At 43.6% G+C, this 71,263-nt stretch overlaps 3 protein-coding genes across 3 annotated transcripts; all 3 read left to right on the forward strand.

The window, feature by feature from the left end:
- The first annotated feature begins 11,205 nt into the window (after nt 1-11,205).
- On the forward strand, nt 11,206-29,437 carry LOC118581931 (protein NDRG3-like). The gene is made up of 7 exons (XM_036184327.1): nt 11,206-11,271; nt 16,862-16,967; nt 18,634-18,754; nt 20,195-20,257; nt 21,016-21,076; nt 21,727-21,813; nt 29,360-29,437. Exons 1-7 carry the CDS (start codon nt 11,206-11,208, stop codon nt 29,435-29,437), a joined length of 582 nt encoding a protein of 193 aa, XP_036040220.1.
- Nucleotides 29,438-29,798: 361 nt separating this feature from the next.
- LOC118581932 (protein NDRG3-like) lies at nt 29,799-41,513 on the forward strand. Its single transcript, XM_036184328.1, has 5 exons — nt 29,799-29,858; nt 36,496-36,599; nt 37,449-37,514; nt 37,629-37,680; nt 41,427-41,513. The coding sequence occupies exons 1-5, from the start codon at nt 29,799-29,801 to the stop codon at nt 41,511-41,513; spliced, it is 369 nt and encodes a 122-aa protein (XP_036040221.1).
- A 9,778-nt stretch (nt 41,514-51,291) lies between these two features.
- On the forward strand, nt 51,292-52,633 carry LOC118583184 (protein NDRG3-like). The gene is made up of 3 exons (XM_036186578.1): nt 51,292-51,355; nt 51,459-51,510; nt 52,101-52,633. The coding sequence occupies exons 1-3, from the start codon at nt 51,320-51,322 to the stop codon at nt 52,280-52,282; spliced, it is 270 nt and encodes an 89-aa protein (XP_036042471.1). The 5' UTR covers nt 51,292-51,319; the 3' UTR covers nt 52,283-52,633.
- The last annotated feature ends 18,630 nt before the right edge of the window (nt 52,634-71,263 follow it).

Here is a 71,263-nt window from a genome sequence, read left to right on the forward strand (position 1 = left end):
GGAATTGACTTCAGGACCTCTGGAAGAGCAGTCAGTGCTCTTAACCTCTGAGCCATCTCTCCAGCCCCGTATCCTGCCACTTTACTGAAGGAATTTATCAGCTGTAGGAGTTCCCTGGTAGAATTTTTGGGGTCACTTATGTATACTATCATATCATCTGCAAATAGTGAAAATTTGACTTCTTCTTTTCTAATTTGTATCCCCTTGATCTCCTTTTATTGTCTTATTGCTTGTAGTTAGAGTTTTCCTGCCTGGCCCAGTCAGGACAAATCTCTCTCACCCACCAGTCCCACAGTCTCTCAGACCCAACCAAGAAAGCACACAGAAACTTATATTGTTTACAAACTGTATGGCTGTGGCAGGCTGCTTGTTATCTACCTTTTCTATCTTAAATTAATCCATTTCTGTTAGTCTATACTTTGCCACATGGCTTGTGGCTTACCAGTGTCTTTACATGTTGCTTTTCATGGCGGTGGCTGGCGGTGTCTCTCCCCAGTCTTCTACTTCCCAGAATTCTCTTCTCTCTTGTCCCGCCTATACTTCCTGCCTGGCCACTGGCCAATCAGAACTTTATTTACACAGAGCGATATCCACAGCACTTCCCCTTTTCTTCTTTTTTTAAGGAAGGTTTTAACTTTTACATAGTACAATTACATATAACAAAACAATTATCTAGCAAGAATTACAGTTACAATATTAAAGAAGATATCCTATCTATCTTATATTTGTGAGTCTATGGTTTGAGTCCAACATGTTGGCAAGAATTTCCACCTAAAGTGCTGTGGATATCGCTCTGTGTAAATAAAGTTCTGATTGGCCAGTGGCCAGGCAGGAAGTATAGGCGGGACAAGAGAGAAGAGAATTCTGGGAAGTAGAAGACTGGGGAGAGACACCGCCAGCCACTGCCATGAAAAGCAACATGTAAAGACACTGGTAAGCCACAAGCCATGTGGCAAAGTATAGACTAACAGAAATGGGTTAATTTAAGATAGAAAAGGCAGATAACAAGCAGCCTGCCACAGCCATACAGTTTGTAAACAATATAAGTTTCTGTGTGCTTTCTTGGTTGGGTCTGAGAGACTGTGGGACTGGTGGGTGAGAGAGATTTGTCCTAACTGGGCCAGGCAGGAAAAATCTAACTACAATTGCTCTAGCTAGAATTCAAGTACTATATTGAATAAATATGGAGAAAGGGTACAGCTTTGTCTTGTTCCTGATTTTAGTGGTATTGCTTTGAGTTTCTCTCCATTTAATTTGATGGTGGCTTGCTGTAAATTGCCTTTATTATGTTTAGGAATGTTCCTTGTATTCTGTCGCGCCCGCCTCAACCAGTAAGGATGACGCAACACCGGGATTCTTCTTAATACAGTTTAATCAGACCCTTGGTTAGTTGCATTGTCTCTCTCCTGGGGCAAGCCTCTCCCAGCACCTAAGTAGGGCTGGGCTGCCAACCCCAGTCAGCCACGTGGGCACTGTCCACAGGTTCACGCATATGCCAGCAGCACACGAATCCAGCCATAGCCAAATAAGGAGCTGTGTTACCATAAAGAGTGTTTGCCATCGGGAAGGCAGAGGGTAGAAGCCAGCGCCATCTTTAGGGTGCGGCTACACGCAGCTCTCTACAGTTCCCCCTTTTTGTTTTACAGAGCAACAGGCAAGAGTAGAGGTCTGATCTCTGCTAAAATGGAACATGTACTAATGTTTGTCCAGGCGTCGTCCACCCAGAGAACACTAGACCCGTCCGATACCCTTTTCACAGAGGTGGGAGTTAGGGTACCAACCCACATGCAATCAGACTTGCTCTTCTTGAGGTCAGCGTATCATAACCTCAAGTGCAGTGCGCAGGCCTCGCATCCTGTGCCTAAATATCTTTTAAAGTAGCCAACCAGGCTTGGGGGGACTGTCCTGCATCAATGGCCATAAAGGCTTGGACAATCATGGCTGCATGGCGACGCTGTGAGATCCTAATGCGACAAATGCACCACAAGCATACTAGGGAGGTGAGCACCAGTAAGCCTACTAGGGCTCCTATTCCCGCCCACTCCTTCATGTGATCCATGGCTGTAGCAATCCAGGAAGATAATCCCTCCACCAGTCCGGTATCCACTCGTGTCGAATTCACCGTGACAATAGCCACTCTCAGCTGGTCCATCAGGTTATCAAACTCTCCGGTCCAATTGCCTAAAAGATAACTAGACAACTTTTTAGATAAATCTGCAGCAGAACAATTGGAAGCATCCAAATTCAAAAAATTCAAAGTAAATAATGCAAGAGAGAGTCTGTCCTTAGGGGTACGGCCATAGCCTATTCCCTCTTTTTGTTTTTGAAGCAACTCTTTCAAGGAGCGATTTGCACGCTCCACAATGCCTTGACCTTGTGGATTATATGGTAGGCCATGTACAAGTTGCACATTCATCTGTTGACAGAAGGAAGCGAACTTCTGTCCGGTATATGTAGGACCATTGCTGTTTTTAACTGTTGAGGCTTACCCCATGCTGCCCAAGCTTCTAAGCAATGAGCAATAACATGAGAGGCTTTCTCTCCTGCCATTGGGGTGGCATGAATGATTCCAGAGCAGGTATCAACAGATACATGTACATATTTGACACGTCCAAATTCAGAGATGTGTGTAACATCCATTTGCCATATTTTTAAGGGGAGCAAACCACGAGGGTTAACTCCTAATCTAGAAGGATGATGAAAAATGACATATTGGGGACAATCTAGTACCACCTTTCGTGCATCCGCACGTGAGATAGAAAACTTTTGTTGTAATGTCTTTGCATTAACATGAAATTCTTTGTGGAAAGCATGTGCTCGTTGTATGGCAGAAGCCACAAACATCCATTCCTGTCTAGTACACTGGTCCACTATATCATTGCCTTTAGCCAATGGACCTGGCAGACTGGTATGTGCACGGATGTGTCGCACAAAAAAGGGATTCTTACGTTGCCAGATCAGTTTCTGTAATTGGCCAAACAATGAGCTAACCAGGCTAGAAGATTTGATGGGCCCTGCACATTCAAGGCTTTTCAAAGCATTAACAACATAACTAGAATCTGACACTAAATTAAATGCAAATGGACAAGCCTTGAAAACGTCAAGAACTATTGAAAGCTCCACCTGTTGAGGTGCACCTGGCAAGAATTGATACTTTACAGGTTCATTAGAATCCACCATATAAGCACCACAGCCTGTCTTAGACCCATCTGTAAATATAACACTTGCTCCTGAAATGGGCTGGGAAGCAGTTACTTTAGGGAAAACTACAGGATGTTCTTTAAAGAAAGTTAATAGTGGATGTTTAGGATAATGGCAATCTATGTGTCCTGAATAGGTACAACGCAGTATTGTCCAATCATCTATGGCAGCACATAATACCTTGACTTGAGTAGAATCATAAGGAACAACTAGCGTTTGTGGTGATGTTCCAAAATATTGTAAACATTGTTGAATATCCTGTTGTGCAAGTAATGCTACAGCAGTAGGATAATACTCAATTGATTTTGCAGGTGAGATTTTAGTATAAATCCATAACAAGGGTCCTTTTTGCCATAAAATTCCCGTAGGTTGTAACTGGGTAGGCAGAATGTACAGGGTAATATTATCATTATTTTGTACTCTTTGAAGAAAAGCTTTTTGTAGCCTATCCTCTAATTTTGTTAAGGCTTCCCGGGCTGTATTGGTTAGTTGCCTCGGTGAATCCAAGGCTGCATCTCCAATTAGAATATCATATAATGGTTTTAATTCATAATTGGCCATTCCTAAACTTCCTCTTATCCAATTTATATCTCCTAATAATTTTTGAAAATCATTCAATGTGCAAAGATGATCCTTCCTTAACTCTACCTTTTGTGGCATGATATGATGATTAGTTATTTTAGAGCCAAGATAATTGACAACTTTGCTCTGTTGCACCTTCTCAGGGGCAATACAGAGTCCCTTTGGTTTTAGCAGTTTTACAAGTGAGCTATATGCTTCTTGAAGAATGCTCTCCTCTTTTGCTGCTAACAGTATATCATCCATACAATGGAGACATTTCAAGCCAGGAAAACGTGCTCTCAAGGGTTCTAAAGCAGTTGCTACAAATAATTGACACATTGTAGGACTGTTGGCCATGCCTTGTGGCAATACAACCCACTGATATCTTTTATCAGGTTCCTCATGATTAGTGGACGGTAAAGTGAAAGCAAATCTCTCACTGTCTTTGCTATTCAGCGGAATGGAAAAGAAGCAGTCCTTAATATCTACCACAATAATAGGCCAATTTTCAGGCAAGGCTGACAGCAATGGAAGACCACGCTGTACAGGTCCCATAATTCTCATTTGTTCATTTATAGCTCTAAGATCATGTAGCAATCTCCATTTTCCTGATTTCTTCTTGATGACAAATATGGGTGTATTCCAGGGAGAAAGGGAGGGTTTAATGTGCCCTTTCTCCAATTGCTCTTTCACTAATTGATATGCAGCATGTAATTTCTCAGAGGAGAGTGGCCACTGAGGAACCCAAACTGACTCCTCCGTTATCTAGGATATGGGAATGCCCTCCTCAGCGGCCCCTAGGAAAAACCCAACCCTTGTTTGGGTTTCCTAGGTACTGTTTGTATTGGCTCCTTTCTGCCTTGTAAAAATTTTCCCAGGCCAAAATCAGGATGACACCCCATGTTTTTCATATTTTTAGATCCTTTGGAGTATTCATTACTCAACTGAAAGCCCATGGATTTTATAAGATCCCTCCCCCAGAGGGACACTGGAAGCTCAAGGACGTAGGGTTGCATAACGCCAGAGTGACCTTCTGAATCTTGCCAATTTAACAAATTTGCACTAATGTTAGGAACACTGGCATAACCCAATCCCTGCAATGTTTATGAGGAAGCCTGTATAGGCCAACCTCGAGGCCAATCTTTGCTAGCTATGATACTGCCATCTGCTCCTGCGATCTGCTCCAGTATCCAAATCTAGGTCTCTTCCCAATTTCTCCCAGGAAGGCAATGTGAGGCTTCCTGAAATTGCAAAACCAAGGTGCAACTACATCACACTGTTGCAAAAATTGCTCTAGGGTGTGTTGTTTTGTTTTCAATTTCTTAGAGAGAAGCAGCTCATTAAGAGCCAAAAAAATTGGGTGCGAGGAGGAAGCGCCCATGTTAGTATATTTCTTTTCTTTCCTCAATTTGAGAAGTTTCTCGGAGGTTTCTCGGAGCCTCTGCAGAACAGCTCCAGCACTCCGGTTTCACCCGTTTGTTTTGTTTCACCTGCTGGTTTTTGTTTTGCAAATTACCCGTCCGCTATTGTCGCGGCCCTATTGAATTATCCGTCTGCTTTTGTCGTGGCTCTATTATCCCGCTCCCCTTTTGTCTACAGGTGAGCGTTACCTGCTTTTGTCGTGGATCCCCAGTTTTTTTTTCTGAGGACTTACCGGTACCGCCTGACTGTAAAACGTTTTGAATCCCACAGAGAGAGACGTGGAATGTCCCCGTATGTTCCTTTCTCCGTTTTCCCCGTACGAGGCCACCACTTGTCGCGCCCGCCTCGACCAGCAAGGATGACGCAACACTGGGATTCTTCTTAATACAGTTTAATCAGACCCTTGGTTAGTTGCATTGTCTCTCTCCTGGGGCAAGCCTCTCCCAGCACCTAAGTAGGGCTGGGCTGCCAACCCCAGTCAGCCACGTGGGCACTGTCCACAGGTTCACACATATGCCAGCAGCACACGAATCCAGCCATAGCCAAATAAGGAGCTGTGTTACCATAAAGAGTGTTTGCCATCGGGAAGGCAGAGGGTAGAAGCCAGCGCCATCTTTAGGGTGCGGCTACATGCAGCTCTCTACAGTATTCCTGATCTCTCTAAGACCTTTGTCATGAAGGGGTGTTGTATTTTGTCAAAGGCTTTTTCAGCATCTAATGAGATGATCATGTGGTTTTTTTTCTTTCATTTTGTTTATATGGTGTATCACATTGACAGATTTTCATACGTTGAACTATCTTTGCATCCCTGGGATGAAACCTACTTGGTCATGGTGGATATTTTTTTTTGATGTATTCTTGGATTCAGTTTGCTAATATTTTGTTGAGTATTTTTGCATCAATGTTCATGAGGGGGATTGGTCTGTAATTCTCTTTCTTTGTTTCATCCTTGTGTGAGTTGGGTATCGGTAATTGTAGCCTCATAAAACAAGTTTAGTAATGTTCCTTCTGTTTCTATTGTGTGGAACAATTTGAAAAGTATTGGAATTAGTTCTCCTTCTTTGAAAATCTCGGGGCTGGAGAGATGGCTCAGAGGTTAAGAGCACTGGCTGCTCTTCCTGAGGTCAAAGAAAGAAAGAAAGAAAGAAAGAGAGAGAGAGAGAGAGAGAGAGAGAAAGAAAGAAAGAAAGAAAGAAAGAAAGAAAGAAAGAAAGAAAGAAAGAAAGAAAAAAATCTAGAAGAATTCTGCACTGAAACCATCTGGTCCTGGGCTTTTTTTTTTTTTTTTTTGGAAGACTTTTAATGACTGTTTCTATTTCTTTAGGGGTTATTAGTCTATTTAAATAGTTTATTTGGTCTTGATTTAACTTTGGTATGTAGTATCTAGAAAATTGTCAGTTTCTTCCAGATTTTCCAATTTTGTGGAGTCCAGTTTTTTGAAGTATGACCTGATGATTCTCTGGATTTCCTCGTTGTCTGTTTTTATGTCTCCCTTTTCATTTCTGTTTTTGTTAATTTGTGTGTTCTCTCTTTGCCTTTTGGTTAATTTGGCTAGGGGTTTGTCTATCTTGTTGATTTTTTTTTTCAAAGAACCGACTCTTTGTTTCATTGATTATTTGTATTGTTCTCTTGGTTTCTATTTCATTGATTTCAGCTCTCAATTTGATTATTTCCTGGCATCTATTTCTCCTGGGTGAGTTTGTTTCTTTTTGTTCTAGTGCTTTCAGTTGTGCTGTTAATTCATTGGTATGAGATTTCTCCGTCTTCTTTATGTGTGCATTCAGAGCCATGAATTTTCCTCTTAGCACTGCTTGCATAGTGTCCCATAAGTTTGGGTATGTTGTACTTTCATTTTCATTGAATTCTAAGAAATCTTTAATTTCTTTATTTCTTCCTTGACCCATTGATATTTCAGGTGGGCATTATTCAGTTTCCATGAGATTGTAGGCTTTCTATAATTTTTGTTGTTGTTGAAATTTAACTTTAAGGCATGATGGTCCAATATTATACAGGAGGTTATTCCAATGTTTTTGTATCTGTTGAGATTTGCTTTGTGACCAAGCATGTGGTCAATTTTCGAGAAGGTTCCCTGGGGTGCTGAGAAGAAGGTATATTCTTTTGTGTTAGGATGGAATGTTCTGTAGATATCTATTAAGTCCATTTGAGTCATAGCTTCTGTTAGGTCCTTTATTTCTTTGTTAAGTTTCAGTCTGGTAGATCTGTCTTTTGGTGAGAGTGGTGTGTTGAAATCTCCCACTACTAATGTGTGGGGTTTTGATATGTGATTTAAGCTTTAGTATTTCTAAATATTTAGTATTTCTTTTATAAATGTGGGTGCCTTTGTATTTGGGGCATAAATGTTCAGAATAGAGACTTCATCTTGGTGGATTTTTCCTGTGATAAATATGTAATGGCCATCCTGATTTCTTTCTATTGATTTTAGTTTGAAGTCTATTTTATTAGATATTAGGACAGTTACACCAGCTTGCTTCTTAAGTCCATTTGATTAGAAAGCCTTTCTCAGGCCCTTTACTCTGAGGTAGTGTCTGTCTTTGAAGTTAAGGTGTGTTTCTTGTATGCAGCAGAGGGATGGATCCTGTTTTCTTATCTATTCTGTTAGCCTTTATCTTTTTTTTTTTTAAGCTGAGGATCGAACCCAGGGGCTTACACTTGGTAGGCAAGCACTCTACCACTGAGCTAAATCCCCAACCCCCTAGCCTGTATCTTTTTATAGGAGAGTCGAGACCATTGAAATTGATGGGTATTATTGACCAGTGATTGTTAATTCCTGTTATTTTTTGTGGTCGTGTTGCATTTTCCTTCTTTGTTGTTTGTTGGTGTGTGATTATCTATTGCCTGAGTTTTCATGGGTGTGTTTAACTTCTTTAGGTTGGATTTTTCCTTCTAGTGCTTTCTGTAGGGCTGGATTTGTGAGTAGGTATTGTTTAAATCTGGTTTTATCATGGAATATTTTGTTTACTCCATCTATGGTGAGTGAGAGTTTTGCTGGGTATAATAATCTGGGTTGGTATCTGTGGTCTCTTAGTGTCTGCATAACATTTGTCCAGGACCATCTAGCTTTCATAGTCTCTATTGAGAAGTCTGGTGTTATTCTGATGGGTCTACCTTTATATATTACTTGGTCTTTTTCCTTTGCTGCTTTTTTTTTTTAAAGATTTATTTATTTATTTATTTATTTATTATGTATACAATGTTCTGTCTGCATATATCCCTGCAGACCAGAAGAGGGCATCAGATTTCATTACAGATGGTTGTGAGCCACCATGTGGTTGCTGGGAATTGAACTCAGGACCTTTGGAAGAGCAGTCAGTCCTCTTAAACTCTGAGCCATCTCTCCAGCCCCCTTTGCTGCTCTTAATATTTTTCTTTGTTCTGTATGTTTAGTGTCTTGATTATTGTGGCGAGAGGACTTTTTTTTTTTTTTTTTAATCTAGCCTATTTGGTGTTCTATAAGCTTCTTCTTGTATCTTCATAGCTATTTCTTTCTTTGGGTTAGGAAAGTTTTCTTTATAATTTTGTTGAATATATTTTTTCTGTGCCTTTGAGTTGGTATTCTTCTCCTTCTTCTATCCCTATTATTCTTAGGTTTGGTCTTTTCATGGTGTCCCAAATTTCTTGGACGTTTTGTGTTATGACTTTTTTGTCTTTCGTGTTTTCTTGGACTGACGAATCTATTTTCTCTATTGTGTCTTCAGCTTTGTGCCTAGTCTTAATGTAACTCATTATTTGGTGTTCAGCTGACATTCCTGAGAGGCCTGCTCTTTTCTGAAGGAAAACAGAGGAGGAGTGGATCTGGGGGAGAAGGGAGGTTGGTGGGAACTGGGAAAAGTAGAGGGGGCAGAAACTGCAGTCAGGATGTAACATATGAGATTAAAAAAAAAAAAAAGAAAAAAGAAAAAGAAAAACAATGTGAGAGGCAGAGGTGGGGAGTTAATGCCAGGTCAGAGAGAATGTGATCTACTGATGAGCCAGAGGCTAATTAGCAGATTGTTTTACTGTGAGACTGAGAACATGAAATGTGTACCTCTTCTAAGGGCTGCGGTAGTGGGTATTGTATCAGAAATTCTTGGAGTGGGGCTGATGAGAACCCATCCATCCCTGAGGATCTGTAGAAAGTTAATGGTTACTGAGGGAAGAAGAAAAAAAATTTTTTTCCCTGTGGTAGAGTCACTGATAAAGTGCCATGTTCCTGTAAATGACTCCTAAAAGCAACAATATGAAACTCATCAGGGGACGGACACACACACACACACACACACACACACACACACACACACCTGAAATAGAACAGTGACTGCTTGTGAAGAAAAAGGGAATCAGTGGGAATGGGATGAGGAGGCAATGATGGGTAGATGAGATTAAAGTACATTATATGCATGTCATAATGAAACCCATTGTTGTTTATAATTCATATTTGCTAATAAAAACATTTTAAAATTCCTATGTATTGGGTTGTAGTTGTAGCTCAGATGATATACTTGTCAAAAGTGGATAAGGCCCTGGATTCCATATTCAGCACCACACACACACATACACACACACACACACACACACACACACACACACACACACACACTAAATAACAATGGAAGACTCATAAGGGTAAAAAGGACCAGTGAAAGAACACCCTGGCCCTGGAGTCAAGGAAACACACCCTGCCCCTATATTGAAATCCAACCAACCCAGAGCATGAAAACCAACCAACCTTGAGCACAAAATCCAACCAATCTCTGAGCTTGTCCCAAACTCAGGAATTGAAATCCTACAATTCCCACCCTGAAAGTCGCTACCTTGGAAAGCTCTGCCCCTAAGAAACACTATATAAGCCCTGTGCCTGTTCTGTTTAAGGCTACCCTTTTTCTACCCTGGCAGAAGCAGCCACTCTCCTGGATTCCTCCCTCCCAATAAATCTCCTGAGTGAGGTTTGTGGTAACAACTTTCTTTCTCTGGAGCAGAGCAGAGATGTAACACTTTTGCTGGGTAAACTCTCTTGCTAGAACAGAACACAATTGTTACACTCTGGGGAAGCTGAGCAGAGCTCTGACACCCCAGCTGGAGCAGAGTTGTTACACTTGCATTAGGGAAACTTTTCCCGGAGCAAGGACTGTAACACTTTGCTGGGGAAACCATCTCCCACAGGAACAGAGCTGTAACCCTTCTGTTGGGATACCTTCAGAGCTGTAGTATTCTTTGACTTCTGACTGCCAGGATAGCTTTCCCTTCAGAGCTGTAACACAACTCATACTCTGATAAACAGAAACAATAAATGTTCACATTAGCAAAGATGTTGCTAGAATGGAGAAGAAATAGTGACAGGCATGAACTGATCATAATTTAACTGATAGGAGATAAAGGATCAGTGATACTGTGACAATTCATTTAACTAAAGGGAGGGGACATTAAAAAAAAAAAGAGAGACCAGAGTTGGTAGTTATCCAATACTAGTACCATCCTAGCTCAAACTGTTTGTTTGTTTTGTTTTGTTTTGTTTTTTCCAGACAGGGTTTCTCTGTGTAAAAGCCAGGGTTTCTCTGTGTAAAAGCCCTGGCTGTCCTGGAACTTGATCTGTAAACCACAGAGCTCCACCTGCTCTGCCTCCTGAGTGCTGGGATTAAAGGAGTGTGCCGCCACACCAGGCTCTAGCTCAAATTGTTAACAGGCTCTCTGGTTAAGATGAATCTTTGGTTGATAGGACAAGGCAGTCAAGATAGGTAGAGATGTCAGCAGCCTTTAGGAGCTTGAGTTGTTTCATAAGCCTGGAATTGTAGCATGTTCATAAAGTATACCCTCAGAGATAGATACCAGAGCCTGGGGGAAGCCACCTGAGCTCCACCCTTGGATCACAGGCTGCCATTGTGGTCACATTCTAGAATGCTAGTGTGCAAGTCCCTAAAGAAAGAACCAGAAAGACAAATGAGGGTTGGCGGTGGCAGCTCACACCCTGAGGTGGTCTGACCATTGACTCAGCCCCACAGCCGGGGTCTCTGCACCCCTGCCCACATGGAGTCCCATTCAAGCCCTCCATATGCCAGCCTACAACGGATCTGTGTGCAAATCCCTGTGCAGGTGAGTTTCTTCCCTCTCTGCATGCTGTTTCTCTGGACAATTCATATTCACATTCTTCAAAAGGAAGACTTCGAGAACACAATAGGCCCAAATAGGGCAACACTCAGTTTCCTCCAAATGATATAATTCTCCTTGTGGCTGAATAACTCCATTGTGTATATATGCCACATTTCCAGCTTCCGTCTTGATAGCAGCTATGTGACTGAGGGGAGATGAAATCTCAATGCAGCCCAGGAAATTTACATCTCCCTGAGAGCTAAGAATGTGTTTCTTACTTTATTGTTATGTATTTTTATGGTGTGTATGACGCAAAGGGGAGGGCTGGGCACATATGGGGTCGGAGACAGTTCTGTGGAGTCTCTCCTCCTCTACTTGGGATCGGACTTATATTTCCAGCCTGAGCAGCCAGGGCTTTACCTGCTGAGTCTCCTCACCAGTCATGAACTTCTTTTATTGTCTGTCCAGTTCACACACTCCTTTATTGAGTTTATGATTTTTATACAAAACACTAACTCTGATGTCTTAAAAACTTAGTATTTTACATTTATCTATTTGTTTGTGAGGGATAGCCTACATACCATGGTGCAGTGGGGAGATAAGACAGTTTGTGGGAGTCAGTTCTCTCCTCCCACTCTGTGGGCTCTGGGAATTGAACTCAGGTCATCAGACTTGGTAGCAAGTGCCTTTACCTACTGAGCCATCTTGATGGTCCCCCACGTTTAATTTTTTTGGGTTCTTTATGTATTTACTACCAAGTATAGAGTGACCAAAGGTTTTCTCAAACACTGTGCACTGTCTCTGGCTCTGCTGATTGCTTTGCTGTCCAGAGCTTTTCCTTTGATGTAATCTCATTTATCAGTTATTATTTCCCGGGCTGTTGGGGCCCCTTTAGAAAGGCCTTGCCTATCCCTTAGCTTGAAGTGTTTGCTCTAGCATTTCAGTTTGCAGTCTTACATCAAGGCCTTTGATTTATTTGGAACTGATCATTGCAGAGAATGAGAGATAGGAATGCAGCTGAAGTTTTTCTGTGCCTGCCCAGCTAGCTCAGGCAATAGAGCATGAGACTCTTAATCTCAGGGTTGTGGGTTCATGCCCCACATTTGGGCGCCAGCTGTAGACGAAATTCTAAACAATCTTATTAAATAAGAAACACGGAGCCAAACACAGAGGTGCAAGCCATAGAGATCAGAGCAATAGCCACCAACTAACCTTAGCTTACCACCTCGCCGTAGTTTCCCAAGAGAGCTTCTTCCTGTCTAACCTGTGTCTTTATTGCCTTCCTGCTCTGCGTTCTCATTGGCTCTAAGCCCAGCCACATCACTTCCTCATCACTGCCTGTCTATACAGACCTCCAGATCTCTATGATTGGTACTAGGATTAAAGGCATGTGTCATCACGCTTGGCTGTGTCCTTGAACACACAGAGACTCTGCCTGCCATGTGATCAGATTAAAGACATGGGCTACCGCTGCCTGACTTCTGTTTATGTCTGACTATGACCTCTGATCTCCGGGCAAACTTTATTTATTAACATACAAATAAATGATCACCGCATAGGAATCTACCTTCATTTTCTACATGTGGCTCTCTGGTTTCTTCAGCACTGTTGGTTGAGAGATACCCTTTTTCTTCAGTATTTGAGCACCTTTGTCAAAGTCAGGAGGCTGTGGTTGCCTGTGTTATTTCTGGCTCCTCTGGTTTATGACATTGATCTACATGTCTGTTTTTATGCCTGTACCATGCTGTCTTTAGAGCTTTATAGGGCTGTTTTGTCTTGACTCTTTGTCAGACGTTAGTATGGCTCCACCGGCTTGCCTGGCTTCCATGTGCCTAGACTTCTCTCCCTCTCAGTGACTGTCTTTAGTGAGGCCTGTCTGACACAGACGACAACCATTGGATCTTGTTTTTTGTGTTTGTTTGGTTTTCAAGACACGGTTTCTCTGTGTAGCTGGATGTCTTGGAACTCACTCGGTAGTCCAGGCTGGCCTCGAACTCAAGAGTTCTACCTGCCTCTGCCTCCCAAGTGCTGGGATTAAAGGCGTGCGCCACCACCGCCTGGCTTGGATCTTGTTTTGAATCTGGTCAGCTCATCTTTTGGAGAATTAGGGTGATTTACACTTGGGTCATTATTGGTGGTTTTGCTGATTCCTGTTATTTTGCTGGTTGTTTTCTTGGCTGGTCAGCCGGTTTGGATAGTTTATGCATTTTTACGTGTAGTTTGTGCGTGAACTGAGTTAGACATGAGTTGGAATGAGTCCTTCTCAGTTCTCGTTGGTTCAGTATTTCTCTCATGAGATGAACCCTTACTGTGCTCTGTGATTGAACCCGCCTCCTATCTCCCCTGGTGTCACATTCCTTTGTGTCTTTGGAAGGTTTCTGCTCTCTTAGTTTCTACCTCAGCCCCTTCTCCTCCCCCCTCCCCCAGCTGAGGACCGAACCCAGGGCCTTGCGCTTGCTAGGCAAGCGTTATCTACCACTGAGCTAAATCCCCAACCCCTATAAAGTTAGTCTTTTTTTTTTTTTTTTTTTTTGGTTTTCTGAGACAGGGCTTCTCTGTGTAGCTTTGCGCCTTTTCCTGGAACTCACTCTATAGCCCAGGCTGGCCTCAAACTCACAGAGATCTGCCTGGCTCTGCCTCCCTAGTGCTGAGATTAAAGGGTGGGCCACCACTGCCCGGCTGAGCCCCTTCTAATCCATGAACATTTGTACCATGTCTCTTGATCATGCATCATTTCATGAATGCTTTGGTCATATATTTTTTTAAATTTAAAATTATTCATGTGTATATGTGTGCACATGCCATGGTATTTGTGTGTTGGTCAGAAAACAGCTTGCAGTGACCTGTTTAGGGTGACCTTTACTTGACTCATAAAGCTTTTTTTCTTTTTACATATTTATATGTGTGATATGTGTGCTTGACTGTATGCGAGTTAACATGTGTGTACATCTATATATGTGCAGATGAACAAAATAAGGAAATAATTGCAAAGGCTCAGTAAGAAAACCAACCCTTGCATTTATTTTTGTATTTCATCCATATGCTCAAACTACAAAAAAAAGAGTCTATAAGTCATTAAGATAAAACTAACTCTATTTTTCTACGCCACCATATACTGGCACAAGAAACAAAGCTATGCACTTAAATTTGCCAGTCTCTTAGACCCAGGATGCTTGAAAAGAATTTCAGGTAAAATACACTATTAAAAGTTCTTGGGGAAGCCAGGCAGCGGTGGCGTACACTTTTAATCCCAGCACTGAGGAGGCAGAGGCAGGCAGATCTCTGTGAGTTTGAGGCCAGCCTGGTCTACAGAGTGAGATCCAGGACAGGCACCAAAACTACAGAGAAACCCTGTCTCGAAACAACAACAAAAAGTTCTTGGGGAAGTTAGGAGTGCATATGAAATTCATAACAGGAAATAGCTGATATATTAAAAGCCAAATAACACCAAATACTCCTTGAGATTTGGCTTAATCCTCTGGAAGAATGCCTTGATTTTTCCAGGCATAGCTTTATCATATTCAGCTGAATTCTTACTACAATCTTGCAGCTCATAACAAAAGGGCAATGAGGAAAAAGCTAGGTCAGACAAAAGAGAAGAAATGAGCCAGGCGTGATGGCTCAGGAGGCTTTCTATTCCCAGCATTCTGGAGACTGAAGCAGGAGGGTCTTTATAAGTTCAGGCTCTGTCAGAGACAGACAGACAGACAGAGAGATGGAGGAGAGAGAGAGAAGGAGGAAGAAAGAGAAAATATGGATGTTAGAGGCACAAAAAAAGTAAAACAATCTTAAGAAGAAAACAAAAACAGAAAAAGCTTTCTAGAAGTAAATGTTACACTAAAAGTGAAGGCAAAGAGAAAGGAGACACTAAGGGGCAGGAAGAGTCTGTATCTTCTGTGGCCATGGCTACCACAGCCTGTTGAAAGAAAAATAAGCGGCTCTGGCGGCTGAGCTAGGTTCTGCATGGAAAGGTCACAAGCCGCAGCCACGACTAACTAGGTACAAAGAGCTTTAGTAGTAGGAAGAGGGGGTGGGGTACAAGTGCTGGGAGGGGCATGTGCGAGAGCAGAGGGAAAGATGGGGAGGTGGGGGGAGAGCAGAGTGGAGCAGAGAAAGAGGGTGGGGTTTGTTATCAGGCTCAGCAGCAAGTGCTGAGCCATCTCACTGGCCCGAACTGTGGAGATGTATTAATATCCGATCAGCTTGATAGTTCTGCATCTTCAGCAAAGATGCAGTTCACTGTAGAGAAGGAGTTATATTGGAAGCCCTTTGTAGGTTTTGTTTTGTTTTAAGATAGGTTCTCTAATGCAGGTGAACTCCTGGCATAGCCAAGGATAACTTTGAACTTCTGATTCTCCTGCCTTCAGCTCCTGGGTTCTGTCATTAAAGGCATTCACCACTAAACACAGTGGGTTTTGCATTTTAAATCTCATCCTACCTGACGTGACAGGTGCAGATGTCAGCAATCTCATCGACTCATTAACTAATCATACTGTTTATTTGGGAGATGTAAAAGTTGAGAAAGACTAGAAAAACCACAGCATTCTGCCCCTCTCCCTTCCCATCCACCGTTCTCTGTGCTGCAGGCATTCCCAACATTACCAGCTCAAACCTTTCTGGCTTCACTCTGTTCCCTGAGCTGAGCTCTACTCTGACTGCTTCTCAGCTTCGTTTTGCTTTGGTTCCTGTCTTATGGGATATATGGGGCAAGCTGCCCAGCACACCTTAAGCAAGGAGCAGTCCAGGATGTCTAACCATGTGAGGAAAGCCATGAGGCACAACAAAACACACTATAGAGTTTATTAACAGAAGGAACAGAGAGAAATGTGCTTAGGCCTATGGAAGATGGTGCTGGGGGAGAGCGAGGAAGAAGAGGAAGGAGAGGGGAGGAGTCTGTGACCTGCTTTTTATGGATCCCCCCCATAACTCCACATGCACATATGGGCTCACATATCTACGCCACACATAAGCATAGGTTTTGTGATCATGCAGCACATGGATTACTAGGACATAAGGGATGACTAAGCCTCTTGCTTGCCTACTGGACAACGCATGTGCAGTCATGTAGCAACAGTGGAGAACAGGATGTAAGTGTGATGCCAATGCCCCCTTTGATGTTAACTCACTTCCCAGGTGTCAAATCCTGTCTGTTAGCTAAGGACTCACAGTGTCCCATTATGGTACCTGCCAGCATCTGAGAAAGAGGATGCTGCATGAGCAGCAGCCGGATTCTAGCAGTAAATTCACACACTACTGAAAGAATCTGCAGAAGACACGCGTTGAGAGGCTTTGAAACCTGTAATTCTTTTTACCCAGAAGGAACTTGATGTTTCTGTTTCCTTAACTGAACTCCCAGGTCTTTCCTGGCTCCTTATCCAACTTGCTGATCTCCTTCCCACAGCCAATTGCAAATTTATTCTCAACAGATATTTCCTGGACTCATAAGTGAGCTTTTCAGATGTAAAGTGAACCTTTTTTTCTATGTATTTGTTTCTTTATTATCTATCTAGAGAGAAGAATTAGAAAGTAGCAATACTATGTGTAATAGCCTCTCTCTGGTGGGCTTTCTAAGACCTACATTGTCTTGTTACAGGAACATGACATAGAAACAATCCATGGTATAGTCCATGTCACCATAAGGGGCTCACTGAAGGGAAATAAACCAGTAATCCTGACGTACCATGACATCGGGCTTAACCGTATGTATTTGATTTTGCACATTCCCTTTTTTAAAGAAAATATTTGTTTTTATTTCATGTGTATGAGTGTTTGCCTGTGTGTATATATGGACTTTTCTGCCACATGGATGCATGCAGTACCTGTGAGGCCAGAAGGGGATGTTGGATCCTCCAGAACTGGAGTTAGAGATAATTGTGAACCATCATATGAATGCTGGAGTTGAACCCAGGTCCTCTGCAAGAGCAATAAGTGTTCCTAACCACTGAGCCATCTCTTCAACCCCAAACAGGTTCCCTTTTCAGCACGTATAATCTTTGTATTAAAGAACACAATAATAGCATTCTGGTAAGACAGATACATCCCTCCTCTGTCTTAATACCTTTTTAAATTAATGGCAGGTTAACATTCGGGGGAACGAACAGGGTCAAGTATGTTGGGAGAACTGAAATTACATTTTACATTTGTGTCATATCTTCAAAAGGATAGATTATCTGATAAACTGAGAAAGGAACTAGAACTGAGGTCATATATAAGTAGAAAGAGATAGCATCTCTCTACATAATCCTGGCTGTCCAGGAGCTCACTATGTAGATCAGGCTGGCCTTGAATTCACAGAGATCTGCCTGGCTGTGTTGGAATTAAAGGCATACACCATCATGCCCAGCCTTGAAATCTGATTTCTTTTTATTCATATCCCAGGTTAGAAAATTCCAGAGTTTAAGGATTTTGAATTCAGTAGTAAAAGTCTTATTCCTACAGACTTTACTACCTGGTATAGGTTGAGCTTCCCTAACCTAATAATTCAGAATCTAAAATGCTATAAATCTGAATTGAGTGCTGACAGAGAACACCTAGAAACAATGAAGAGCCAGCAGCAGCAGCAGCACAAATGCTTGTGTGTTCAGGGTCAGTCCCCACGGCCCCAACAGCAGTTATTTTAAAAGTTCCTTCAGGCTATGTGTATTAGGTATATGTAAAACTAAGTCTATTTCATGCTAATCTTTCAACAAATCCCCAGGATGTCTCATTACACATCTACAAATATTTCCAAAGCTGAAATCCATACCAATTTCACTACTAGGCATTTCAGAAGTGGCTACTCAACAAGCAGTATAGAATTAGGTAGGCTCTTGCCATTGGGCCAGACTCTGCAGACCTGTAGCCTTCATGCTGCTCTGGCTCTGAGTGTTGAGTTGAGAGCCCAGGGCTGAGCCTTAGCATGAGAAGTGATGAAGGCCCTCCACTAAGAGAGTAATATGAAGCAGCATCTCCTCCTTGCACAGAGCAGTTCTGACAAAGCCCCATGTGATGACCAGCAGCTGAGGATGTCCTCTAGCCAGGGTCAGGGGAAGGCAGTGTCTCCTCATCAGGTAGAGGAAGAAGGTGCATGGAGACAGCACTGTGGATAGAAGATTATTTGTGCACCACCAGGAAACCCAGCCAACCTCCACAAGGTGGATCCTACTCAGAACCCATTGCTAGAGTTGAGAAGCAGCTGTTCTCCAGTCCCTGAGGGGCCTCCTGTGGAGTCTCCTTCAGAGCTGGGGTCCAGGCTTTGTGCAGAGCCCTGGCTTAGTGGACTGCTGCTGAGAAGGGAGTGAAAGGGCAGTGGCCCAGCATTGCTGGGCAGAGGAAAACTGGGGCCAGCTGGAGAACTTGTGATCCACAGCTGTTCTCATCTCATAGATAAATCCTGTTTCAATACCTTCTTCAACTTCGAGGATATGCAGGAGATCACCCAGCACTTTGCTGTCTGCCATGTGGACGCCCCAGGCCAGCAGGAAGGGGCACCCTCCTTCCCAACAGGGTAAGGCCCTAGGAAGATCTCTGGGAGAATGCAGGCCAGAGCACATGCGGTGAACTGGTTGTGGGGCTCCTGGTGTGTTCCCCTCCCTGTGATGGTGTCACACCTACAGGTGGTGCTGCTTGCCTGTCTCTCTGCCCCTGGTCTCAGGCCACGACCTGTGTGCCTATAGCCCCAAGGCAGAATGTGTCTGGAACACCCACTTCTCACAGACTCTGATCTGTCCCCCGACTCCTTTGTTTCACATTTGTTACATGTGTCTCTTCCTAAAGTGCCAGACACATGGGCTGAACCCAGACTCCTTCGAGCTTGCTCTGGGAATACCTTTCCATCTGAGTTCCCACCTAGAGATGGATTTTGGACACCCAGGGAACCATTTACTCTGGAGCCATCTTGACAGGAAAGGGCACCATCTTGACTGGCCTTGGTACTCAACATCATCCTAAACTTGCTCTGTATGCCAGTGTCACAGACTCCCAAGTGCCCCCTGGGCAGGGTGCCAGTGAGAGCTTTGGAGGGAAGAGGGAGACCTTCCCTTTTTGTGCTTCAATTCCTAGTGACTTCTGGAGCTTAAACATTCCAAAGACAATGGAGAGTCTGCACCTGCAAGAACCCGGCTCTTCCTGTTTAAATGCTTGTTGTTGGCTCCCTTGATCCACACAACCCTATAGGGTCTGTATCAGTGTGCAAATAAGTAGCTGAGCTGGAATTCCAACCCAAGAAGTCTTGTTACAGAATCTTAGTTGACTTTCCAAGCTGTTGTGTCTCTCAAATACAAGTTGTCATTCGCCCAGGTGATATCCATCAAGATTTTTCCTGACTTGTGCATAAATAGTTTTGAGAACACTCTATCCCTTATAGTGTTTACCAGATACAATCTGAGCTCCCTGTTGGTTATAGAGCCTTGCCTCCTTATATAGAAGCCCATTTACTATATACATATACACACACTTACTCTAGTACAATATGTTTTATCCTAAGGAAATGAATGATATTTATTCTGAGGAGCCTAAGTTTTATAATAGTGCATAGGCCCAGCAAACTATGTTTCCTATTAGAGTTTAACTGCCTAAATATGATTGGCAGACTTTGAGCTACTTTCTGAGTTGACTGTTGTTGCTGAACATTCCTCAGCCTGGAAGTGAATGTTAAGGGTTTGGAAATAGCACATAGTGGGCCATCTAACCAGTTCTCTTCCTATAGCTTCCTCTGGCATAAAGAGGGTGACCCCTTTTACTTCCTTCCTCACATGGCAGTCATGGAGGATTATGGAGCAGGCCACAATTGTTTCTAGGCACCACATCACATCCTTTGAGCCTTTGGTTTAAAAAAAACAAAAACAAAAACATGTGTTTCTCTAAGACTCCTGGACTGGTCAAGGTCTCCTAGTGGCTGGGAACTGTGGGTGCTTTCTAACTCAGAAGGTGTCCTTCTGGGTTTCAGGTATCAGTACCCCACCATGGATGAGCTAGCCAAAATGCTGCCTTGCATTCTTATACACTTAAGGTGAGTCCAAACTACAGTCTCCCACTTGGCTCTCCTCATTGTTGCAAACCAAACCCAGGCTTCCACTCCTACAAACAGATGCTCTGCAGCTGAGCTACCCCCCCACTCTATTCCTGTTTTCACTCTTCCTTCTGTGTCTGTCTCTTGCAAATGTAATTTAATGAGCAAAACTGAAGAGTTAGGAAATGAGCTGCTTGATAAACAATCACAATAAGTGCCTTAAACAAAGCAGGACTGGAGGTGTAGCTCAGTGATAGAGCGTGTCTAGCAAGCACTGTGCTCTGAGGTTCATCATGAGGTTCATCTTTAGTACCTTCAACACAAAGAAAACATGGGGTCGATTAAGTGGGTGGTAACTGATGGCAACACTCCCGGGTAGATTTGACAGAATTTGCTGATGGATTTTGAGGGAGTGGGGCAATGAAGATGAATTCCAGATTTCAGGAATTGTTCATTTAACCATAAAGGCAAATTTTAAACTAGGTAGTATGGCTGCTGCGAAGTATAACCATGAGGTCCTAGGTTCAATCCTCAGAGGGTGGGGTTGTGAAAGAGAAAAAGAAAAGAAAGTAGAGGAAGGAGAAAGGACAGTGTTTTTGTCAAATAAGGAGGGTACTAACGCTTGAGACACAAACAAGAAGCTTACCCAAGTTCCCACAGCTACTAAGTGTGAGCCTGGCTATGCGCCCAGCTTGTTTTCCTTCCATTATACAATGACGCCAATAAGACACTGTCAATTGTCCGTCTGCCTTGTTCAGTGTGAAGAGCATCGTTGGTATTGGAGTTGGAGCAGGAGCCTACATCCTCAGCCGATTTGCAGTAAGTACAGGAAGGATTAGATGTCTCAACTCCTGAGGCGGTGAGTGTGGGGGTCCCAGCTGGGTGCCTGCTTGTGTTGGTTTTGTAAGTCCCAGCTGCTCCAGCCACATGTGTGTGTAAAGGCTTGCTTTGTGTGTAGAGGACCTGAAAGTCCACACACGAGGACAGAGCACTGTAAAGAGACCCAGAGGTGGCTTCTGGGGGATTGTAAAGCCGTGAAAAGTGAGCTTGGGAAGAGCTGACACCATAATGTGTGGGGGTGGCATCGCCTATTCAGGTGGCTTCAGGAAAACCATTGCAGGAACCCACATAAGCCCCTGTGCCAAGGGTTTTAGCACACTTGCTCATAAGGAAGTCCCCCTAGGAGATGAACAACTGCAGCTTGCTCTCCTCTGCTGTAGCTACAAAACTCTGGTCTTCCCTAAGCCCCCATGCAAGGGAAGATGGCTTGACAGCATTTTGAGAGACTGGTTTCCAGGTGCTGGGCCAGATTTCAAGAGGTGCTGTCTGTAGGTGCTGCAGAGCACCTCTCTGTAGTCTTCCTTCCAGACAGAGGCAGTGGGGCTTAGCACAAACCTGCTGACCATGTTGACTGCTTTAAGAGAGTGGGGAGTGGGTGTCTCACACAGTTGTCTCTGTCTGTCTCTCAGCTCAATCATCCAGAGCTGGTAGAAGGTCTTGTGCTCATTAACGTTGACCCGTGTGCTAAAGGCTGGATTGATTGGGCAGCTTCCAAAGTAAGTACTAAATGACGGTCTCCATCCGTTCATTTTCTGGTCCTCCTCCTCTCTCTCCTCCTCTTCTTCCTTGTCCTCTTCCCCTTATCCACTTCTCTCTCTCCCTTCCCCACCTGTCAGTGGTACTAGAGATTAAACCCCATTGTCTCATGCATTCTAGGGTGCCATTTTATCACTGAACTTTTTACCTTGAGACAGGATCTCACTAAATTGCTCAGGCTAGCCATGATCTTGTGACCCTTGAGTCTCCTAAGAAGCTTGGACTTCAGGCCCAGGTCACGAAACTAGACTTCTCTTGTTCCTTCATAAAAATAGCTTGGCTTTTCAACTTTTTGTAAATTTTTATTAATTTTTATTTTATGTACTTGTTTATGTGCTTATTTTTATTTTATTATTTTATGGTTTACCTGCATGTATATCTGTGCACAATGTGTGTGCAGTTCCCACACAGCCATCTTTCCAGCCCCCGGCCTCTTGTGAATATACTATTAAAAATGTCTTTTACCCATCACCATGTATCTCTTATTAAAAAATGTTTTGCATATGAGTCTTTTGCTAGATACATGTATTACTTGGATTTGTGTAGCTGGGACCAAATTACCCAAGAGAACAACAGAGGCAAGATCTTTTTTGACCCACAATTTCAGACATTTCAATCTGTTGTGGCCGAGAGGGGACTGCATAATGGAGTAGTTGACTTTGGGGCACTGGGGAAATGGCAGTACAGACTCCACCCACTCCACCCATCCCCCCCTTAACCCTCCCCCCCCCCCCCCCCCCCCGCCTAATTTCTCTCTCTACATTGTACTACCGTCTAATAATAAATACCAGGGCATTATGAGTCCAGGAAACTAATCCATTCGTTCGCCAGGTCAGAAACCCAGGATCCGATTGTATGGGAAAGCCCATCAGCTACATAATGAAAGATGTGCCTTAGTGATTGTCTAAGCACCCTCTTTACTGTGTGTGTGTGTTTACTGTGAGTTTATGTATTTATTTTTATTGAATGGGCTTTGTTTGTGGTCGTTTTAGACAGGATCATCTAACTTGTGGCATTCCTCCTGCCTCAGCCTCCCAAGTGCTGGGACTGCAGGTGTGAGTCTTCTCACCCAGTCACATGTTGCTTTGTTATGCTGTGTTTTCAGATAGGGCATCATGTACTCCAGGCTGGCTTTGAACTCCCTGTTGTAGCTGAGGATGCCCTTGAGCCTCTGATTCTCCTGCCATCAGCTCCCAAGTTCTGGTATTACAGGTCTGCACTACTATGCCCCAGTTCTAAAACAACTGGTGTGCCTGTGGATGAAGGTCAGAGGACAGCCTTAGGGAGTCAGTTTTGCCTTCCTCCTCGCTAAAACGGTCTCTCTTTTCTGCTACTGAGCAGCTTACTCCAGGCCATCTGGCTTTTTACAGGGGTTCCCTGGGTTCTGGGGATTAATTCAGGTCATCAGGCTTGAGTAGTTAACACTTTGATCCACTGAGCCAGATCCTGGTACAAATGCTAGGCAAACGATCTTATTACTGTTGTTGTTGTGAGTTATGTGTGTATAAGTGTGGGTGCATGTGTGCCTTGATGCACCTGTAGAGGTCACAAAACCACTTGCACAAGTTGATTCTCTCCTTTCGCCATGTGGGTTCCAGGGCTTGAACTCCCGTCCTCAGGCAGGAAGGGCCCTTGCTTGAGCCATTTCTCATCACTCTTATCCTAAGTATCTGTGTTTGTGTTTTGTTGTGAAACAGGGCTTCATACATGGCCCTGGCTCACCTGGAACCATTAGACAAAACAGCGTGGCCTTCAAATAGCAGCAGCCCTCCTTCCTACCTCTGCTCAGAGTGCTAGGGTCACAGGCATGGGCACCATGCTTGGCTTCCTAGGCATTCCTCAGTACAGTCAGGCTGGCAAACAGAATTAACCCTTGAAATACATGAACCTCATCAGGACAGCCAGGGCTAAACAGAGAAACTCTGTCTCAAATTATATAAACAAACAAATAATTTGCTCCTCAAATATCTTCTGTCTGTAGACTGCAGTTTTCCTTTCTTGATGAATAAAATGAATGAATGAATGAATGAATGAATGAGTCACTATCTTTAATAAGATTGTTGATGTTTGCTATCTGAAAAATGAAGAAATTTAATTAACCCTTAAGATACATCCAAGGAGAGAAGAAACTGAAAGGCATGCTATTGACTTTATTAATATAAGCAATCACTGAGCTAAATGAGTAAAAAGGGCAAAAGGGGCCACCAGGGAGTTGGCTCAGTAGGCACAAGCACTTGTCTTGGGGGCTGCAAGAATATATTATAGAGATTCAGCTGTGAATTAAAGCTGTACCTTGACCGGCCAAGGGTCCTGTCAAGAGGCAAGCCATTTATTATGAATATTTGGTGCTATCCAGCCTTTAATATTCCAGCTGTCTTCTACTATGAAATTCCTGTGTGGCCAAATATTTTCAGACCTGCTGAACTTCTAGGTAACTTCCCTGCTGGAGCCTATACCTGGGTAAGGACACATAGGCAAAGACAAGCTGGTGGGAGACACATAGCTTTGTTTCTTGTGCAAATGAAGCTCAGAGCATCCTCCCGACCCCAGGCCTAGTGGCTCTCCAGAGCAACTGACTGAGAACAAAAGAGGATTTTACATGTCAAGGTGAGAGGTAGAATAACATTCCTGAGGAGGCAGAGAACCCCGTGCCCAGGGAAAGAAAGAGCAGGCATTTTCTGTGAAAACAGACAGAATGGCATGGCAAGAGAGAAGAAAGGAAGACAGGGGTCCCTAGAGGGTAAGCAGATCTCGGGTAGAGTTTTCTGAGTGCCAGGAGTAGAGAGCAGGGATGGAGAAAGAGGATACAGAGGACGAAGATGAGGCTGGAAGCACAAGAGTTAGTTGTTAGCAGGACTATGAGCTGGGGAGCCAGACGTAAGTGAAGCTGTGGAGACAGGATTTCATCCCAGAGAAATAGAGTAGACGGCTAAGGAGCTTGGTGTGCCTAGAGTTATTCCTGCCCTGAATGCCTGATGGAGCTGTAGCTGAATTGATAGAATTTTGTCTTAGAGGAGTAAAGTTAACAGACATAAAAATATAGTGTATGTAGATTATTTTCCCTCATCTATCCCATGCTGGACGTAGCTAGACCCCAGGGACCCTAGGTACTCCATACACTTGCCTCCAAGGCTGATGACCTGAGCTCAATCCCTGGGACCCACATAGCAGAAGAAGAGAACCAGATCTCACAAGTTGTTCTCTGACCTCTGCGTGCACAGTGTGGCACGCAATAAAAGTAAATACTTGTACTTACTTAGAAAGATACTCTGCAGTTAAGAGTGCTTGCTTGCAGCTCTTGCTGACAACCTGTTTGATTACCAGCACCTACATGGGAAGGCTCAGAATCACCTCCAACTCCAGTTCCAGGGTATGTGATGCCCTCTTCTGGGCTCTGAGGGCACCTGCACTCATGTGCACATATCCACACAACACATGGATATACACATAATTAAAAAAAATAAAAAATAAATCTTTAGGAGTTAAAAAGAGGGCTCAGTGGTTAAAAGCACTTTAACTGACTTTCTAGAGGACCCAGGTTCAGTTCCCAGCATTCACATGACAGCTCTCAGCTGCCAGAGGATCTGATGCCCTTCTTCTGACCTCTGTGGGCACCAGGCATGCACATGTGCATGTATATACATGCAGGCAAAACGCCCATACAGATAAAATAAAATAAGTCTAAACTTTTAATTTTATTATTTTATTTTAGCTTTTCAAGACAGGATAGCTCTGGCTGTCCTGGAACTCACTCTGTATACACCAGGCTGGCATCAAACTGCCTCCCCCGACCCCATACAATTACTGGGATTAAAGGGGTGTGCCACTACTGCCCAGCCTAAAACTTTTTTAAATAAATCTTTTTTAAAAAATACAGAAATGAGGGAAATGCGTTGTATTATATATTAAACCATTTGCATGGATCTCACCTATGCTGAAAATGATTCCTTGTTTTTAGGTTGAAAAGAAGCAGGGGTTTTTGTTTTGTTTTGTTTTTTGTTTTTGTTGTTTTGTTTTGTTTTTTCAAGACCGAGTTTCTCTGTGTAGTTTTGGTGCACATCCTGGATCTCGCTCTGTAGACCAGGCTGGCCTCTTGATTCACAGAGATCCGCCTGGGTCTGCCTCCCCAGTGCTGGAGTTAAAGGTGTGCGCCCCCACCCCCCGGGGAAAAGAAGCAGATTTGAGACATTTTCTTGCTAATATGTAAGTATTGTTATAATCTACACTGTGTCCATGCACATGTGGAGGCCTAAGATTGATGTTGGGAACCTGTATCACTGATTCACTTTACCCACTGACACAGGTCTCTCAATCAAACCCAGAACTCATTGATAAGGCTGTTCCTACTAATCAGCTTGCTTGGGAGTGGCAGGATTGCAGACCGGATGCAACACTCTCTCAGCATTTGTGTGGGTTTCTGGGTGTCTGAACTACTATAGTACTCACATTCACACAACAACCACTTTAACACTGCCATTTCCACAGCTCTGACAAGAGTTCTTACGTTTATTTAATTATATTTTAGTATTGTTATTAGTTTTGTGTGTGTGTGTGTGTGTGTGTGTGTGTGTGTGTGTGTGTGTGTGCATCTAGGCCATATCAGACTTGTAGCTATCAGAAAACTACCCTCTGGATTTGATTACCTTTATCCACCATTTTGGGTCTGGGATCCTCAGGCTTGGCAACAAGTGAGTTTATTGGGTGAGCCACCTCAGGAGCCCCAAGGATTTTTTTAGTAGAACATCTGATACCTATATAGTGTTTATTGAGTACCAGATACTGTTCTTTTTTTTTAAAAAAATACATTTATTTATTAAAATTTTTTTCATTTTACATACCAACCCCAGTTCCCCCTCCCTCCCCTTCTCCTGCCTCCTTACCTCCCTCCCACTCTGCCCCTATCCACTCCTCAGACTGGGCAAGGCCTCCTATGGTAGTCAATAAAGTCTGGCATACCAAGTTGAAGGAGAGCCTAGCCTCTAGAGAAGTGCAGAGAGAGAGGTGGGGGAAGAGAAGAAAGGGGAGGAGTCTGTGTCCAGCTTCTTGTGGATTCCCCTGCACATGCGCATATGGGCTTCCGGAGCAACACATGCATGCACATAGATTGTGTGATCACGCTGTGCACAATTATGAGATCATGCAGCTCACTGATTACATAGAACATATGGCCCCTTTCTTGGCTACTGAACTGCACATGTGCGGTCATGTAGCTGGGGGAGTGGCCAGGAATTCCAACACGAATGACCTAATGAATATAAAAATCCGCGTGCTAAACTAGAGTAAAAGAGAGATCATGGAAAAGGCATCATATTCTGTTAGCATTGGGTTCTCCTGTGTTGAAGCATGATTCCCTGTTTTCAGATTGCAATGGAAGCAGTCCATTTTCTTCTTGAAGGCAAATGTTGTTTCTGTTTTCATATGAATCTGTGGGTGTTGAGGTTAAAGCAGTGATGTTTCTGTAAGAGAAAAAGAACTGAAGCTTTCATTTTCTTATCACAAGACGACTAATGTAAAATCTCACTTCAAATACCTGCTTTTAAATACTTTGTGGTCACCATGGATGTCTTTGTAATTTGTCCCCGAAAGATGTGTTCTCCAGAGTACTACAACCTCATTTGTCACGTGTATCAGGGACTCATTGATACCCATGATATCTAATAATTCAGAATCTGAAAACTTTAAAGGATAGTGATATAGATTTAAGGGGAGGGTTAATAATGATTTTGAAAGAAATTAACACAAACTTAATGCTTACTGTATAGCAGCCACTGTTTTGCTTTTGGGGGGATTTACTTGGTTTGTTTCGGTTCTGATTTTTTAAGATAGGATTTCTTTGTATAGTCCTGGCTCTCCTGGAACTCCCTATGTAGACCAAACTGGCCTTGAACTCAGAGATCCACCTGCCTTTGCCTCCAAAGTGCTGTGATTAAAGGTGTGTGCCATCATCACCCAATTTTTTTTTTTTTAATGTTTAAATTGCTCTTCTCAGGTTAACCAAGTCAATTAATAAATTATTTAAGGTCACATAGCAAGAAACTCACCAAGCTAGGATACTTGTGAAAACATTATTTGTAAGACAAACAGATAGACAAAGTCTAATCACCAAAGAGAAAGAAACATAAATTTGATACTATAGAATAGTATATGATCAAAAATTTATCTTATTTAGGCCTGACGTGAGATGAGGATAGAGTTTGAGGCCAGACAAGCTATATTGTTAGACCTTGTTTCTAAAACAAATAAAACAGATTTTGGCTGTTTGATAAGGAAAATTATAAAATTCTCACATAAAGAAAAACCTATCTTGGCCAGGAATGGTGGCACAGGCCTTTAATCCCAGCACTCTGGAAGCAGAAGCAGGCAGATAGATCTTTGTGAGTTTCAGGCTAGCCTGGTCTGTTTTTCAGATTCCAGGTAAATGAGACCCTGCATGTATTTTTCTACCTATCACCAGACCAGATTCAAGCAGTCTGTCTGTCCCTCCCCACATTTATTTACACTTGGGGAACGTTGCCTTCCCTAGCTTTGGCTGGAGTGCACTGACAACACTGTTGGCAGCTGCTGTGCACTTCTCTCACAGTCAGACTGTGTAAACTGTGCTCACCTGTCTAGTAGAGCACCCCGCACTTAGATGTGGAACAGCCTAGTGACATCCACAGAACACTTTGGGACTCTGAGCATTAGGAATAGTGCAACACATGACGTGAGCTGGGTGATTAATCTCCTCCTCTTACATCTGTAGCCTATGGCTCACCCACAGCCCAGGGGGTGATTTCAGGCCATCTTTCCTCCTTAGTCTTTCACCCATGCCCATGTCTCTCCCTCACCTCCTCTTCTGCATCCCCACCTCCAACTCAGCGCCTCACCTCCGATCCAAGTCCTCAGTAGGAATTCCATCTAAAGCCCAGGAAGAAAGCTAAAGAGGAGTTGGCAAGATCGTTTGAGCTGGAAATGTTTCTGAAAATAGACTGTCTCCAGATTTACACAGATTGCTGCATTTATTAGATATGAGATGCATCATTTTGAAATGGGAAGAACTGGGAGAAAAATGTTCAAAATGTGAGAACATTCTGTAAATATAGCTATTCCTCCCACTGCCTGAAATAAAGATGGCTAAAACTGGAAGGAATTTTTTTTTTGTCTCTTGCATGTCTTGGGCGGGATTGTAAGTGGATCTCTACCTGCCATCAACCCAGTGTAGATGCAGAAAAGGGGCAGAAATGAAGCAGCAGACTGCCACGAGTCTCAGGATTCAGAGTTTTGAAGGAATGGCCACTGTTCCTTCCAGCCCTATTTCAAAGCAAGCCCTGCTCATACCATGGAAAGAATACTTCGTTTTTGCCTTATATTTTTCTTTCTTTTTTTTCAAATTTCTTTGAAATGATACTGATCTGTGTTTTTGATTTGCTTTTGAATGATAATATGTGTAAAGTACACCTTCCTTTAGTGAGCAGCCATGAAATGCTCACATATGCTCACTCTCCTAACACAGTTTTTATCTTGCAGCTCTCAGGCTTGACGACCAACATTGTGGACATAATTTTGGCTCATCACTTTGGACAGGTAAGCACTTGTGCAACCTGAAGAGCTGGGTTTACTGGCTTGTGTGCAAAGCTTTGTTGTGCTTTAGGAAGGAAAGAGGTACCTTGCAATCTACTGGATCCTGCAGTTAGAAGGGCATGTGGCCCTGCAAAGGCCAGGCCTATGGGAGAGGCTTCCCTTAGCCTCAGGGATCTTGGCACTTGGAGAGTGACAGAAAACAGCATCTCCCCCACCTGTCCCCTGTGAGCAGAATGCCATCTGTGAATGTTTGACAACACAGTGCCTCACCAGACATCTTTAGAGCCATCAGGAGGTTCAGGAAAGGCTTCACAGAAATACAGATTTCAGAAGAAGAAGAAGAAAAGTAAAGAATTCTGAAATGTTATTGTGAGGGAGCTTAGAGATGATCTTATTCAGCCCTCAGGAACTGATGGACACTGAAATCTCCAGCAGGGGTACTGTGGTACTGTGGACTGATCTGTAACTTTCAGTCTTAGGGGATCGGATGCCCTCTTCTGGCCTCTGCAGGCACTGTGAGCATGGTGCACAGACAAGTGCCCACAAAAATGGCCAAACATACAATAAGAATTTTCAGGTTGGAGAGATGGCTCAGAGGTTAAGTGCACCAACTGCCCTTCCAGAGGTCCTGAGTTCAATTCCCAGCAACCATATGGTGGCTCACAACCATCTGTAATGAGATCTGGTGCCTTCTTCTGGCCTGCAAGCATACATGCTGTATACGTAATAAATAAATCTTAAAAAAAAAAGAATTTTCAATAAAATTAAAAGAAAATCTGGGCATGGTGGCACACGCCTTTAATCCCACCATTGGGGAGGCAGAGGCAGGTAGATCTTTGTGAGTTCCAGGATACAGAGCCTGGTTTATAAACCAAGTTTCAGGGTAGCCAGGGCTACACAGAGACCCTGTCTCAAAAGAACAAAACAAAATAAATAACTTGCTTCAGATATCCAAACTCAGTTATTTTTCTCAGGTTTGGTGGCCTAATCATACAATAGAGAAACTGAGGCCCGGATTTATTGTTATCCATATTGTAAATGGAGTTGACATAATTTTTAAACTTTAGCTTCAGTTCTTTGAGAATTTCATGCATGAGTGTTCATGTTGTTTCCACCTCATTCTCCCTGGAGTTGACATTTGAAGCCAAGGTCACTGCCAAAGCCAATATCTTTCTTTCTTTGTGTCTTTGTGTGTGTGTGGCATGTAAATATGTTTGTATGTATGCATGTGGGTATGTGTACATGTGTATGCATGTGTGTGGAGGTCAGAGGTCAGCATAGGTGTCTTCTGTCTTGCTGAATAAGGCTGTTCCCACTAGTTAATTATCAGATGTAGGCATTATCTGCTTGTTACCAGGGCTTCTGGCCAAAAGGCTTGGCTCTGGGTCTGAACATTTATTTGTCCATATTAAGAGAAAACAACATTATGTGTGTATAACATATTGATTCTCATATGGAAAATTTAGTTTGTTTTTAGTTTGGATCAAAACCAGGGAGAGAGAAACCCTCAGTCTGTGTCCACCTTGCACAGAAGCAAAGGATGAAACAAAAGCCCACATAAGTGTGCAAATGTGGGTTTACCTGTGCCTGTCGCAGGAATACTGGGTTGGCTATTTTCATTCCCATCATGGCGTTTCTCCAGGAATCCCTTTTTCTTGTTCATGCTTCATTCTATTCTATTTTTTAATTCATGCTTCATTCTTGATGGATTTGGGACACTGTGCCATTGGGTTGTCATCTGTCACTAGATTGTAACATGGGTTCTATCAGGGAACCTGAAGCAGGTAAAGATTTATGAAAAAATGAAACAATAGAAGAGGGAAGGAGAGAGGGAGGGAGCTGCATACCTACACCTAAGACTGAAAAACCACCAGAATACGGGCGGGAGTCAAGGTTGGAGAGATTGCTTCACCTAGTGGACAGATAGGTGATGTGCACAGGAGCCACTGGGTCCTCCATCTCCACAGCTTTCAATCAGGGAATGGAGGTCACAATTTGCCCCTGGTCTCCGAACAAAGACTTTCTTTGAAGTCATCAGTGATGCTCCTGCACCATCATAGCTGGGAGGAGTGCACACAGAACAGAATCTCACTTAGAAAAGGAAGACGTAGTAAAGAAGACCTTGAGCTGGAGAGCTGGCTCAGTCATTAAGTGTACTGGCTACTCTTGAGAGGACCCAGACTTAACACCCAGCACCTACTTAGCAGCTCACAACTATGCCACCAGATTCAGGGGATCCAGTGCACTCTTTTGGTTAACTTGTGACCTCATATACATGGTGCACTAAACACACAAGCAAATACATATACACATAAAAATAAAACAAATATTTTTAAGGCACTTTTTGGCTAAATTTAAGTAGCAAAACCAGTTTTTAAGAATGGCCTTTGTTAAGTTTATCTGGATTTAGATAATCATTCTTAAACAGGAATTATAGCCAGGATGGTGATGCATGCTTGTAATCCTAGTACTTGAGAGGTGGGAAAAAAAATCAGGTGTCCTGCTAAGTGGAAGTGGAAAAGTATATATTAGCACTGTGTGTATAAGAAGACAGTTTGTGTTTTTTTAAAAGATCCATGTGTATTGGTAGAGGGAGGGGAATTTCTTTTTTCCAAAGATTTATTTATTTATTATATATGCACTGTTCTGCCCGCATGCCAGAAGAGAGCATCAGATCTCATTATAGATGAGATGAATTGAACTCCCTGAGTCTCTGCCTACCTGAGGATCGAACCCAGGGCCTTGCTCTTGCTAGGCAAGTGCGCTACCACTGAGCTAAATCTCCAACCCTCCTCTCTCGTTTTTCAAGATAGGGTTTCTCTGTGTAACAGCCTGGCTGTTCTGGAACAGCTGTGTAGACCAGTCTGGCCTTGAACGCAGAGATCTTCCTGCCTCTGCCTCCTGAGTGCTGGGATTAAAGGCATGGGCCACCACACCTGACACTCATTGGTATTCCTTAACTTTGAATTTTTAAAGTAACTTTGTGATATCCCTATCCCTATCCTCTCATCCTTCGTTGATTTGAGCTTTTACATGTTTTTTCTTTTTCTTTTTCTTTTTTTTTTTTTTTGGTCATTTGTAAGAGTTTATATTTTAGGGTCTCAGTTTGTAGCCCAGGTTGTCCTGTAGCTTACTGGGTAGCCCAGGCTGGCCTTGGACTTCTCAATCCCCTTCTCCCACTTCCCAAAGGCTAGGATTGCAGATGTGTCCACCATGCCTGCTCTTTAAACATTGTAAGTTGCTTACGTATTTGGAGATGAGGAGAACATGCAGATGGGAAGAAAGTGAATTACCCATTTTGGAATGGACAAATCAGGAAGGGATGTGGTGGACAAGTGTGTGTGTGTTGCTCTTGGTGAGCGGCTCAGCTACAGCAGTGCAGCTTACTCAGGCTTACTGCTCATGCATGTGAGTCTTTCCTGAGCTGCTTGGGTTTCCGTACAGCATGGTGGCTCCTTCTAAGAGAGGACCATCCTGAGAGCAAGGTGAAAGAGCAAGACTTTATGATCTAGCCTTAGGTAATACTGCCTCATATCTACCACCTTCTGTGTGATTCTCTGGAATCAAGGGGAGGGCACATAGACTTTATCTCTAGACTTGGCTATGGAAACATTTTAGAAGACTCTGGGTCAGATAACGGGGTTACTGTCTTTAGAGGGTCCATTATGCCAGTGAGAGTCATCTATGTTGTAAGGTAGTCATTATTTTCTAGGTTTTGCTTTTTTTTTTTTTTTTAACATGGATCTCATATAGCACAGGCTGTGTAACCACGGCTGACCTGTCTGATGCTCTCGCTTCCACCTCTACAGTGCTAGAATTACAGGCGTGCACCATCACCTGTCAGCTTACTTGCTTACTTTTTAAATTGCTGTGTAGTTTCCCTCCCTACCCCACTCTATCTCCCCCCCTCCCTGCCCCTCCCTCTGGTTTCTTATGTAGCCCAGGCTGCCTTCAGACTCATTATGTAGCCAAAACTGGTTTGAACTCCTGATGCTTCTGACTCCACCTCACAAGTACTGGTGTTAGCTGTATGCCACCACCTAGGAAGTAAATTATCGTTCTGTCTCCCTGCCCTCAAGGGGTCTACATAGCCCCCACTGGCCTGGAACTCACTATGTAGACCAGGCTAGCTACAAATTCACCGAGATCTGCCTGCCTCTGCCTCCTGAGTGCTGGAATTTAAAAACGTGTGCTACAACACCTGGCTTGTTGGCTTCCTTTTGTGAGTCTCACTGTTTAGTGTACACTGGCTTGGAACTTAGTCTGTAGCCCAATCTGGGTTAGATCCCATGATTCCCTGACTCTGCCTCTAATACTGTTGTTGCAGGCAGACACTACCACTCCTAGAAAATTATTGTGTGATATTTCGTTGAGTGTGTAGAGTCCAATTTATGTATCTGCACTTCTATTAGATATCTGTAGTCTTGGCCATGTTGGAGAGCTGCTGTGAATGTCTTTTTTTGTTTGTTTGTTTGGTTGCTTTTTTGTTTATTGAGACAGGGTTTCTCTGTGTAGTTTTGGTACCTGTCCTGGATCTCTGCCCCTCTGCCTCTCCGCCTCTCTCCTCAAGGATTGAGCCCATCTCTCCTCTCTCTTTTTTTTTAAGCTGAGGATCGAACCCAGGGCCTTAGGCTTGCTAGGCAAGTACTCTACCACTGAGCTAAATCCTCAACCCTCCTCTCTGGTTTTTCAAGATAGGGTTTCTCTGTGTAACAGCCTTGGCTGTTCTGGAACAGCTGTGTAGACCAGGCTGGCCTTGAACTCAGAGATCTTCCTGCCTCTGCCTCTGAGCAGGCCTTCCACAGTGTAGGGTTAGAGGGCTTGAGGTGTGATGGGTGCTGAAGGAGCCCATGTACAGGACAGAAGAAGCATACCATCTCCAAGGTAACGTTTCTGCAAAACATTTCCTAGAGGACCAACATGTCTTCATGCAGAGCTGAGGGGACCTGGTCCAAATATTAGAGAGCAAAGGAGAGAGACACCGATCCAGGCCTCTTGTCCCATTTTCATTGCCCATCAGATAGTTACAGGCTCAAATGAAGGGCCAGTGCTTTCAGCAAATGCAGCCTTCAAACTTCTTCTGTTACCTAGGCAACTGTCATCATAACTCACACCTCAGAAGTGCCGTCTACAGGAATGCTAGAGTCGGAGCAATGATGTATTGCCAAGCTGTGTGACTTCCAAAATTCAGTGCTAAGTCAGTTAAGGCCCAGTAAGCTGGGGTGGGGCAATCTGGGTTCTTTAGTGACAGTTTCCCGGTTGTCTTTGACGTTTGTGCGGCTTCTCAGCCCCCTTCAGATTTGTAATGGGCATCTGTGAAGAACTCAGAGGTATTTGTGTTTTGCCCCTTCAGCAATCTCTGCCTGTCTCAGAGTTGCATTTATTCCTTTTCTTAACCTCAGATTCCTCTCTAGGGGACTGGATCGTCATTTCACTCTGATTATTGTCATTTGTGTTGTCGTCTGTCATAGTACTCATTTCCTGTTTGTTCCTGTGTGTCTGTGTGTGCATGTGTGTGCACATGTGTATGTGTATATGCACGTGCTCAAGTGTGTGTGTATGTATATGCATGCTCGTGTGTGTGTGTGTGTGTGTGTGTGTGTGTGTGTGTGTGTGTGTGTGTCTGGTGTGTGTCTGGTGTTGTTCCTTAGGAACTGCCCTGTTGCTGAGTCCAAGTCTCTCACCGGGACTTATTCCTGGCTCATTAGGCTTGGCTAACTGCCCAGGGACCCCCAGGGATCCCCTTGTCTCTGCCTCTCAGGTTGCAAAGGTGCACCTGCACAGGTCCTCATGTTTGCACAGCAGGCGCTCAGTGACTGAGCTAGCTCCTCATTTTTCTCCTTCTAATGTCTTTAGGTTGCAGTTGGTGCCCTTCCATGTTTCAGTGTCTTCTGTTTCAGGAAGCTGTCCTTAGCTTATCTTCTTGGCTCCCGTCATGTCTGTGCTGTCTGTGCAGCTTTTTTCCTTGTCTCTGTTTCTCCTCAAGACTTTGTGGTGACACTTACACACTGTTCTGGATTTAATGTCTTCCCAACTGTTCCTGAAACACCTTTTCCATTTAATATTCCCAGTATGCTTAGAATTGCTTATTGTCTGGTCTGAAGTGTGTGTGTGTGTGTGTGTGTGTGTGTGTGTGTGTGTGTGTGTTGGTTGGTTGTTGTTATTTGTTTTTTGGCTCTTTTGAGGGCCACCACCCAGCTCCCAAATACATCACACACGGAGGCTTATTCTTTTTGTTTGTTTGTTTGGTTGGTTGGTTTTTCGAGACAGGGTTTCTCTGTGTAGCTTTGGAGCCTGTCCTGGAACTCACTCTATAGCCCAGGATGGCCTCGAACTCACAGAGATCCCCCTGCCTCTGCCTCCTGAGTGCTAAGATTAAAGGTGTGTGCCACCACTGGCTGGCTGGAGGCTTATTCTTAATTATGAATGCCTGGCCTTAACTTGGCTTAGCTTCTAGCCAGCTTTTCTTTTCTTTTTCTTTTTTCTTTTTTTAAGATTTATTTATTTATTATGTACACAGAAGAGGATGACAGATCTTATTGCAGATGGTTGAGAGCCACCATGTGGTTGCTGGGAATTGAACTCAGGACCTCTGGAAGAGCAGTCAGTGCTCTTAACCTCTGAGCCATCTCTCCAGCCCCTAGCCAGTTTTTCTTAACTTAAATTATCCCATCTATCCTTTGCCTCTGGGCTTTTCTCATTCTCTTCTGTAAATCTTACTCTTACTCCGTAGCTTGCTATGTGGCTGGGTGGCTGGCCCTGAGTCCTCCTCTTTCTCTGGCTCTTAGATCTCTCCTCCCAGATTTCTCCTTCTGTATGTTCTCTCTGCTTGCCAGCCCCACCTTTCCTTTCCCCTGCCTCACTATTGGCCATTCAGTTCGTTATTAGACCATCAGGTGTTGTAGAGAAGCACAGTAACACAGCCCTGACAGCGTTACACAAATGCAACATAAACAAAAGTAACACACCTTAAAATAATATTACCCAACATATGTGTGTGTGTGTGTGTGTGTGTGTGTGTGTGTGTGTGTGCACTCTCAGACTGTTTCTCTGTCTTAGAATATGTCTTCTGCTTATTCTAGGAAGAGCTGAGGACCAACCTGGAACTGATTCAAAGTTACAGACTACGCATTGCCCAAGATATCAATCAAGGGAACCTAGAGCTTTTCCTGCGTTCTTATGATAGGTACAGTGTTTCCCATTCCTGGAGACCAGTTCAAAAGAGATGATTGGTACTTGTAAGAGAGAAGCAGCAAGGCACTTCCCTTGTGTTGTGTGTAAGGAGAGAAACCTGGAGCTTTGAGTTAACTGCTCTTTGCTGGAATTGTTTCATAAGGCGGAAGTGGCCTGTGGGTGCTGAAATACGAAAGAAGAGTTTATGTGTTCCAGAATTCACACCCATCTTCCTCCACTGTCAGAGTGAGAAGGGTGTGCTGATGCCTGTCCTGGGAACACTTCTCAGGGTGCAGACACTGGCTCCTTGGAGGAGGGAAGAGCCTGAGGGACTGGGTCAATGTAACTTTCCCCAGAGTTACACAGCAGGAGCATAGCCAGGATTGAACCTGCTCTCCAGGCCGGCCGGCCCTGTTTGTAGCTGAAAATCTATTAGTAGAATGCTTGTCTCAGTGCACAAGGTTCTGTGTTGGATCCCAGCGCTGAAAGGAAAATCCTGTGCTAGACTGTTACAAAGAAAGTCCTTCCTTCTTCTCCATCCCAAACAGTAAGGGTATGCTATTCCCTCCTTCTAAGGGGCTCATTCCTACACACCACTTGGAAAATTCTAGACTTGAGGATTTCAATAGTTTGCGTTTTAAAGTCTCCCCCTTTTTAGCATCCCATAAAATCCCTGTTCCTGCTCTGTAGCATGCAGGGTGCCATGGAAACAGCCTCAGGAGAACGCTCAGGGCCCTTCCATCCTCAGGTGTGAAGAAAAGACAGTGTTCCTAGACTGTCATACTCTGGATTACATGTCCAGGAAACACATGAAGGGCCATGATTTTCCTCAAGTGATGCTGATTCTGCTTTGTTTGTCTAGACGCAGAAACCTGAAGATAAAAAGACCCAAACCAGGCCAAAATGATAACAGGCTGAAAACATTAAAGTAAGCCCCTGAGTCTCCCCACTGAATGGCTGTGTATCTGCCTGTCATGACAGATCCATTGTCCACAGTGTTTGTGCTTACTTGCTGACTGACTCTTCTTCCTCGTGTTCCTAGGTGTTCTACTTTACTGGTGGTGGGGGACAATTCACCTGCTGTGGAGGCTGTGGTAAGTATGTCCTGATGTGAGCAGGCTGGGATTGAAGTGTAATCAAATGTATGTGGCAGCACACCACTGACAGTGTGTCGTGGAAACATGACCACATGGGGTCATGCTGTATCTCATTGCACCTACCAGGTATTACTGTTACATATTTTGAAAATCAATTCCTCAGCTATAGTTGGAATTTTCTTTGAGCCGCCAATCAGCTCTCAGATAAAGATATGGAGACTTATTAATTATGAATGCTCGGTCTTAGCTTAAGCTTGTCACACTAGCTCTTTTAGCTTAATTTAACTTGTTTCTATTCATCACTTTTTGCCTTGGGGCTTTTTACCTTTCATTCTGTATTGTCCCACTTTCCTGTTTCCTTCATGTCTGTCTGTCTGGCCCCTGGTGTCTCCCTGACATCTCCTTTTCTTTCTTCTGTTTTTCAAGCCTAAATTCCTCCTCCTACTTACTCTCTCTGCCCAGAAGATCTGCCTATACCTCCACCCTTACCATTGGCCATTCTAGTCAGGCAAGCTAAAAACAGCTACACAACTTTACATAATTAAACAAATGCAACACATCTTTACATAATTAAACAAATGCAACACATCTTTGCATAGTTAAACAAATATTTCTGCAATACTCACCTAAAGCGAGAAATCCATGGGAGTCTGCCTAAGGAGTATTAGGGAATTTATTAGGATATAAATTGAGGAAATACACTCACAAATACAGAACCAAGTAGACAGCTGAAGTCATCTTCTGATCTGACTGGGAGTGAATCCACCTGGCAGTTCAATCACACCAGGAAGCAGGCAGCAGGGAGAAGGGGCTTGTGACCCTCTTCCTTTCCTTTAAGAGGTCATATACAACAGAAGCACCGCCTCCTTCAGGCCTGTATAGCCCAAGGTCATGGGCGGAGCAGGTATTATTATACTCAGCGGTCACAAGCAGGTCTCATTAGATTGATGAGTGTGATCCTTGATGGTTCTGTGTGCTGCTGTCCACTCTGAGGCAATTAGTGCAGGGAAACACTGTATACTTATTCCAGAGTTCTGTTGCATAACCCCCCCCCCCCCCCCCCCCCCCCCCCGACGGGGGAAGTTACCACAAATCTGCAGCCTGGAAAGTGGCTGAGGGCCTGTAGCCTCTCTCTGCTTACTTCTGTACATTGCATATTGAAAAAAGTGCTCAGTGTGAATAAGGAAAATGTTACAAAGCAGGAGGATAGGCAGTTGTGTTCCCATTACCCAAAGACAAACTTTTCTTTAACTTAGCCCTGATTATGTTAAATATGTCAGATTTGGAGGCTGGTTACTGGGGAAGATGGCACCTGAGAGCTAGTTGGGTTTTTGTTTGTTTGTTTGTTTTTGGGTTTGTTTGTTTGTTTTTGGGTTTGTTTGTTTGTTTGTTTTGGGTTTGTTTGTTTGTTTGTTTTGGGTTTGTTTGGTTGGTTGGTTGGGGTTTTGTTTGTTTGTTTGTTTCTTTTGTTTTTGTTTGGTTTGGTTTGGTTTTGGTTTTTCGAGACAGGGTTTCTCTGTGTAGCTTTGGTGCCTGTCCTGGATCTCACTCTGTAGACCAGGCTGGCCCCGAACTCACAGAGATCCACCTGCCTCTGAGTACTGGAATTAGAGTCACGTGCCACCACCCGGCTCTGGAATATTTTCAGTTACATCTGGAAGGCTGGAGAGATGGCTCAGTGGTTAAGAGCACTGGCTGCTCTTCCAGAGGATCCAGGTTCAATTCCCAGCAACCACATGGTAGTTCACAACTGACTGTAGTAACTCCAGTTCCAGGGGATCAAACACTCATGGCAAAACACCAATGGGGGGGTGAGGGGGTGAGATTATTTACATCTGGTCTCACGTTTCTCGTAGAACCATTTTCTAAAAAACTTCTCCTTGGTCCTTGCCCTGTCAGAACTGTAACAACTCTGGTTGTGGCAGTCCATTTTCCTAACAATTGTAATAATGGGCTGTGAAAGATGGAAATTTTGAGTACATACTTTATATGGTATAAAATTGTGAGTCAGTAGAAACAAAGACTATGAGGGTTCAACTGTTATTATTTTGTTATTATATATCTTAAGGAAAACTGTCAAGCTTGAAGTTGGAACATCACTGGGGTAACTTCAAAAAGAAATGGCTCTTCAGAATTTGGGTACATGTGTTAAGAACTGAAATGTTGCAGGGCAGTGGTGGCACTCACCTGTAATCCCAGCACTCAGGAACAGGCCGATCTCTATGAATTCAAGGCCAGCCTGATCTACAGAGTGAGTTCTAGGACAGCCAGGGCTAAATGGAGAAACCCTGTTTTGAAAAACAAAAACAAACAAACAAAGAACTGAAATGTCTATACACTGCCCCTCAACCAGTAAAATCTCAGTGTTAAATAAGTAAAAAGGAGAGCCTCCCAGAAGAATTCAGCTTCCCACTGGGGAGCCAGAGACTTTGAGGCAGAAGAGTTGGTGGTTGGGGAGGGGCAGCCCTTCACTCTAGACAGGAGGGACTGAGCGGGGAGGTGGAGACAGTGCACAGTCCCAGCTGATAGGCCATTGGTGCTGGGACAGCATGGAGGAGATCCCAGCAGGACAGGGCCACAGTCCTGTTCACCTGTCAGAGAAGGAAGGCTCCTTGCCCACATGTCATGGCCAGTAGGAAAAGCCCTTAGATTCAGCATGCTCTTCATTAGAGAGTAACAGACAATGAATAATTTGCCTAATAGTTATTTATATTATGTAGTTGGTGCTGGGCGGTGGTGGCTCACGCCTGTAATCCCAGTGTTTGGGAGGTAGAGGCAGGTGGATCTCTGTGAGTTCGAGGCCAGCCTGGTCTCCAAAGTGAGTTCCAGGAAAGGCACAAAGCTAAACAGAGAAACCCTGTCTCGAAAAACAAAAACAAACAAACAAACAAAAAATATTATGTAGTTGGTTGTGTTGTTTTTACTTTTTATTCTTTTGGGGGCCCACCACCCAGCTCCTAAATAATCACATGGAATCTGTTTTCTAGCCAGCTTTTCTTCACTTAAATTAGCCTGTCTACCTTTTACCTCTGGGCTTTTACTTTTCTCTATTTCTGTGATCTTTTCTTTACTTCTTACTCTGTGTCTGGCTGTGTAGCTGGGAAGCTAGTCCCCAGTGTCTTCCTCCTTCTCTTGCTCCTCTATCCTCTTTTCCCAGATTTCTCCTCCTATTTATTCTCTCTGTCTGCCATCCCTGCCTATCTCTTCTTCTGCCTTGCTATTGGCCGTTCAGCTCTTTATTAGACCCAAAGGTGATTTAGACAGGCAAAGTAACACAGCTTCACAGAGTTAAACAAATGCAACATAAAAAGATGCAACACATCTTTGTATCATTAAACAAGTATTCCACCGCATAAACAAATGTAACACATTTTTAATATTCTACAACAATATTACATATACTTACTCTGTGTTATGTGTGAGATCAGATAACAGTGTGCAAGAATTGTTTCCCTGCTTCCATCATTTGAGCTCTGGGGATCAAACACAGGTCATCAGGGTGGCAGCAAGTATCTTTACTGCTGAGCCAATTTGCCAGCTCATTTCCAGATTTGTAGATATGTTCTGAAGTATCAGATATGAGAAGAATCACTTGAAATCCCACAGTCTATGTTGGTACTCTATTTGACTGGGTCAACCACCAGCAAGCTGAGCTGTTGATCTTGTAGGATCATTCTGATGCCAAGCCACCGCTTATTTTTCTAACAGTTTATAAAATTGTTTTCTCCTTTTTGTTTTTAAAGGTTGAATGTAATTCTCGCCTCAACCCTAGAAATACAACTTTACTGAAGGTAATGTGTCTTCTGTCATTGCCAACCACGTGTGAGTGAGTTAGCGTGATTGCAAATTAGGGTGTTTTAGGGAAGCTTCCCAGAAAAGCTTCTCGTGAGTCTGTTATTCACTGTTTTACACAAAAAGAAACAGAACTTCTGAGTCTATTTTCCTTATGTTAGTTACTGTTATTTTGCTTCAGTAAAACCCCATGACCAAGGCAACATATAAAATAAGGTGTTTAATTGGGCTTACAGTTTCAGAGTGCTAAGTCCATGATGATGGAGAAAAGGCGTGGCAGCAGGAACAGAGCACCCTAATCCACAAGTAGGGTGCAGAGAGCACACTAGGAATGGCACAAGTCAAAGCCTACCCCCAGTGACACACTCCCTAGTACTCCTAAATAGCTCTACCAACTGGCACCAAGCATTCAGACATGTAAGCCTATGGGAGTCATTCTATTTCCAAAGTCCATGTAGATATTGGAAAATAGAATAAACGGTGCAAAAAATTTAAATTGTACATAATCCTAGCACAAAGAATTATATGTAGTATTGGTGTCTTTTTCCTGTACTGTTTTATATCACTAAAATCAGAAAGCATGAACTGGACAAGGTGGCAAAAACCTCTAATAGCAGCATTCAGGAGGCATAGGCAGGTGCATCTCTGAGTTTGAGGTTAGCCTGTAGATCAAGTCTCAAGACATCCAGGCTACAGAGAGAAATCTGCCTTGCAATCTCCCCCACACACACACACAAAGTTATTTATAGCTCCATATCTGTTTTCCTCCCATTCCTGACATAAAAATTTCCCCAGATCATCAAAAACTGCATAGTCCAGATGTGGTAGCACACATCTGTTTTGTTTTGTTTTTGTTGTTTTTGTTTTGTAGTGGATAGTCTGGCGGTGTTCTCTGGAGAACTCTGCTCAGTCTACCTCCTGCATCCAGCGTCCCAGAACCAAGAGAGAGACCTCTTCTCGATCCTGGGTCTTCTGCTTCCTCCTCCGCCCCACCTTGTGGGCGTGACCATTACCGAAGCCTCAATGGGGGTTGGAACTTCCAGGCCAATGCTGGGATGGCTATCCACTTCATCTCCCCCTTTTGTCTAAATAAGAAAGTTCTAACCTAATACAAGACTATATACAAAGAGATGGTTATTAAATATTGTCCAGGAGTAATGAGGGATAATGACCTAGATAAGTTGGAATTACAATAAGTGCGAACAATATCAAGCAAAAAACACATAGTAAAATCCAGGGAAGTCTAGAGCATGGGTAGGTGGCATGTTACAAAGATCATTCCAAAAGATGTCCTATCCTAAAGAACCTGAGTCTAATACATAATATATTCTATCTAAGATATTATATATGTATATATACTAAGTTGTAACTATAACTGCTAATCTTCAACCTCATCAAAGACCTGAGAAGGAATATAATAATACCTGAGAAATGGGAGAAGGATGCAAGCAACTTTTGGGAGTTTTGCAAGAGTAGATAGAGACAGCTGGCAGCCTGGACAGTCACCTAATGTTTCTCAGCATCGTTGGTGCATTCAAAATGGCTATAGGCCTAGAGTATCTGACAGATCATTTTCAGAAGCAGGAATTCTGAAAGACCATCTTACCCTGTCTTGGCAAAGTATAGTGGTCACTTTCCTTGTGTCCCACTTGTCCAGAAAGGACAGCATTTGTACTGTCAGCAGTTGAGGCAAGGGCAGTTCTTTGCCCAATAGGCCATTTTGTGCCAAGAAGACAAACTTCCAAATGGAAATGTCTTAGAAGCCCAACATTCTCTCGGGATCAAATTGGTGCTGCCAGGAGCAATTGTGTCTCACATCAACAGAATTCTAAGTTATTTAAATGCCATATTCTCTAGGTCCATGAAGTGTTTGAAGATTACCTGTCCATCTGACCTATGTATTTATAAATCTGGATAACCTAACTAATATAATTATAGAGATGACAAGCATAGGTGACAATAACTCTATAAGTCTTATCTACCTAGATAACCTAAGGACTAAGACTTCATGTAAACAAGGCAAACAGTCTGTAAGCAAATGTACAGTAAAAGGACAATAACTTTAAATTGTGACAATATACAAAATATCTTTAACAGAGGTAGGAATGTATAGTGCAATATGCAATATAATAATAATCCTAAATATGTATCAGTATACAGAATATCTTAAACAGAAGTAGAACATACATACAGTATGACAGATACAAATTCACATTTGTATCAATATATAAATATTTCAAATAAGAGTAAAAATATGTGTACAATATAGCAAACGTAGTTCTGAATTTGTATCAATATACAAATTATCTTAAATAGGAATATAAAAAGTTTATATTTGTATCAACATACAAGAATCATAACAGTGCAAAGGCTGCTATATTACTAAATTTGTTTACTAATGTATATGATAGTCTACCATAATATCTTATACCTATCCATTCCATTTCTTCTTTTCCTTTTTTTTTTTTTTTTTAGACATATTGTCTATCCTTAAGTAGGGTACTGAGTTTAACAGTTTCTTCCACCCCAACCCTAGAACCATTATCCATAACCCTGAGAAATATGAAACCTTAGGGAGAAGGGGCGTCATTTTCTTAGAACTGCTTCCTGCTGTTTAGGGGGCGATGGTATCTCTGTTGGGTATTGTGAGAAAGCTCAGATAGTTAAATCTCAGTTAGACTAACTGTAGATTCTGCAGCAACTCTCAGAGTAATGGGTAAGATTGTCTGAAATTCTGGCAAGAAGTGTAGTATGATGATGATTACCATGGCATCATTCTGGATTGGGTAGAGTTGTTGTTGTTGGAGCCCCATCTTCCTTCTGGAGACTTTAGAGATTGCTATTGGAAAAAACTTATTTTTTATCAGAATGGAAGGTTTGGATTTAAAGATGTCATGACATGTAAGAAAGGATTCCAAGAAATCAAGAGTAAGCATGGAGAGAATTAGAATCTTGAAGATAATGGTCCCTTATAATTAGTTTCCTTCTGTCTCACACCAGAGGGCTCTTCTGATATGGGACTGAAGAATCTCTCAACCTTTTATTTTATCAATATGCTTGGGTTTAGAGAAGGAGTGAGCCAATTCCATCTCCAAAGCCAGCTTGGTTTATAATTAAATGGAACCACAACTATTGTAGATTGATAGAGATATAGATGTTAGACAGTGATATCTTACCCTGTGTAGATTGGTACCAATAGATTCTTTCTTTCTGCTGTAAACATCCAGATATCCAAGGCCTTATGATTTCTGGAAGATGGGTATTTCCATTATCCTGGAAAGACAAAAACAGAACCCTACCCCAACCTTTGATTGTTAAATTTTTCTTACAACCTGAAGAGATGTCACATTGGTGGATGATCTTTTACTTGTCCTCATCAAGGGGTTTCTCCTTTTCGAATCGAATTTTTATTAATTTTGTTGGTATCCATTTCTTTTCTTCTCCTGTGGAAACAAAAGCAAAACCCCTTCCCCAACGTAGGACATATCCAGGTTTCCATTCTGAGGTCAACACATCTTTGAAATAAACTGGTTGGTTTAGCTCAGGAGTTTTGTCTGTCGTCCAATGTCTCTCCACAGCTGTTGTTCCTTTCTTATCAACATTGAGAAAATTCAAGGTTAATAAAGCACTATGCAATCTATTTCTAGGAGTCATTGTTACCTGTTGCTGTTTATTTAGCATATCCTTTAAAGTTCGATTGGATCTTTCTATTACTGCTTGGCCTGTGGGATTGTGTGGTATACCTGTAACATGCTTTATATTGTAATAAGCAAAGAACTGTCTCATTTTATTGGAGACATATGCTGGGGCATTATCTGTCTTAATTTGTACAGGTATTCCCATGATGGCCATAACTTCTAATAGGTGTGTAATCACAGAATCAGCCTTTTCAGAACTCATAGGAGTTGCCCACTGAAATCCTGAATAGGTGTCAATGGTATGGTGTACATACTTTAATCTTCCAAATTCTGCAAAATGAAACACATCCATCTGATAAATTTAATTTCTTTGCATACCTTTTGGATTGCTCCCTGCAGGTAATGGAGTTTGGTTATAAAAGGAACAAGTAGGACATTTTTTCACAATATCCTTAGCTTGTTGCCAAGTAATGGAGAAATCCTTCTTCAAACCTTTGCTATTTCATGGTATTTCTTATGAAATTCTGAGGCTTCTAGCACATTACTTATTAGTAACTGATCAATCTCATCATTACCTTGTGCTAGAGGTCCTGGCAGACCTGTATGGGATCTGATATGTGTTATATATATATAGGATGTTCCCTTTTTCTGATGATTTCCTGCAATTGTATGAATAATGAAGTTAATTCTGTATTATCAGGAATAAATTCAGCAGTTTCAATGTGTAAAACAACTCTCTCTGCATATTGAGAGTCAATGACTATATTGAGGGGTTCTGTGAAGTCCATCAGTACCATAAGAATGGCATACAGTTCTGCCTTTTGTACAGAGCTGTATGGACTTTGTACCACTTTCTTAAGTCTCCTGATTTGTATCCTGCTTTCCCTGATTTATTTGCATCAGTATAGAATGTGAGGACTCCAGAAATTGGCTTGTGTCGTACAATGTGAGGAAGGACTCATTCAGTCTTCTTTATGAATTCTATCCTCTTGCTCCCAAAATGTTACTGCAGGCTCTTTGCCAGTATTCATTATCTTTCCATAGTGATGAAATTTCCTCATTAGCTAAAGGTACTACAATTTCTGCTGGGTCCATTCCTGTCAACTGATGAAGTCTTAATTTACCTTTTTGAATCAAATCAGAGATCTTTTCTATATAAGTCTTTAATTTCTTATTTGGTTTATGTGGTAGGAATATCCATTCCAATATAATATCTTCCCTCTGCATCAAAATACCTGTGGGGGAATGTCTGGAGGGGAATATGACAAGAATGCATTTAAGTTCTGGATCCACATGATCCACATGTGCTTCTTGAATTGTCTTTTCTACTAGAGCCAATTCCTTCTCAGCTTCGGCTGATAATTCTCTTGGACTATTTAATTCTTTGTCCCCTTCTAGAGTATTAGCCAAATTTTATAGTCCATCTTTGGGTATTGCCATGATACCCAATAAGTTGGAAATGCTTCCTAACAACTTTTGAAAATCATTAAGAGTCTTTAATCGATCTCTCCTCAGTTGTACCTTTTGGGGTCTAATTTTTTGTAACTCTATCTTATATCCTAAGTAATTAATAGAATCTCCTCTTTGTATTTTTTCAGGAGCAATTTGCAGTCCCCAGCAAGGCAAAACTTTTTTTACTTCTTCAAACATGCTTTCTAATGTGTCTAACTTTGGATCAGCTAATAGGATATCATCCATATAGTGATAAATTATGGATTGTGAAAACTTTACACGAATTATCTCCAATGGTTTTTGCACAAAGTATTGGCATAAGGTAGGGCTGTTTAACATTCCCTGTGGGAGGACCTTCCATTGATATCTCTTGACTGGCTGAGAATTGTTATAATTAGGAACTCTGAAGGCAAATTTTTCTCTATCATTTTCTTGTAAGGGTATGGTAAAGAAATAGTCTTTTAAGTCAATAACTATTATAGGCCATTCTTTGGGTAGCAGAGAGGGCAAGGGCATCCCAGTCTGTAGGGAGCCCATTGGCTGAATTACTTTATTAATAGCTACCAGATCTGTCAGCATTCTCCAATTACCAGACTTTTTTTTTTTTTTTTTTTTTTAATAACAAATACAGGAGAATTCCAAGGGCTGGTAGATTCTTCAATGTGTTGAGCATTTAACTGCTCTTGAACCAGCTGTTCTAAAGCTTGTAGCTTCTCTTTTGTCAAAGGCCACTCTCCAACCCAGACAGGTTTATTAGTTAGCCATTTTAAAGGTAAGGCAGTTGGTACTTCTGAGAGTTCAACAGCAGTTGTACTCTGTTTGTGTAGAGCAAGAATGGTTGGTGATTGTTTTTTATAGCATGTTATGATATTATTCCTAGAAATATGCATTGGCCTGTATTCCTTTTCTGAGAGTATAGGAATTTTAATCTGGGTATTCCACTGTTGTAACAGATCTCGGCCCCATAGATTTACTGCTACATTTGCTACATATGGCTTCAGCCTTCCTCTCTGTCCTTCTGGCCCTATGCATTCAACCCATCTCGAACTCTGTTTTATCTGAGATAGGGTGCCAATTCCTAAAAGTTGGACATCTACCTCTTGAAGAGGCCAATTTGGATGCCATGATTTTTGTGTAATTATAGTCACATCCGCACCTGTGTCTACCAGGCCCTCCAGAACCAACCCATTAATTCGAATTCTAAGCTTTGGTCTTTGTTCATTTATGGAAGTCTGCCAAAGTATTTGTTTTATTGTGTTCTTTGTAAACTGTGATTCATCCATCAGAGCTGTTTTATCATCCATTGCAGTATCGGTTTTTACATTAGGCATTGGTTTATTCAGTTGTCCTGGAGAGGAATGTCTTCCACAATGGCTGGGAATGTTCTTACCACATTTGATTTGGGGGCCTGCAAGAGGCCCCCTGAGGCATTTCCCGCCAGTAAAGGGTTGCCTCATATATCTGTTTTTGATCTGCACTCACTGGTCCATTGTCGGCCTTTGCCACATCTTCTACATAATCCAGGAGGTGGTTGGGGTCTCCTGTTTAGGCTATTCCTAGAAGGAGTATTACTTCTAGGATTATCCCATGTACAGTTTTTACTTATATGACCTGGTGTACCACATTTAAAACATTTGGTACCAAAGGGCCTTCTTTCACCTCTGGGATTTGTCTCTCCTATCCAAGCCTCATTGCTGTAGTTAAGAGATTCAACAACATTAGTATACTGAATCCATTCTTCCCAAGGAGCTGATCTGATTTTTAATGGTGTAAGTATTCTTTTGCATTCTGTTTTAGCATTGTCAAATGCCAAGGACTTAGTTAATACTTTTCTTAATTCTTTATCTGATACAGCTTTTGTTATAGCTGTGTTCAGCCTTTATAAAAAAATCAGTGAAGGGTTCATGCGGTCCCTGAAATATCTTTGTGTATACCTCAGTTGCTTTTCTAGGTTCTGGAATTTTTTCCCAAGCATTTAGAGCTGCTGTACGGCATAGGGATATTGTATGCTCATCATAAATGGCTTATACATTCCTGTCAGCGAAACATCCCTCACCAAGTATTTGATCTTGGGAGATCTCAAAACCTCTGAGTTTACCTTGTTGTTCTAAATTTCTTGCCTCTTCTCTCAACCAGCTTTTCCACTGTAACTGCTGGCTATATTCTAGAACAGCTGAAATTAACTGATGCCAGTCATCTGGAATGATTCTATGTGAGGTAGACCATGAATTTAACATCTGTTTTACATATGTGGAGTGTATCCCATATGTAACTACTGCTTCCTTTATATTTTTAAAGTCCCTTGTTGAAATTGGTTGTAATGTATATGTCGTATATGGTTTGGGGTGTGTGTCATCTGCTGGCTTCTCATGGATGATAACAGGATAAGCCATTGTATGAGAGCCATTTGGAGATGTTACAACCTGTATGGTCTTGCCCTTCTGCTTACTAGGTCCCTTGTCATGTTTATTGAGAGTTTCCTCCAGGGTTTGTAAACAAGCACCTAGGGTCTGTTCCAGGGAGTAAACCTCCTCTCTTGTAAGGGATTCCAGATTTTTCATAGTATCATGGAAGTTTTTATGTTCTTCTGAAACACATGATTCCATGGACCTTATCTTATCAAGTAATGATAATTTTTCTTCCTTATATAGTGTCTGAGTAGCTACAACTTCACTCTGGAGAGTTAGTGTTCTATCTATTAAATACTCATATTTATTATCAATAAAAGCAATTTTGGGTACAAGCTTGTTTTGTAAATCCTGGTTAGCAGATTCCAGAGAGAGAATCTTTTTATGTAAGTCCTGGTCAGCAGATTCCGTACAAAGAATCTTTTTCTGTAAGCCTTCATTGCTAACTTTTAAAGCCTGTAAATCCTGGTTAGCAGATTCCAGAAAGAGAATCTTTTTTCTGTAAGCCTTCATTGCTATTTTTTAAAGCCTGTAAATCCTGGTTGGCAGATTCCAAAAAGAGAATCTTTTTCTGTAAGCCTTCATTGCTATCTTTTAAAGCCTGTATCAGTCCCAATAATGACTCATCTTTGTTCTTATTATTAAACCAGTGTTTGAACACTGTGTGAATTATTACAATGAATGTCAAAATGGTACAGGCCAGATATGTCTTAGGGAGGTTGTATATTTCCAGGAAAATGTCATTCATCATACAGGCAAAAAGGTTTTTAAATTCTTGTGAGGTAATGTTGTCAGCCATATTACAAGAATTACTCAAAATTTGTTAGTCAGTTTTAAGGTGTAAAATTATCAAGTACTTTTACTTGAAATAAGCTTACCTTTCCATGGTTTTTTTTGGGGGGGGTGCAGTAGCTCTTTTCAGCCAGCAGGAGGCATTGGTATAGCTCCAAAGCAGGGCCTGCTGGTGACCTTGGCTGGTGGCAGCTGAAGGCAGGAGCCAAGATGGCAGGGAGCCGGCATTCAGGGAGGAGTGGGAAGGCCTCACTCACAGCGGTTTTCGCTGGTCTAGGGGCTAAGCTGAGACTGGACTAGCTGTTCCCTTTTTCAGGAATGGAACCGTGTAGGCGTCCCCTCCCCTGGTTAAATGGAACTTTGCAGGCGGGTTTAGGTACCCACCAGCCGGGGAGGTTGGGGAGGGAGCCGCCTAAGCCTTTGGAATTTGCCCCATGTGAGCGCCAGATATAGGTGAAATTATTAAGGCCACTCCACGTAGTTAAAAGGGAGGTTTATTTTGTGGGGTAACTTACAAATGAAGGGATAGGTTGTAGGGTCTGGCAAAGGTATGGCACAGTCTGGCGGTGTTCTCTGGAGAACTCTGCTCCAGTCTACCTCCTGCATCCAGCGTCCCAGAACCAAGAGAGAGACCTCCTGTTGATCCTGGGTCTTCTGCTTCCTCTTCCACCCCGCCTTGTGGGAATGACCATTACCGAAGCCTTAATGGGGGTTGGAACTTCCAGGCCAATGCTGGGATGGCTATCCACTACATTGCTTTTTTTTTTTTTTTTTTTTTTTTTGGTTTTTTTTTGTTTTTCGAGACAGGGTTTCTTTGTAGCTTTGGAGCCTGTCCTGGGCTAGCTCTGTAGACTAGGCTGGCCTGGAACTCACAGAGACCCACGTGCCTCCCAAGTGCTAGGATTATAGGCGTGTGCCACCACTGCCCGGCTAGTAGCACACATCTGTAATGTTAGCACTTGGGAGGTGGAAGCAGGAGCATCTCATCTTGAAGGCCAGCTTTGGCTACATATGAAGACTGTCTAAAAAACAAACTGTAACAAAAATGTTAATAATTCACTGGGCCAGTGTAGTGGCGCATGCCTTTAATCCCAACACTTGGGAGGCAGAGGCAGGCAGATATTTGTGCATTCCAGGCCAGCCTGGTTTATAGAGTGAGTTCCAGGACAGCCAAGGCTACACAGAGAAACCCTGTCTTGAAAAATACTCCCCTCACCCCAAAAATCTGAATGTGGTGTGTGCCTGGCATAAAGTTTTCTAGCAATGAAACCATGGAATTCATATCCCTTTAAATAGAGACAAGTCAAAGCCAAATGATGTGGTGCATATCTTTAATGCTAGCACTCAGGAGGCAGAGGCAGGAGGATCTCTGTGAGTTTGAGGCCAGCCTGGTCTATAGAGTGAGATCCAGGACAGCCATGGCCACATTGAGAGCCCCTGCCAATAAACAAACAGAGTCCATTCAGCCAAGTAGCCCCTTCAAAAGGCCTCGGGGTACTGAGAGCATTCTCCTTAGTGGAGGTCCTGCTCACTTAGGTGTTCTTCCTTTTCTAGATGGCAGACTGTGGAGGACTGCCCCAAGTAGTTCAGGTAAGAAAGCTCTCATAATAACTACATAGTCTCTCTCTCTCTCCTCTCTCTCATTGCTACCTCTCTACTTATGTACAAATTAATGCCTTCTTTGTTCCCCCAGCCTGGGAAGCTCACCGAGGCCTTCAAGTACTTTTTACAGGGAATGGGCTACAGTGAGTAGTATGTTTTCTATTTATGGTAATGGGGTAAGTTTGACATCTGAGAGTCCACAGTTCTCAGAATATAACCAACCCATTGACTAACCAGCCTTAAAGTGGAAACCATAGGGTATGGCACATTCATCTGTGTGTGTATATGAGATGGGCAGACGCTCGTCAGCACTTAACTGTGTCAGATGGTCCTGGGAATGGATGGAAGTCTCACTGTATTGGATTTACACTTGTTTTTTCTTTTGTTCTTTGGTTTAGTCTTGCATGCACTGCAGGTTTTGGTCACCAGTATGTGTTCCCAAAGCCACCTTCCCATCACTGTATGAATGGCGTGGGCACAGCGAAGAGGCTTTACTCCGCCCTTAGGGTTTCCCATCGTACTCTGAAGTAGAATCTGGGGAGAATCGAGGTGCAGGGGATCAAAACAGCCATGCATACAGCCCCTCACCTGGAGCAAACAGTGCAGAGTGGGGCACCTCTTCTGTCGTCCTTGGCGTCAGCTTAGGTGGGCTGGGAAAGGTAGTCTTTGGTGAAATTTGTAGAGTAACTGAGCTACACTGAGCTCCTTCTAATATCCTGCTTCTTTATTACAGTACCATCTGCCAGCATGACCCGGCTTGCCCGATCACGAACATACTCAGCCCTCAGTAACATCGGATCTAAAAAATTTTATTTCACCCAACCTGTGACCAGCAGTCAGTCAGATGGAGCTCAAGAAGTCTGTGGGCCCTCTAATCTCCTGAGCACACTCCAGACCATGGAGGTGCCCTGCTAAGCAGATGGGTCCTCCCTGGACCATGCAAGTCCCTCCTCCTTCAGATGACCGCTCCATAATGGAACATTTCATCCTGTCAGCTGGCCTCCACTTTCACTCATGCATGGCCACAGCACCTCTTTCCAGTAGCCTGGATTTCCCATTCTCTCCACACACCCCTTTTTGTCTGTACCAAGAACCACACACACCCATGCCATTACTGTAACATTCCAACATCTTGATCCGATCTGATCTCCATATCTTCTCTTGCCAGCCTTTCCCTATGCTCCCTCAAATATGCATCTGATGAAATTCTTTGATTCCCAACTCCATGTGTGTGCGAGCATGCGTGTCTGTGTCTGTGTGTGCATAGTTCTGTGATTTTAGACATGCTTTCTTGTAGTGCTTCTGCAAAGGGACTTTTTTTGCATTCTCAGTGGCGTTTTAAAGGGAAATATGCAGAGCAGATATCTGGATGGCTTGGACCACAAGCTTGGATTTTGGTTCCACTTGGACAGTATTTGCAGTGATTTCAGGAGAGAGAAGGTCTGACAGATGTGAGGACTGTAGTTATTGTGTAGACTATTGATTAGCTGTGACCAGTAGAGGGGTCTGTAGATAGATTCCACAGAGCCATCACATCTGGCTTGAATTCCTGAGTAACAGCACCCAGGCTTTGAACACCTTTTGTTTAAAGTCAGTGATTGCAACAGAGCCAACCTTGTTGGCACAGGTGTAGGTGAGCCAGCCCCAAAGATGTAAGCATGGGAGACCTGTCCCCATTACTCATCTGTCTTGTGGCTTCATGGGCAAGGGAAAGATGATCTCCCCCTCCTGCCCATCAATACCTGAGGCAGGTGAGAGAGCTGGCCCTGTGGTCATAAGAGAGGATTCATACATGTTGTTGTGTAAGTCAGAGAGAGGGATCTGAAACCCATAAATGATGTCTGTACACCATGGAGTTTTCTCCAAAGAATTGGCCTAAGCTCTAGATTAGCCAAGGAAGATGGAAAACAAAATGCTGGGCTCCACTCTGCAGACAAGAGTGCTGTCCCTGTAACATCTGTACCACTTCCCAGACACCCACACTGTACAGGAAGTGCCTCCCAGTCTGGATGGAGAGTGGTTCTCTATCCCTCTGTCCCAGGAAAGGGGACAGTATGGCTCTGACCACTACGTATGGATTATGGTATATATGCCCTCATATACACAAGCATAGAAACAAATACAGAAAAAAAGGAAAAAGGACTCAGCCTGCTACAGATGACATGTGGAACTGTGTGTGACTCTGTAAGCTCCGCTCATGAATCTGATGGGCCTCAGAGTTGTCCAGAGGCAGGCCCTGGAGGGTGAGTCCACACTAATTTCTGCTGGTGGCTGTGGGAGTATACAGCAGATGGCAATTAATAATTCAGGTGTTGACCCACCAGGTGAATAACTCTGTGATGGAAGAACCTCATCAAGCAAGGCATACAGGACCACAGACCCTGAAAACTGGCTGCTCTCTGGAATTTTTCTCTTGTGCCACTAATTTCTTCCCTAAGAGCAGCTGTGGGTGTTTTCCCCATTGCTTGTGTTTACCTTGTGCATACTCCATCTATTGGGCATACATATATCTGTGGATGGTCAGGAAGATGATTTCTGCTTAGGCTGTATAATCCTGATGAATAGAAATAATACTAGGATATTTTTCATAAACTCAGACTGACATAAGAAAATGACAGTATTCTCAGCTACAAAGCCAGCTTTTTCTAATCCAAAATAGACTAGTTGCCCCTGGAGACAAATTACACAGGGCTGAGTTCCCAAGGGTCTGTTGGTTGAACCAAAGTCAGGCTGATAACATTAAGACATAAACTCCCTGCAGCAATTGACTTTCTGCACATACTCCTAACCATAAGGTTCAGCCAACTAACTGTTTATTGTTTAAGTGCCGAATTTCAATGTCACTCTCTGTCTGGGAACCCTGACCACTCAGAGCTACATGCCGGCTTTCCTCACCATGCCCAGTCAGCACAAACTCCATAGCCTGAGGGAAACTGTGACTTACAATGTGTTATTAGAATGGGTCGGACCCTGTAGATGTAACTCATAATTGTCCAGAGTTTGGCTGCTGAAGGAGGTGTATGTGGAGAGAGCTATGTAGAGAGAGCTACTGTAGAGCTGCGTGTAGAAGGGGCGTGTGTGTGTGTGTGTGTGTGTGTGTGTGTGTGTGCACGTGCGCGCGCACAGAGAGAGCTTTGTAGAAGATGAAGAGCTATATAGAAGAGAGAGCTTGTGTAGCTATATAGAAAGGAGATGTAGATGAGAGATGTGTATGTAGGAGAGAGACATGGGTAAAGAGATGTGTGTAGAGAAGAGATGTAACTGTGTATAGAGACGTGTGACTGTGCAGGAGAGATATGTAGCTGTATGTAAAGAATGAAACTGTGTAGAGACAGATTTTCAGGAAGAGATGTTTTTTAAAGATTTATTTTATTTATTATGTATACAGCATGTATGAATACATGCCAGAAGAGGGCACCAGATCTCATTATAGATGGTTGTGAGCCAACATGTGGTTGCTGGGAATTGAACTCAGGACCTCTGGAAGAGCAGTCAGTGCTCTTAACCTCTGAGCCATCCCTCCAGCCCCCAGAAATTTTTTTTAAGGTGAAGTAAAAGAGGTAATCACCACCAGAAAGTGTGTTTCCTTCCTCCCTCTCGGAAAGTCTAGTCCTCACCATTGATGTTTTTACATACCCTGGAGGCAGTATTGGAGCTGGCTCTCCCAAAGGCTGCCAATAAATTTCCCTCCAATAAACTTATTTAAACAAATATAAGTAACCTTCCTACAGAGAATATGCTTCCACTGCTGGCCCTTCTGCCCTGCCTGCTGAGTAACCACCATGTCAAAGATCCAACTAGCCTCCTCAGGAGCAAGGGAAGACTGGGTCCCCAGAAGAGGCTGCAGTACCTGAGTTCATTCTAGTGTTGGAGTGCAGTGAGTCTTCATGTTAAATAGAGGCCACTAAGGAGGAGATAGTAGGCAGGTGTGTTCCTTGTTAGTAGACACAGTCAAGGTAATTCTGTCAGTTCTGGATAGGACGCCTGTGAATTTCAAGCTTGAGCATGCAGCAGAATCACCTGAAATAATTGTAAAAAGTGAATGCTGAGCCCTACCAGGGTGTTTCTGACTTAGTGGGTCTGAGACAGACCTGCATACCTAACACACTCCTGCGATTCTGTGGCTGCTGGAACCATACTTGGAGAACCACTCTAGATTTCCTTTTAAGTGCTTGGGATTGAACCTTGGATCTGGAACACAAAAAGCACACACTTTCAAAATTACCCATAAGCTTGTTTAAAGTGCCTTTGTTTTTGTTTTGTTTTGTTTTGTTTTGTTTTGTTTTGCTTTTCATTTATTGCTGTGCTTGAGTGGAGGTCAGGAGGCAACTTTCAAAGATCCTGCATATTTGGGGTGGTATGGCCACATGCAGAAGGTAACTTCCAAAAATCAGTTCTCTCATTCCACCATTGGGTCCTGAGGATTGAACCAGGGTCACCAGGCTTAGTGGCAATCACCTTTACCCACTGAGCCATCACATTGGCCCAGAAATGAGTCCCACTTCAGAGTCATTAGTTGAACAAGGTGCCAGGTGATTATGCCTAGACTTCCCTTCTGAATGTTTGGACGTGAATTGCTAAGATTGAGTGCTCTGGTGATAACTGGACAGACCTGCGTGGGAAACTCCTGCTCATCCCTCCCCATTCTTTAGTTCTTGGAGCAGATGGAATGAAAAAACAAGAACCTCCGGCATGAGAATGGGGGGAGCAGCTGCTCCCTAGAACAGGAAAGGGGTGATGTGGTGCCTCCATGGTGTGCGATGCCGTCAGAGGAAACAGAGGCGGGGAGCCTGTGGGGCTGTGAGAACCACAGAGTCTACAGCTGGGAGCCAGAGCTATGAAGAGTGGCACCTGTGTCTACAAGGGCTCACATCCCCAGGCCTAACTCTCTGGCCTCTAAGGGCTGGTTGGGACTGTCAGATCTGTTTTCCCTGAGAGGCAAAGGGCTCCTGCCCCAGTATCATGGAGACGCCTGTCCACTAACAAGCTTAGCTACCTGAGCTTACTCCAAACGCCTCTGGTGACCCTCCAGGCTGAGATCTGAACGTGTAGTCTCTAAGCTGACAGCCAACTGAGTGCCCGCGGAGGCCTGACCGTCAGGCCAGGTGGGAATTGGCTGAGTGTCCTCACTGAACTTCTGATGACAACCTGTAAGTACACTTGCCTTGTTCTCTGGTGGACTTGGGACAGGTGAGAACGGTCTCCTCTGGGACTGGGAGTGAGCTTTGCAATCAGACTTCAGGAGGAGGAATAGTAGCTGTACAAGTCTCTAGGATTCCGTAGAGACCAGTCTGCTTTCCCCTCTGACTGCCTCCAGGAGACTTGCATGTTACCAAGGTCTCATGCCTCTGCTGGTCTCTGCTATCCACTTTCCATGTGGAGGATCAGCTTCTCCAGGGCCAGTCTTAGAGGTCACCAAGGGAAAGGACTCTATTCTCCAAAGACAGCAGCAGCATCTCAGTAGCTCTCACAGAGTGAGATTCTTAGTTTGAAAAGGGAATAAGGCTGGGTGGGGGTAGAGATCACTGAGCCCCCGAGTTCAGTTCCCAGATACAAAACCAGATCCACAGAATCCCAAGAGAAGATGGCCGTCCTCTCTCTGCACTGTCTATCCTGCCGCCTAAGCAGCAGGCAGCTCATCCTCTAGATGAGGTCACTGCACCCTCCAGACATGGCCATTGCGATGAAAATGGGATTAGAGAGAAGTACAGCAGCCTGGGCACTGTGCAGTTTCTACAGCCTTTCGCCAACACTGCCCACCCACTCACCAGGACACCACAGACAGTGCCTGAGCACATGGTATGCTTCTCAGACACGTGACAAATGATCTAGCCTCCTCTGCAAAGGTGGCCAACACCTGTTTATCCTCAGCCTCATTGCCACTGTCTGGACCTCATCTTCCCCAATAGTTTACCATGCCATGGCCAGACCAGGAAGAGAAAGTTGCAGAGTCCTGGAGAAGTGTCCAGGAAAGAGCAGGTCCCTTAGGGCCCAAGGGTCCTAAAGGTTATGGTCTTGCTGAGCTACAGCCGGGAAGTTAATCACCTCTAATCCCTCCTTCAGCCATGTGGAATCAGTATTATCTTCCTTCCTCACGGGAGACACTACAGGCTGAAGGCTTTGCCTGAGGTCACACAGCTGGTCTGAGTTAGTCACCCATGCTACCCGGGGCAGGCATAAACCAAGCATTTAGCTTGAACCTCATACTCATGGCCAGCTGAAATGGGAGAATTGCCCTGGTAGTGAGCAAATCCCATCCCTCAGGAGCTAGCAGAACTCCCACCACCACCAAGGCTGTCCAGTCTCCAAAGTCTGAGAGGAAGGGGCTGTCCAGAGCCATTCCCGGGGTACCCGTCTGCTTGGTGCTCCTGAGCTCTGTGCTGTGGACTCTGAGGTCCTGCACAGGGGCAGCAGAGAGCACTGTTTCTCCAGTTGGTAAAGCAGGGCTGCAGGACAGATGTGCAGAAGAGCAGTCCTCCCTGCAAGACTGGATCCACTCAGTGGGGACTGTTCCAGGACATGGATGCCACCCCATGGCACTGAGGGACAACACCCTCATCCAAGCAGCGCACCGCCCTAGGGCAAAGGAAGGTGCCCACTGTGTCCCCATGCTGTTCTGTGAGCTGCTCCTTCCAATTGTGAGCCCTTGGCAGTGCCTGACACACACCACCACCTCAGTCGATGACTTGAATAGAACCTCCAGCATGAGAATGGGAGGAGTGAACAGTGAGACCATACCTTGTCCTGCTGAAAACAATGAGACCATCTGAAAAGGATTAGAGCCAGCACCCCTCACCGAAACACTTAATATAGTAGTGGGAAAGCAGCGTTCCTCTAGAGACCAAGGTTTGCTTAGTCTGAGGACAAGACACTGTGCACAACACTCTACTCACTTTGGTTCATTCTGTCGCTGTGTGTTGGGTGCCTTTGGGGGGCCTCACAATGCTGAGGACAGGGCAAGGAACTGTAGGGAATGGTGGTGGATTGAACACATGTTCCAGCTGAGCCTGGTGGCGGTCACAAGCCTATGAAGCAAGAGGATCACCTGAGCCCAAGAGTTTGGGGACAACCTAGGGAACATAGTCCTCATTTCATAGTCTCATGGAAACAAAACACAAGACAACAATAACAGAGTCTGTAATAGGATATTCAAAACCAGGAAGGAAGTATGCTCCCAGGGCTGGCTTTCCCAGGCATTATCTACCATGCCCAAGTGTTGGGTGTGGTTATCCCCACTTCTCAGATGAGGAAAAGGGGCACCGAGAATGGAAGTGACCAGTCAGTCCCTCAGAGTTCCTCAGAGTCACCACTATGTCACATAGACTGACAGACTCCCAGCAATCTTACCCAGTGCTCTTGGCACCAATAAGTATTTGGTGTCACCTCTGCTTGTGACTCCCATCCCAAGGCCTCCTGGCTCCTCCTCGGTCCATCTCTAACCCTAGCCCTGGTCCCTGATGTGCCTGGAGAGAGCTCAGTGTCTTGTCACTATCCCTGCCACCAACTAGCAGAATGTGACCCTAGATGAAGGAATGGTTCTTCAGGCCACGGGAGTTCAAAGGAGGATCAGCAAAGGCTAAACATGCCTAGGAAGCTTCCTGAGAAATGCTGGGATCCAGACAAACACAAAGAAAATGGAAAGGGCAGGCTGGCCCTCCAGAGGGGACACCAAAAATGGCCCCAAAGCTCCTACACAGAGATAGAAAAGACCATTGGTGTTCTTAAGAATGGAGCAAGGCCACAGCCTAGGAAAGACTGATACAAAGCAAACCACCTACAGCTTGCTGGCAGTCTCTTCATGTGAAGAAAGGGCTGGGGCTTGAACCTGACAGGAGGGGTCACTCCCAGTGTGGGTCAAGTGTCTGGGTCCTAGCTGGGATCCATGGACTGTGTCTCCAGAGCAGCACCCTTTTCAGATTTCTTTTGGCAGTGTGCTTCTAAGAGTCTGCTGAAGATTGATGGAAAGGATGCCTAGTGGCAGGGAAAAGGCCTGTCTAACCCAGGCTCCAGTGTCTGTTTACACCAGGGACCCTTGTCCACAAAACCAGGTAGGTCATATCTGTGGGATCACCAGGGCCTTCCCAGACCCTGAGTCTATATAAACTTAGATCTCACCACCTCTGGGTCTTTGGCCAACAAGCCTAAAACATAGCATCAAGCTTCAGTGAGAGCCTACCAAAACCCAGTGATCTACAGGTGCCCAGCTTCTGCTGAGTGTGCAGTGTTGGTAAGAACATTGCAGAAGCAGATAAGAGAGGAGACAAGGGCTAGTCAAGTGGTGGAGAACCTGGTTAGCACACAGAAAGCCATGGCTTCCATCTCCAGCCCACACAATACAATACATAGTTCCTCAATCACACTGTCCGCATTCAAAGAGTTCAGTGGCCTCATGTCCTGAGTGCTACCTTATGAGGTAGCTTAGAAATAAGATGTCTACATTATTTGTTGCAGGAAGTTCTCAGCCTAAGAGATTATATGAAATACTTGACAGAGAATCAGTTTTCTTGCTGTATATGTGTGTTTGATATTTTTAATTGTGTGTGTGGGGGTGCACATGAGTTTAAGTATTCTAAGATGCTAGAAGCATTGGATGCCCTGTAGCTGGAGTTATAGGTGGTTGTGAGCCTCTGACATGGGTGCTAGGGACAAAACTTGGTTCCTCTGCAAGAGCAATAAGAGCCCATATCTCTGAGACACCTCTCCAGCCCCTTGCTTTGCTTTTTTTTAATGAAGTCTTGTTATTTAGTCCAGGCCCCTGGAACTTGCTGTTACAGACAAACCTGATCTGAACTCACACTCCTTCTACATCAGACTCCTTAATATTGGGGCTGTGGGTGTGCCCTAGCACTTGTGTGGGTTTACGATGTCTCGGTATAAAAATAAAGTATATGAGATTACATATTACTGTTTATTGCATTAATATGTAATTGTTCAAAATAATGGATTTCATACTTATGCTAAGTACTTTGATCATATTCATTTCCATTACCCTCTCACCCCTCCCATCTTCCCTCTCCCTGAGGATTCCTTTCTACTTTCATGTCAGAGTGTGTGTGTGTGTGTGTGTGTGTGTGTGTGTGTGTGTGTGTGTGTATGCGCGTGTGTGTATGCACACACACACACGCATGCATCTGTGTAACCTATGTTCCATAAATGACACAAAACATACAACATCTTAAGTTGGCTTATGTTTACTAAACACAATGATCGCTAACTTTAAACATTTTACTGAAAATGATATGTTGTTCATTATGAACAAATGAAACTCTGATATATGTATGGTATTTTTCTTTCTCTATTCATTTGTTCATGGCCACCTAGGCTGATTCTAAAGTTTGGGTATCATGAAAGTGGTAAAATAAATATAGATGTGCAGGGGTTTTTGTTTCGTTTTTATTCCAGACAGGGTTTCTCTATGTAACCCTGGCTGTCATGGAACTAACTCTATAAACCAGGCTGGTCTCGAACATGCTGCCTCTGCCTCCTGAATGCTGGGATTAAAGGCATACACCACCTGCCCAGCTAGATGTGCAGGTTTTACCATGGTTTATTGATTTGAACTTCTTTAGGTATCTATGAAGGAGTATAAGAAAGATTGTCTAAGATATCCCTGAGCAAAAGTCCCAGCATTTAAGATAATTGCATGACCCGACTGGACTAAGAGAGCCTTTGTCCAGTGACAGATGGAGGCAGATACAGAGATCCATGGCCAGGCACCAGGCTGAGCTCCGGGAATCCAACTGATGAGACAGAGGAGAGATACTGCAGGCGAAGGACGTCGAGATCATGATGGAAGGACATGCGGAAAGGACTGGCCACACTAGTGGAAGCCCATGAACTGTGGACTGGTGGCTGTGGAGCCCCCATGGGACTGGACTAGGCCCTCTGGATACGGAAGATGGTTGTTTGGCTCGAACTGTTTTGGGGGCACCCAGGCAGGGGGATCGGGATCTGTCCCTGGTCTATGAGCAGTCTTCTGGAATCCAGTGCCTGTGGTGTGACACCTTGCACAGCCATGGTGCAGTAGGAAGGAGCTTGGACCTGCCTAGGCTCAGTGTGCTGGGCTCTGCTGACTCCCCATGAGAGACCTCGATTTGGGGGATGTGGGGATGCAGGGTGGCTTGGGAAAGAGGGCTGGGGGTGGGAGGAGGAAGGAGCAGGGATCTATAGATAGCATGTGGAGTGAGTAGAAAATTTCTTAATAAAGGAAAATGGAAAAAATAATTACATAAGCAAATTATCCTAGAAACTTTAATATTTTTATGTCAAAACTAGCTATGGGTTTAAGTCTAGTTCTTATTACCAAAAACAGCCCGCTAATACTTTTTTTTTTTTTGAGGTTTCTCTGTGTAGCCCTGGCTGTCCTGGAACTCACTCTGTAGACCAGATTGGCCTCAAATTCACAGAGATCCACTTGCTTCTGCTTCTCAAGTACTGGGATTAAAGGCATGCACCACCACCCAGCTTTGTGGGTTTTTTGTTTTGTTTTGTTTTGTTTTTAACTAAAAGTCACTTTATTATAAAGAATTTGAAAATATAAATATCACACAGACAGATTAACATAGCCACTCAAGCACTTGCCTAGACTCAAAGTCTGGATAACTCAGTGAATAGTTAGTTAGAATAGCCATTTAGAAGCCACGGAGCTTCACTTTGGATTTTACACTTTCACTATCAATTAGTTAATTTTTATGTATATTCACGACACAAAAAGAAAAATCCATGATAGAATTAAAACTAGGAGAACAGTAGCTTTTTTTTTTTTTCATGACTTGGATCCATTATCCACATCCTTCCCTTCCTATCACCTAATAATACCCTTTCTTTTTCTCCTGTCCACATATTATACTATACCTACACATGTACACATCCTAGACCAGAATCTACATAGGACATGTAGGTTTTTTCTCTGATTGGGTGACCCCAATGTTATATAAATCTCTTCTGAGATCACACCTTGATTTAGAATTTAAATAACATTATGGTTCTCCAGAAAAAACAGGAAGAGTCATGTGCATGTGGCTATGCATGTATGTGTATATATAAAGACTGACGGTAAGGAAGCTGCTTGTGTGAATGTGAAGCTGCAAAGTTAGATGGCCACAAAGATAAAGATCAGGGGAGAGTTGGTGTCCCAGTCCTGGGCCCTAGAGCAATATGGAGCTTAATGGAGGTGGTGGTTTAGGTAAGTGATGTCCCCCATAGGCTCATATATCTGAACACTTGGTTCCCAGTCGGTGGTGCTGTTGGAGAGGCTGTGGAACCTTTAGGAGGTAGAGCCTTGCTAGAGGAAGTGTGTTACTGGGAACAGACTGAGAATTTCCAGCCTCACCCCACTCCCAGTCACTCTCTCACCATCCTGTTTGGGATTGAAGACTTCAACTCTCAGCCTTGCCAAGTGGCAGGATACAAGATCAATTCAAAAAAATCAGTAACCCTCCTATACACAAATGATGAAAGGGATAAGAAAGAAGTCAGAGAAACATCACCCTTTACAATAGCCACAAATAATATAAAATACCTTGGGATAACACTAACTAAACAAGTGAAGGACCTGTTTGATAAGAACTTTAAGTCTCTAAAGAAAGAAATTAAAGAAGATATCAGAAAATGGAAGGATCTCCCATGCTCATGAATAGGTAAGATCAACATAGTAAAAATGGCGATCTTACCAAAAGCAATCTACAGATTCAATACAATCCCCATCAAAATCCCAACACAATTCTTCACAGACTTGGAAGAAAAATACTCAACTTCATATGGAAAAACAAAAGATCTGGGATAGCTAAAAGAATCCTATATAATAAAGCAACCTCTAGAGTCATCACCATCTCTAACATCAAGTGCTACTATAGAGCTATAATAATAAAAAACAGCTTGGTACTGGTATAAAAACCAACATACAGACCAATGGAATCAAATTGAAGACACTGACATTAATCTGCACATGTATGAACACCTGATTTTTCACAAAGCATCCAAAACTATACAATGGAAAAAAGAAAGTATCTTCAACCAATGGTGCTGGCATAACTGGATGTCAATACGTAAAAGATTACAAATAGCCGGGTACTGGTGGCACATGCCTGTAGTCCCAGCACTTGGGAGGCAGAGCCAGGCAGATCTCTGTGAGTTCGAGGCCAGCCTGGGCTACCAAATTATTTCCAGGAAAAAGGCACAAAGCTACACAAAGAAACCCTGTCTCAAAAAACAAACAAACAAAAGATTACAAATAGATCCATATCTGTCACCATGCACAAACTCAAGTCCAAGTGGATCAAAGACCTCAATATGAATCCAGTTACACTAAACTTAATAGAAGAGAAAGTAGGAAGTACTCTTGAATGCATTGGCACTGGAGGTCACTTCCTAAATATAACACCAGCAGCACAGACACTGAGCACAATATTAATAAATGGGACCTCTTGAAACTGAGAAGCTTTTGTAGGGCAAAAGACACGGTCAATAAGACAAAAAGACAGCCTACAGAATGGGAAAAGACCTTCACCAACCCCACATCTGACAGAGGACTGATCTCCAAAGTATATAAAGAACTCAAGAAACCAGACATCAAAATACTGAACAATCCAATTAAAAAATGGGCCAAAGAGCTAAACAGAGAATTCTCAAAAGAAGAATCTCAAATGGCTGAAAGACATTTAAAGAAATGCTCAACATCCTTAATCATCAGAGAAATGCAAATCAAAAGGACTCTGAGATACCACCTTACACCTGTCAGAATGGCTATGATCAAAAACACTAATGACAGTCAATGTTGGAGAGAATGCAAAGCAAAGGGAACACTCTTCCACTGTTGGTGGGAATGCAAACCTGTACAACCACTGTGGAAATCAGTATGGTGGTTCCCCAGAAAGTTGGAAATCGATCTACTTCAAGACCCGGCCATACCACTCTTGGACATATACCCAAGGAATGCTCAATCATACCATAAAGATACATGTTCAACTATGTTCATAGCAGCACTATTCATAATAGCCAGAACCTGGAAACAATCTAGATGCCCGTCAACTGAAGAATGGATTAAGGAAATGTGGTACATATACACACAATGGAGTATTACTCAGCAGAGAAAAACAATGACAGCATGAAATTCGCAGGCAAATGGATGGAACTAGAAAATATCATCCTGAGTGAGGTAATCCAAACCCAGAAAGACAAACATGGTATATACTCACTCATAAACGGATTCTAGATACAAAGCAAAGAACAATCAGACTGCGACCCACAGAACAGGAGAGGCTATACAGCAGGGGGGACCTAGGATGACTATGGCTTATAGTAAGTTTTGTTTTGCTCAATTACTGGGCAAGCCTCAATGAAGCATTTCACTACTAGGATAAGAATTTGTACTGTATCAAGCTGATGATAGGAACAAACAGACAGACAGACAGATAGATAAGTAGATAGATAAATAAATACATAAGACTAGGCACGAACACTCATGTCAAGGCTGAACAAGGGCTGGGCCATGGTGGTCATGCCTTTAACGCCAGCACTCAGGAGGCAGAGCCCAGTGGATCTCTGTGAGTTCAAGGCCAACCTGGTCTATAGAGAGAGATCCAGGACAGGCACCAAAACTACACAGAGAAACTCTATCTTGCTGGCAATGGTCGAGAGAAAGCCTGATCTGACCTAGTCTGGTGATCAGATGGCCAAACATCCTAACAGTTGAGCTGGAACTCTCATCCAATAACTGATGGAAGTGGATGCAGAGATCCTCAGCCAGGCCCCAGGTGGAGCTCCAGGTGTCCAATTGTTGAGAAAGAGGAGGGACTGTAAGAGAGTGAATTGTTGAGCCCAAGATTGTAAAAAGCACAGGGACAACTAGCCAAACTAATGGAAGCACATGAATTATGAACCAAAGGCTGTGGAGCCCCCAGCTGGATCAGGCCCTCTGGATAAGTGAGACAATTGAATAGCTTGAACTGTTTGGGAGGCATCCAGGCTGTGGGACCAGGACATGTCCTTAGTTTGGAACCTTGGGCTTACACAGGGGCACTTTGCTCAGTCTCGAAGGAGGGGACTGGACCTGCCTGTACTGAATCCACCAGGTTTAAATGAATCCCTAGGGGAGTCTTGGCCCTGGAGGAGATGGGAATGGAGGGGAGAGGGGAGGACAGGGGAACCCATGGCTGATGTGTAAAATTAAAGCACTAATATAATAAGAAAAAAAAAAGGCTGGACAAGGCAACCCAGTCGGAGAAAGTGTCCCAAGAGATGGTGAGAGTCAGAGACATCTTCACTCCTACTGTTAGGGTCCCACAAGAACACACAGCTGTACAACAATAACGGATAAGCAGAGGACCTTGCTCAGACCCATTCAGGCTCCATAACTGTCAGTTTCTGTGAGCCCCATGAGCCCTGCATTACTGCTCATTCTTTTCAGCCAACACTTCTGGATTCCTGTTTCTGCTTTTGACAAGTCACAACTCCCAGCACACCTCATCTGGAAACTTCTTTGGCATGTCAACCTAAAATGTGTCTCTTCTTTCTTGTCTTTACATGGACTTAGTTGATGATGAGGAGAGAGTAAATGACTAACTCCACACAATGCTCAGCAACTCTCTCTGGCCACAGTGTGGTGTGCACACGACCCAGTTACATGGTATTAGTTACTTTCTGCTGCTGTGATAAAACATCATGAGCAAAAGCAACTTAGGGAAAAGTATAACCCACCACTCCAGAGGGCGACTCTGCAGCAGCAGGGGAGGCATCACAGCAGGTGTGCAAGGAGTTTATCATCTGTAGGAGTTCCCTGGTAGAATTTTTGGGGTCACTTATGTATATTAGTATATCATCTGCAAATAGTGAAAATTTGACTTCTTCCTTTCCAATTTGTATCCCCTTGATCTCCTTTTGTTGTCTTATTGCTCTAGCTAGAATTTCAAGGACTATACTGAATAAATATGGAGAAAGTGTACAACCTTGTCTTGTTCCTGATTTTAGTGGAATTGCTTTGAGTTTCTCTCCGTTTAATTTGATGGTGGCTGCTGGCTTGCTGTAAATTGCCTTTATTATGTTTAGGAATGTTCCTTGTATTCCTGATCTTTCTAAGACCTTTATCATGAAGGGGTGTTGGATTTTGTCAAAGGCTTTTTCAGCATCTAATGAGATGATCATGTGGTTTTTTTCTTTCGGTTTGTTTATATGGTGTATTACATTAACAGATTTTCATACGTTGAACCATCCTTGCATTCCTGGGTTGAAACCTAGTTGGTCATGGTGGATAATTTTTTTTTAATGTGTTCTTGGATTTGGTTTGCCAATATTTTGTTGAGTATTTTTGCATCAATGTTCATGAGGGAGATTGGTCTGTAATTCTCTTTCTTTGTTTCATCCTTGTGTGAGTTGGGTATCAGGGTAATTGTAGCCTCATAAAACGAGTTTGGTAATGTTCCTTTTGTTTCTATTGTGTGGAACAATTTGAAAAGTATTGGAATTAGTTCTTCTTTGAAAATCTGGAGGCTGGAGAGATGGCTCAGAAGTTAAGAGCACTGGCTGCTCTTCCTGAGGTCCTAAGTTCAATTCCCAGCAACCACATGGTGGCTCACAAACATCTGTAGTAAGATCTGGGGCCCTCTTCTGGCCTGCAGTCAGAACATTGTATACATAATAAATAAATCTTTAAAAAAAAAAAAAAAAGAAAGAAAAAAGAAAATCTGGAAGAATTCTGCACTGAAACCATCTGGTCCTGGGCTTTTTTTGGTTGGGAGACTTTTGATGACTGTTCTATTTCTTTAGGGGTTATTAGTCTATTTAAATAGTTTATTTGGTCTTGATTTAACCTTGGTATGTGGTATCTATCTAGAAAATTTTCCATTTCTTCAGATTTTCCAATTTTGTGGAGTCCACTTTTTTGAAGTTGACCTGATGATTCTCTGGATTTCCTCGTTGTCTGTTGTTATGTCTCCCTTTTCATTTCTGATTTTGTTAATTTGGGTGCTCTCTCTCTTTGCCTTTTGGTTAATTTGGCTAGGGGTTTGTCTATCTTGTTGATTTTCTCAAAGAACCAACTCTTTTTTTCATTGACTTTTTTTTTTTTTTGTATTGTTTGTATTGCTCTCTTGGTTTCTATTTTGTTGATTTCAGCCCTCAACTTGATTATTTCCTGGCTTCTATTTCTCCTGGGTGAGTTTGTTTCTTTTTGTTCTAGTGCTTTCAGTTGTGCTGTTAATTCAGTGGTATGAGATTTCTCCATCTTCTTTATGTGTGCATTCAGGGCCATGAATTTTCCTCTTAGCACTGCTTTCATAGTGTCCCATAAGTTTGAGTATGTTGTACTTTCATTTTCATTGAGTTCTAGGAAATCTTTAATTTCTTTCTTTATTTCTTCCTTGACCCATTGATGTTTCAGGTATGCATTATTTAGTTTCCAATGAATTGTAGGCTTTCTGTAATTTTTGTTGTTGAAGTCTAACTTTAAGGCATGGTGGTCTGATAAGATACAGGAGGTTATTCCAATGTTTTTGTATCTGTTGAGATTTTCTTTGTGACCAAGCATGTGGTCAGTTTTTAAGAAGGTTCCATGGGGTGCTGAGAAGAGGTATATTCTTTTGTGTTAGGATGGAATGTTCTGTAGATATCTATTAAGTCCATTTGAGTCATAGCATCAGTTAGGTCCTTTATTTCTTTGTTACGTTTCAGTCTGGTAGATCTGTCTTTTGGTGAGAGTGGTGTGTTGAAATCTCCCACTACTAATGTGCAGGGTTTGATGTGCGATTTAAGCTTTAGTATTTCTAAATATTTAGTATTTCTTTTATAAATGTGGGTGCCTTTGTATTTGGGGCATAAATGTTCAGAATCAATTTACATTTTTTTTTTTTTTTTGAGACAGGGTTTCTCTGTGTAGCTTTGTGCCTTTCCTGGAACTCACTTGGTAGCCCAGGCTGGCCTTGAACTCACAGAGATCCGCCTGGCTCTGCCTCCCGAGTGCTGGGATTAAAGACGTGTGCCATCACCGCCCGGCTTGCAACTATCTCAAAAGAGCAAAGTGGACAGCCTTTCTGAAGACAACATCTGAGTTTGTCTCTGGCCTCTACATGTACATTCGTGCACATGTGAGTTTACACACACAAACGCAAGTCCACCCACATACATTGGATCACGTACATACACACCACACACACACACACACACACACACACACACACACACACACACACACAAACAGCTGCTGATGCACTACGGCGCTGTCTTGGCCCTGGCAGAGTCCCAAGCTCTGGAGCACAGCTGATCTCAGCAGCCTTGTGGGAGAAGTAGATGACCCTCCCCATTTCCAGAGGAGGAAGATGAGGCATGGAAAGGTGGCACACCAGGTCGAGGTTACTGTCAGCCTGGGCCCCTCCTTCTGCTCTTGATAGGGACCCCTGGGGAAAGGAGCCTCACCTCCGAGCCATCCCAGACCTCCACATGCAGCTGTGCCTGAAGGATATACAGACCAGGGACAGTAGGACAGGGATGTGCCAGTGCCAGCCTTGAGCCAGCCCTGAGCCAGCCCTGAGATAGCCCTGAGCCAGAGTTTCATACAGATTCTTCACAGCAGCCCTCTAAGATGCTGGCTAACTGTCACTATGGGGCAGAGGAGAAAACAGACACCAAGGGATTAAGTCATCATCGAGGACATGGGCTAGTGAGTAGCTGAGCCTGACTTCAAATCCTGGTCACCTGAATCCAGGCCCCTGCTCTTCTGTAACATACATGTGCATGTACACATCAGCATACTCCTAATGGAATGTCCCTGCTCATGTATGCCAGCACCTGTGCACACATTACAAACATGCATGTGCATTGGTCACTTATGTGCAGGCACTCAGAGAGAAGGGGGTTTGAACCTGAGGTATGTGTATTTGTACACTGTGTGAAAGTGTATTGCTGTGATTGGTGTACTAAAAAGCTGAACGGTGAAAAGTTAGGCATGAGGTATAGGCTGGATTTCCAGGGAGAGAAAGGAAGAGGAGGAGAAATCTAGTCAACAGAGAGAAGCCAGGAGACAGAGAGGAAAGAGGTGGTGCAAGATGGGAGAGAGGTAACACCACGTGATAGAATGCAGATGAATATAAATGGGTTAATTTAAGTTATAAGAGCTAGTTAGCAACAGCTAAGCTATAGACTGAGCTTTCATTGTTCTCCGTGTCATTATTTGGGAGCTGGCTGGCGGGACAGAAAAAGACTCATTACAGAGGTGTGCTCAGCGGCTTTAGGAGAGAGCAAGAACCTCACAGTAGGTCTATCCGTTAGCTTTCCAACTGGAGCAGATGAGCACCATTAACCAAGTGTTAAAATCACAGAGCTCAGGATCCTGTGCTGCTCAGGGGCTGCCTTGGTTCTGTCCACACCAGTGGGTCCCCCTTCTGTGAACCCAGCAGCATTGTGACCCCTCTGCACGGCTGTGCAGGACACTGTAAGGTATCACCGGGAACCACTGCCAGCCATGCCAGGCACACAGTAAGAGCTCAGTAAGCACAGAATTAGTAAATTCCCATGAGCACATGGTTCCCCTGACTCCCAGCACCAGGCGGAGTCTGTGAGACTCTGTATGTCGCCTGCCACTGCCCCTTGTTTCACAGTCGCATTGATCCGGGCATCCAGTGAAATGTCACCATCAGCTAGAAGTCACCTGCCTGTTATTTCCCCATGCTGGCTGATTCTGTCGGAGACCTCATAATCACGTCCTTTGTCCCTCCTGTCTCTTCTCTGTGGGTGTTGACACAGAGTGACAGCTGCACCTGGGCTTGTGTTTAATCACCCAGGAATGCACAGGAATGCACGGGAAATCGTACGGCTTGGGGATGTGGCCTCCGAGAGGCAAGGAGTTCATGAGGACAGGCCGAGAGGAAGGCCAAGGAGCAGGAGAGAGATGCATCTAAAAAGCTTCCACAGTCCAAGCGAAGTTAAATGTGGGGAGGAGGGGTCTGTTCCTGTGGGACATTTCCAGAAAGAGAGGCCGGCCTCCCCCAGTGAGTTAAAGATGAGTGATGCAGCCCATGTGTCTCTAGTCAGAATTACTCCACCCACCAGGGCCTTCCAGACCCTGAGTCTCCAGCCTCACCTTCCCCTCACACGACTCCCTGTTTTCTGTCATGTGGCCCTGACCTCTCTGCGTCTAAAGCATGCCCAGGAGGACATCTTCCTACAGCCACACACTGGCTGCACCCTGCCCCGATCTCCTCATCCTCTCTCTCCACACACTCCACACTCCTGTCTGCCCAACCCAGGGGTCAGAAAGCTTTCTCCTGAGCCAATGTGTCAAGAAGGTCTGTGTTCATCCATGTTCTCTAGCTGTGGTTGTTAACTTCCCTTGCAAACTTGACTGGTTCTAGTGGTACAAGGCAGACACACTCAGAGGCGCGTCTCCAGGGAGGTTTCCTGAGGGGGAGAAACCTCTTTCTCTGCCTCCTGAATGTGACGCCATGCTCCCATGCTCCCACGGGGATGGACTATGCCTCTTCCCAACCCCTAACTAAAATAAGCCTGTTTCCTGGAGTCATTTCTGTCAGGGATAGGAACGGATCTAGATTGGTGCAGAGGGGTGGGGCCGTGGGGTCGTTGCTGTGGTAAATGAGCCATGCCTTGTGTGGCCTTTGGTGGTTTATGGAGGAATGTGAGCCAGAGAAGCCCTGCAAGGAGCTTATCTGAGAGGGCACTTCTGGGGGAGTGTGGAGGACCAGGGTTCTGGGGAAAGTGGACGGTACAGACTGGCTCACAAGGTTGCCATCAGGAACTGGGCTAGCAGCCATCTATGCGTCTGAAAATGTGAGTGAGGCTGAGTTCAAACAGAGTGGGCTAACCTGACCAAGGAAATTTCAAGGTGGCACAGTGTCCAGACCCTGGGGTGGGGACTGCTCACTGCTCTTCCTCGGAGTGAGAGGGCCGACA

The sequence above is a fragment of the Onychomys torridus genome, chromosome 4 (assembly GCF_903995425.1).
Source record: "Onychomys torridus chromosome 4, mOncTor1.1, whole genome shotgun sequence".
NCBI classification, from domain to species: Eukaryota; Metazoa; Chordata; class Mammalia; order Rodentia; family Cricetidae; genus Onychomys; species Onychomys torridus.

Bases quoted from the DNA above. Each gene is read 5' to 3' on its own strand.
- LOC118581931 (XM_036184327.1), top strand. From the start codon at position 11,206: ATGGAGTCCCATTCAAGCCCTCCATATGCCAGCCTACAACGGATCTGT. The intron at 11,272-16,861 runs GTGAGTTTCTTC...GTCTTGTTACAG, and splicing joins GTGTGCAAATCCCTGTGCAG to GAACATGACATAGAAACAAT. The intron at 21,077-21,726 runs GTAAGTACAGGA...TCTGTCTCTCAG, and splicing joins ACATCCTCAGCCGATTTGCA to CTCAATCATCCAGAGCTGGT.
- LOC118581932 (XM_036184328.1), top strand. From the start codon at position 29,799: ATGATCTTATTCAGCCCTCAGGAACTGATGGACACTGAAATCTCCAGC. The intron at 29,859-36,495 runs GTACTGTGGACT...TGCTTATTCTAG, and splicing joins TCTCCAGCAGGGGTACTGTG to GAAGAGCTGAGGACCAACCT. The intron at 37,681-41,426 runs GTAAGTATGTCC...TTGTTTTTAAAG, and splicing joins CACCTGCTGTGGAGGCTGTG to GTTGAATGTAATTCTCGCCT.
- LOC118583184 (XM_036186578.1), top strand. From the start codon at position 51,320: ATGGCAGACTGTGGAGGACTGCCCCAAGTAGTTCAG. The intron at 51,356-51,458 runs GTAAGAAAGCTC...TTGTTCCCCCAG, and splicing joins GACTGCCCCAAGTAGTTCAG to CCTGGGAAGCTCACCGAGGC. The intron at 51,511-52,100 runs GTGAGTAGTATG...TCTTTATTACAG, and splicing joins TTTACAGGGAATGGGCTACA to TACCATCTGCCAGCATGACC.